We start from the raw sequence: 71,188 nt of genomic DNA, 5'->3' as shown, positions 1-71,188 counted from the left end.
ATCGTCCGTCCTGAGTGAAGCGTGGGTGCCGAGGCGGCTTTCCGCGAGTAGGCTGACGAGACGGTTTGGGCATGATCACTATATGTCCCGTCAAGGCATCCGTAATATTCCCCGTGTTGTCCAGAATTGCCTCGGCAACGTCGTCCAGCAACTCGAGGCCGATGGAGCTTGCGTTCGCGGCAATGATGTCACGCATGACGACCCAGAAGCGCTCGTCGGCCGGAATCGCATCGTGGGAAGAACTGTCGGAGTCGGACGACTCGACGTTCGAGACGGCCTTGGGTTTACGGGGCGCCTTGTCGCGCGAAGTGCCCATGCCGGTGTCGTGAAGAGGAGGTGGGATGCTGGGGGAAGCGTCTGGGGTCTAGGTAGAATTGACGAATGAGCTGAAAGACTGACCGTCGGTACCAGGACCTCCCGCTCCGTCGCTCTGGACATTCCTGTGAAAAGTACTTATTGGGTGCAAGATGGGATCTTACAAGAGACGAAGAACCGGTGTCCTCCTTTCCCAACAACAGGACCTGATTGGTGGCTAACGACTAAGACGGACGGGGATCGACCGACTTCGCGATGAGTCATCTCGCGGGCACTCAGTTTCCTATTTGTTAAGTGTTCTCTCCTACAATGGAACCTTAAGCGAGTGTCTTCTACGAGTACGCCCGCTGGGAGCTGTTACCCGTGTACGTAGGGGCCATAACGGTCTGAGTCCTAACGACTTCTCAGCGAAATGTTACCTGGGAGTTCCTAGTCCAAGTGTGGCGTGTTGTCAAGATGAACTGCGATCTTTGCGGCGACTGTGCTTCGTTGGACCGAGACGTACTTCAAGCGGGTGAACTCCGATAACTCCGAGGTGCTACTTACGCGTATGGAGTGTGGAGTGCGCTTTTCGCTGTTCCTCATATCGTCCTGTTTAAAGGAGAAGTGAAGTATGGTCGGTATGGACGGATGCTCCGGAGTTGGTGGATCGCCGGCAAGGTGACTTTCTTCGACTACATCCCTGAAGTCCTTCTTCGTACTAGAGGTTCGAAAGTACGTGTGGTGAAGTGCTTTCTCAGAAATAAGAGAATGGATCTAACAAGGGGCACTATCCCAAATCAATGACATCACCAAGTGGTTAGGGAGGATTTGGATCGCCCGGCATGGATCCACGCTTCGCGAAGTGGATTGGCCAAGATAAAGTGGCATCCTGTATGGGCCGACGATGGATCTGGTATAGATAACGTATGGGAAGGCAGGATCCACCAAGGGGAGACTCGGATCCACCCTCACCTGAGTTCACTTAGGGGATATGGGATATACCATGTACAGGTGGACCAAGTGGGGATCCTATGAAAGAAGGATGGCAGGTGTCATCTGAAGGTGGATCTGGTATCAACGACTAGCGAGAAGGCAAGATCCACCACAATATGTCTCAGATCCCACACTTTCAAGTCCGGATATAAGGGGGTGAGGATCCCACACGGAGTGACTTGGATCCAGGATATGGGAATGTTGGATGCAACGCATCGCGAACTTTCGTGGAGTGATGGAGATCGCAGGTGGTCGCAAGACGATGTTGGAAGATTGGAGAGCTCAGATCCACGAAGAGCGTACATTTGTAGTGAGGTGGATCAAGGTAACCTGGATCCGGACAAGTGTACCCATAATGTGGCGACCATAATGATTACGCCATGGATCCGGTGGATCTGATGATAATACAGCTGAGATGATGGGTCAAGGAGAAAAAGGACATGCATCCGAGCCTGGTAGAGGATTTAGCAGGTGAAAGACATAGAAGGTAGGAATCCAGGCAGCTATAGGCTTAATTATCAATACATACCTCAATTTGCACAGTATCACGCAAGTGTCTTCCTGCCCTCAAGAATCAGAACTACATTGACCGTACGAGCTCGGTGAATGTTGGGAATTGCGAATTTAGTGTTGGTAGTGATAACTGGATAATACATTGGCCAGATCCTACAACCTAGTGAGCTTTCCTTTACACGTGCAGATCCGAAAGGTTAACCAGATTTACTACTTGGCCGGCTACACCCTAGAGGCTCTCAACTCTCAAGATCCCGTTACAGGAGGCGGCAAGTACGACGAAAAGGAAACACAAAGGCAAAAAAAACACCCGCAAGGCAACCCTACGGTCAGATCCCTGATCTAGGCCCTGGATCCACCAAGCTCGAATATTCGCTTAGGATCCAGAAACATTTACGGACGCAGAGTGAAGATCCTACCACTACTGCTCCACCCCATCCCCACGTCTCGCCAAGACATTCAAGCTTCACCACTTGAACTCTTCGGAAGTTACCGAGAGAGCAAGATCCCGCCCTACCGACGGGTACACAAGTAGAGGAAAGTTCAGCAGATCACGGATCATCGGGGGACCCCCTCCGTTAGTCGGTGTCTGGGCGCAGTTGGTAAGTTGGATCCAGCAATCTCGCAGATTTTGCTGATCCCGCTACATCACAATGGTCCGCGTGCCCGGATTCGAACCAGGATTTCACCTTGAGTCCCAAGAAGACGCTCAAGTGAAGATTGAGCCAGGGGAAGAGGCGTCATCGGAGGTCAGATCGACGAAGACGCTGCGGAATGAAGCAAGTTCCGCGGATCGATGAAGTCCTGGAAGGAACTCTGTCGACGCAAGTCAAATCCGCTAACAAAACAAGGGAAAATGAAGGCGAAACGGTATGCATTTGCAAATTCACCGGTTAAGCAAACACCGTACCTAAACCCAAGACCGCTAGTCGAAGAAACGAGAAAGAAGACGAAAACGAGTAAGACTACGCGGAAGAGAATGCAAGCTCCAGAGTCGGAAGAAGGCCAAGCTGGATCCAGGTCAGGCTGGTCCGACAAGGATCTCGAGTTTGTATATCGCCACCAGTCTCTACGCGATTTTCTGCATCAAGATCCTGTCATGCGGATACTGAATCCACGACAGATCGAAGATCCAAAGGAACCGGTGAGAGCACCAACGAAAACGGCGAACAAGTTGGTGGCAGTCAAGGATCTATTACGTTTGCTTACGGATTCAGGCATTGCAGCTGGTGCGCTCGATGCAGAGGATATCTTCGAGCTAGACTTGGATCTCATAGTATCAGCGACTCGGGATCTCTTCGTCAGAGTCAAGTCCATCGCCGGGGAAAGGTCGCACACTATGGATCCAGTGTCGTCGCCGAGGATCAGCCAAGCTGCATCCTCAAACTACGAATCCGCGGCTGAGGATGGGTCAGATACGTCTTCTGAGCCGCGACACATGACTTTGGGTCCCTCCGGGGCATCCATGCTGGAAGCGCGGGCGAGGATCCGGGGACAGGAAGCGCCCTCGAGTGTGAAGACTCGGGATCCAGTACGCCCTACCCGTGATCTGATACAATCCAACCCGGATCGAGCCAGGTCCAGCAAGAAGCCAGTGGGATTATCGCTAGATCGGGTTCAAGGTAATCGCCTCACAGATCCTGTCTCGCCAGTGGACCAGCCGGCTTCAAGCTCTTCCGACACCTCCTCAGGCACCCTGCAACGACACTTCGAAGCTGCGATGAGACGTTTCCTAGCCGAACAAGTCATGAGAGCGCCCAAGCCGCAAGCGCAAGTGCTCCATGAATATGGAACACGAGACGTGAGGATGGAGTCAGTGGAAGGAGACAACTCCCATGATGAGTTCGACCCAGATGATCTGGGTGTCCCATCCCCCTCGCCAGCGGCGGTAGCAACAGCTGCAGCCGGGACGGAGGGATCGTCTATGATCCAGAGGGTTACGGATCTCAGCCATATCGGATCTGAACGAGTTCACGGGTGAGGATCAAGACGAAGACCGAGCGCGAACGTGGATCAGCAAAGTCAAGTAGGCCTTCATGAGAGATCAAGCGTCGGATGCGGAAAAGTGTCTGACATTCGCGGATCTGCTAGCGGGGTCAGCAAGAAACTGGTATCGACAGCTGGGCAGATCCGCCAGGAACAAGTGGCCGGATTTGCTGCGCAGTTTCCCAACACAGTACTGTGGATTGGGGGTGTCGGTGGCACGACAATACTACCACGCTCGCCGCAGATCGGACGATCCCCGCTGGAATATCTTCATCGGCTAAATGTAGCCGGTCTAAGGGCCAAGTTGAAGATCAAGGATGGGGGGTCCAAGGTACTACGGGAACACGTGGATCATTTCATCGAAACGTTGGGAGATGTGGATCTGGCCGACAGGTTCACCCTGCTACGTCTTCCAGACGCAGATGAGCTTGAAGAAGTGCTGCGGGCTGTGGATCGCGCGAAGCACCGCCAGAAGAAGGCGGCTGTCGGATCAGGCAAGTATCGTTAAAGGCTTCGACACCCACGCCCCCAGCTCGACGCGTTCACCAAGTCATGGCGCCCGACTCAGGAACCAAATCGGGATCCGATGGTTCGGACTCCGACCCGGAAGATTACCGCAGAGTCTGTCTCACCGCATCCAGCGATCGTACGGCGAAGACTGGAGACACCCCTCGCACTGGTGATGCCTTACCCGGAGACCGTGGGATGTACAGATCCCGAGATCTCATGGATGGGACAGGACAAATCAGGTGCTCGCAGTGTGGATCTGGGAAAGCCAACCACTGCTAGTTGGCAAAGGGAATGCGTTACCACCAGCTGCACGCGGAGTCAAATGTGACATCGATGTCGGTGACGCGAAGCAGATCGCTCAAAGGGTGTGGAAGGTGGCACCTCAGTACCGCGAAAGTCTATCGGATCTGATTGAGGACCTGCTGCAAGCCAAAATCATCAGTTTCTCAACGTCCCCGTGGGCATCTCCGGTGGAAAATATCATCAAGAAGAACGGAGTGGATATACGTCTGTGTATTGATTACCGGCTAGTTAACGGCCTGACCCGACTGATGGTGTACCCAATGCCTCTAATCAATGAGCTATTGGATGATTTGGATAACGTACTCTGGTACTGCTCTCTAGATATGGCCAGTGATTTCTGGGTGGTGACTATGACGGATCGAGCTCGCGCAGTATCCGCATTCATCACACCGTTTGGACTGGTCGAATGGAGCCGGATGCCGTTTGGATTGAAGAATGCGCCCCAGATCTATCAACGCCTGATCGATAACGCCCTCTACGGATTCACCCGAATATCGGAACCCGAAAGGGGTGGATCCGGGGAAGGTCAAACGGAAAGTGGGATCCATTCGGAGCAGGAGAGCCAGAAGATATTTGGACTCCATCTGTGTTTGGACGCAGATCTTATATCGACGACATTCTAATCCCGGCGGAATCGTGGGATCCGTTGTGCGAGAGAGTGACATCCCTACTGGAAGCGTGTACTAAGTGGAATCTCTCTATCAGCGTGGTGAAGAGCTATTGGAAGATGCGCAAGGTGGATTACTTAGGTCATCGAGTCTTCAAGGAATGATTGGAGGCGAATCCTAAAGACCTGTCTTCGTTGGCAGACTTGTCTTTCCCACAGTCGCTCCGGGCGATGCAATCCTACATGGGCAGCTTGAACTACTACAGTCGGTTCATTGAGGATTATGCACTTTTCGCCGCGGTTCTCTTTGAATTAAGGGAGGTGGATTTTGCTGCGATGGTCACTTCGGCTGTCCGGATCAAGATCCAATAAGCTCTGGCCCTAGAGATCCCAGATCCACGAGGGGATCCATAGTACGACGCCGGAAGCCGGCCTAAAACAGGAACTGGATCCATCCCGGGACCAACTGGGAGAGGATCCAATCTGGACAGAGTTGACGGAGGGAAGCTCGGAAAAGGTGGAGCCTCGTTGGATCCGAGCTCATCACGCGTACATGGAGCTAAGGAATAGGATCGCGACGACGCCCATCCTCCGCCATTTGATCCGGAACGTCAACCTACGGTGATAGTCTATGCTAATGGTTGGGTGGTCTCAGCAGCTTTGGTACAAGAACATGAGGGGATCTGCCATCCGGTCACCTTCGTCAGGCGAGCGCTAAAGCCGAACGAGTTTAATTACGGAGCGGTGGAGAAGGAGATACTCGCGCATCTACGAATGTTGGATCTCAATTATAACCTGCTGGTGGGAAGATCCATCCGGATTTTGACTCGCCATTCCACACCTGGTTGCTTAAGTCAGCCGGTCTACAAGGACGGTTGGGACAATGGGCAGCCTTACTTTCACCATGGACACTGGAGATCGTAAAATGCTCGAAAGAAGAAGACGAGATCCTGGAAGTTTTGGCTGCGAGCATCACGCCCAGAGCCAAGATGGACGAGGCACCGACTAGGATCGCTCCTAAGAAAGAGCCCAATCGCCAGATCCAGATCCTGATTCCGACGGTACAAGTGGATGAAGATCTGATCTGGTCGCGCGCGACGCGGAGGAGGAGCTTACAGCGCAATTCTGTGGAAACTGCCCGGATGGTAAGTGGTAAGGGCCAGATCCACTTACGCGGAAAACCTCGCCGTCAATGAAGCGGAGTACAACGGACTCCTGCTGGGGCTGGATCTACTAAAGGAAGAGGATTCGAAAAGACTGGTGATATGTGGAGATTCGATTTAGGTGATCAGACAGGTGCGAGGTGAAATTGGACTGCAAGGCCCCGGCATTAACTCTGTTACGTCAGAAAGTGATGACTCAGCTGCGTGGTTGGATGAATCACGAGCTGGTACATGTCAAGCGAGATTAAAATGCAAGTCTGGCCAGCTTGACAAGTGCCGCTCTACGGAATCAATGTGGGGTACGGAATCAATGTGGAGTCGAGGTGGAGAGATAGGTCGAGCGCCAGGATCTCGTCACATTAAACCGACTAGACGAAGTGGTGGTGGTTGGATCCGTGAAGCGGACGGTCCAGGTTATGGCTATCACTAGATCCAGAGGAAGGATTGGATCTGGCCCCCGTATTCTCGATGAAGCATTTGTGAAGGGAGTCCGTATTGAGCGGATTCTCAAAGCACAGAACGAAGAAGTGTGGATCTTGGGACAAAAAAAATATCTGATGGGGGATGTACGAGACCTGAGTCGGTAAGACGCCAAATCCTACAGTATTATCGCGACGGATTATGCAGTGGATCTGAACGATTTGCTCTTCTATTGTCCTCCTACGAAACGAGTCTGCGGGGGTCGAGACGGATTGATGAGATTGGTGATGCCGGAGGCCTTGCAACAGAACGTCCTACATCACTATCACGCTAGCTTAGAAGGAGGACATCAGGGAATCGGTCGAACGTACCAACGGATCCCGGAATGTTTTCCCTGGTGAGGACTATTCAAGAGTGTGCAACGATATGTCGGTGAATGCGTGGATTGTGAGACAGGCAAAGGCAGGCTCACAATCGAAGGGGGGTCTCCAGGGAATGTCCAAGTGACTTACCCGTTCCAAATCATAGACAAGGATCACATCCTCTCTACCCAAGTCATTCAAAGAAAACACAGAATTGTTGATCTGGGTGGATTTGTTTACCGGATACGTAATAGCCAAGGCTAGCGCGTCCAGAACTGCGCAGACTATCGCCGAGTCGTACGAGGAGTGTGTCTTTCGTAGATTTGAAGCTAGTGAGATGATTCGGCATGATCGAAAGCCAGGCTTTATTTCTGATTTCTTTCGAGCCTTCAACCGGATCCTGGGACAGAGACAGCGGGCAGCTATGACATATCGTCCCCAAGCCAATAAATCTGCCGAGCGCATGGTACAGACGATCACGAGGGCGCTCAAGATGTATGTTCAGGATTTGGATCAGCGGGATTAGAATGAGTACGCGGAGCGACTCACCTTCGCAATGAATACCGCATAGGACAGGATCCGGGGCGATATCCCATTCTACTTGGCACATGGGTGGGACCCCAGATTCACGCTAGAAGCGACCATTTCGGTATGTAGCACCAAGAGGAGAAACTGAGACCCAAGACGATGGCGATACCAAGTCCAGAAAGACTACCGGCACGCCAGATCCCAAGTGAACGAGCGCTTACGAAGTGCGATTGAGGATCGAGCGGACCGACACAACGAAGACGCCTGTCCACATCAAATCCAAGTGGGATCGCAGGTGTTGATGTATCTAGATCGAGTGAAAGAAGGATTCGCCCGTAAACTGCCCCATCTCTGGCATGGACCGTTCCGAGTAAGTGAGAAGATAGGGGAACACGCCGTGAAGTTGGAAACGGCAGGTACCAAATATCGCTTGTTCTCCGTAGTACACGTATCCAAGCTGAAGCTGGTCAGGAAATATCCGGACAGGCCTGAGATCCGTCTTTCGGTGGACGAGTCCGACCGAGTGGATTTCGACGAAGTCATACCGGAGGATAGATGGAACGCGGATCTCGAAGCTGACGAATTCGAAGTCGAGGGGATCGCCGACATGAGGTCAGGGAAGCGAACCAGATATGGGCGAATTTACCGCGAATTTATGGTGTATTGACGTGGATATGACGAACCCAGTTAAGACGAAGCCGAGGGCTTGGATGTAGATCCGGCTTTTGAAACTGCTTTAGTGGCAGAGCCGACTTAGGGCTTGGCCTTGGCAGGGGCTCTAGCCGGGGATGAGGCTCGGGTTTTCTTGTGAGGCCGGGGGGTTCCAATACCAGAAGCAGGGGATCCACTACGCGGCCGTTTCGCAGCCGACGGACCCGCCCCGCTTGGAGACTGCTGAGAAGCTGAGACGTTAGCGACCGGGGGCGATCCGGCAAGAGGAGAGAGTGGATCCGAGGATTCAGCTTGAGGAGAAAGTGGATCCGTGATGGCAACGGCCACCAGAGTCAGTCGGCGACGCGCTATGGCCCGCTCGGACAAACTGCGATCACGCTCCAGAACCAGTTGATGGTGCTCCGTACGGGCGGTAGCAAGCTGATCCTGTAGCTGCGTCGAAGTCGTCTTGACATATTTCAATTTGTCACCTGGATCAACATAGCGAGTGAATATGGGGTTACAAGAGGGAAACAAGAGAGGATACACGAGCTCATGCGACGGATCTTGGATTCCAGATCGGTTTGAGTTCGCTTGGCGTCTGCCCACTCGGTGGCTGCCTTGTCGCGCTGAAGCTCGGTATCCGTCAGCTTGTCCTGGATCTCGTCACGGTCTTGAGTCATGCGCACGGACTCCTCAAGCGCGTAGTCTCGCCCAGCGATCGACACTTTGGCATCCTTCAGCTCCTCGGAGAGATGAGCTAGAGCCACGTTCAGCGACGAGGGGGGGTGGATTCGGCGCGGCGGGCCCTCCGCGCGCTGACCCTAATGCGGATCCGCCATGGGCGGATCCCACATAGTCGTTGGTCACCAGCTCTTCCTGAATCAGGCTCAACTCGTCGCAAAGCCGATTCAAGCTCTCGTCAGCAGTCACGCTAGCAGCTTGGGCATCTTCCAGATCCCGCTCGAGCCGTGGATCCGCGATCGGAGCTGGTGGCTCTCGGATCCGGCGAGCGCCGTCTCCCAAAGGAGATAGTCGTTATCATCTCGCAAGCCATCCCGTTAACGGGAGGCGCGATCCAGTCGTCCAGTCAGGTCGCGGATCTCCACCGCTTGGTCGGCCAGCAGGAGTCGCAGGTCCTGTGAGCGAGAAGCTGCGCGAAGTTTCCATCCTTGGATCTCCATGGCCTGATCGTGAACCTGAGCTTTTAAAGTCTGGAGGTGGGTGGCGTAAGAAGACGTGGATAACGACTTGTACGCCTGCTGAGCCACCGCCTCTGCGCGTTGAGCTCGGTCCCGAGCATCTTGAGCCGTCTGGAGCTCCGCCGTCAAGGTTCTTACTTGAGCGGAAAGAGCTTGGGCTAAAGGCCGCAAATCCGTAGGCGACATAGAGGAGCTGACCGGCTCGGTAGTGGATGGGGCCTTGCCGGACGATTTGCTCGTGCGTTTGGCGGGAGACATGTGTCACGTGGAGGAGGAAGCTGTTGGAGAAGCAGTGATGTTGGGAGTGTACGTCGTGAACGCTGTTGTGCAGCGCCGACCACGTACAGGAGGCAATTGTGGTGAAGTGCTTTCTCAGAAATAAGAGAATGGATCTAACAAGGGGTCACTATCCCGAATTAGCGACATCACCACGTGGTTAGGGGGGATTTGGATCGCCCGGCATGGATCCACGCTTCTCGAAGTGGATTGGCCAAGATAAAGTGGCATCCTGTATGGGCCGACGATGGATCTGGTATAGATAATGTATGGGAAGGCAGGATCCACCAAGGGGAGACTCGGATCCACCCTCACCTGAGTTCACTTAGGGGATATGGGATATACCGTGTACAGGTGGACCAGGTGGTGATCCTATGAAGGAAGGATGGCAGGTGTCATCTGAAGGTGGATCTGGTATCAACGACTAGCGAGAAGGCAAGATCCACCACAATATGTCTCAGATCCCACACTTTCAAGTCCGGATTCAAGGGGGTGAGGATCCCACACGGAGTGACTTGGATCCAGGATACGGGAATGTTGGATGCAACGCATCGCGAACTTTCGTGGAGTGATGGAGATCGCAGGTGGTCGCAAGACGATGTTGGAAGATTGGAGAGCTCAGATCTACGAAGAGCGTACATTTGTAGTGAGGTGGATCAAGGTAACCTGGATCCGGACAAGTGTACCCATAATGTGGCGACCATAATGATTACGCCATGGATCCGGTGGATCTGATGATAATACAGCTGAGATGATGGGTCAAGGAGAAAAAGGACATGCATCCGAGCCTGGTAGAGGATTTAGCAGGTGAAAGACATAGAAGGTAGGAATCCAGGCAGCTATAGGCTTAATTATCAATACATACCTCAATTTGCGCAGTATCACGCAAGTGTCTTCCTGCCCTCAAGAATCAGAACTACATTGACCGTACGAGCTCGGTGAATGTTGGGAATTGCGAATTTAGTGTTGGTAGTGATAACTGGATAATACATTGGCCAGATCCTACAACCTAGTGAGCTTTCCTTTACACGTGCAGATCCGAAAGGTTAACCGGATTTACTACTTGGCCGGCTACACCCTAGAGGCTCTTAACTCTCAAGATCCGGTTACAGGAGGCGGCAAGTACGACGAAAAGGAAACACAAAGGCAAGAAAACACACCCGCAAGGCAACCCTACGGTCAGATCCCTGATCTAGGCCCTGGATCCACCAAGCTCGAATATTCGCTTAGGATCCAGAAACATCTACGGACGCAGAGTGAAGATCCTACCACTACTGTTCCACCCCATCCCCACGTCACGCCAAGACACTCAAGCTTCACCACTTGAACTCTTCGGAAGTTACCGAGAGAGCAAGATCCCGCCCTACCGACGGGTACACAAGGTGAGGAAAGATCAGCAGATCACAGATCATCGGGGGCCCCTCCGTTAGTCGGTGTCTGGCGCTGTTGGTAAGGTTGGATCCAGCAATCTCGCAGATTTTGCTGGTCCCGCTACACCACATACGCTACTGGTACTCTTTCTGGGACGCTTCTAAGGCTACCTGGATGCGTCTTTACGCCGTGGGAGAGGCTGTCGGTTGGTTGGTACTACTATGCCTTTCCCTGCTACTGTATGTGCCGGTCAACGTATTTGATCTGGTGGAGTTCTGTTCTTGGGGCCTGTGGGAGTTGGGGCCGTACTACTATTCCTGCTGGCTTCTAACTACTGCCTCGAGTCGACCGGCTGGAGTCTCGCCGACACGCTCATCGTGGTGATCGCTGGAGCAATATCACACGCCTGTCGTCAGTATGACGAAGGAATCCCTCTACGGGCCGTCTCCCCTAAAGTGTTGGTTCGTGCCAGTACTCGCCGGACGCTTCTAAGCGCAGTGTTGCCGAAGCTCTGAACATCGAGCGTATACGAGTCGATGACAACGTCGAGGTGTTATTAGACTTTCAGCCCGCCGACCCTGACTTCATAGATGACTGTACCGAGGACTACCCTGAGGCGTTCCAGTCCAACATACCTGTCGAAGTGACTAACGACGGAGCTGCTATGGCTGACCTAATGGGAGTTCGTGGAGAATCCGTTCGCCGAGGACGGTAAACGGCAAGTCGGGGAGGATGTCCCGTACCCGGGGACGAGGGGGGCATTCCAGGAGCTGTGGGTCCGGACGGGATGTCTCGAGGTCCTGTAGCTACTCCTCGCCCGGCCGTCCCGTCAGGATGGTACCCGTGAACTCGACGGCTCGCGTGCCTCTGGCCGAGCCCGTTAAAATGAACCTATAGAGTGGTCCGGGAACGCTGGTACTCGTTCGACGTGGGACTTAGGCGCCTAGCGCAATCGGGTCCCTTCCCAGACTTCCCTGTTGTACCACGAGGGCGGATGACAGGTGAAGTGAACTCGTTCTTCAAGTGACACAGAAGCGGTGTAGTGTATGTGAGGAAGGCAAAGTGTTAGGCCTCTCTTCCAGTTAGCTCTCAGTCTTATATTTTCCACCTTCTACTCAAGTGGAAGTAAAGTCAATAAAGAAACTAATATTCACTTTAAGTGTTCTTGTCTACCGTTCCGGCCACTGAACGAGACCGTACTCCCTGAACAGCCGCGGACTACCCGACGTGGAGGTATACGACAACAGACCGCCCATAATAATTCTCAGTCAAATCGATGGCGAAGAATGCCACAATTCCGGAAAACAAAGCCTATGGGTGATCCCGAAGTATAACTTACCGTAAGTTGAAGAATGAAGATTGTCTCGACAAATAAGTGGCCCTGTAAGGTGCGTGCTTGTGATCAAAGACATATTAAAGTGCATTGCCGATCTTCCTGCAAAAAAGAGGCTGGACAGACAATGTGAACTCGACTAAAGAGATACCGCCTATTAATACAGTATATGTATTTTTTTGCGCTCACTATTCCAACTACAGCTCGAATCAGCTTTGCAGAAGTCAATGTGGTAGTATTCTGCCAACGATCATCGACAGATTGGCCGCATAAAGCACCGGTAGTAGGAAGTCGACGTATTCAGCCAATAGTAAAAAGCTTCCCTTCAGTCCCTGATGAATCATCAGAGACTAAGCTCCTCATCAGTGATGATCAGGGATGCCGAAAAATAAATTGGTGCTGTAATTATTGCAATAAGAAAGCACCAATTATCTATTGGAGGCTTTCCGAAGAGGAATTCCAATTAATTATTTTCGCTTCCGTTGTAGCACCAATAATCTATTGGGGCGGTGTTCAATCAGCCATACATTCTTTAGTACTTGTGCCCTCACTGTGTACCAACATTGCTGCACCAATAATCTTTTTTCTGAGTTGAGGAAGCTCAATAATCTATTTTGGTCTTGCCAGTTCTCAAACCCAATTATTTATTGGCACTCTTTGCTGCACCCAACTGAAAAATATGTGACGAGGCTGCTGCAACCATCTGAACACAGCTCGCCTAATACGAGCCCAGCTCGTGCCAAACAAACCCCCATACTGCTTCCAACTACGCGCCCAACTCAAGAAGTCAGTGCAAAATTGTATACATCAAACGTGTATAGCCGGAAAGACACACTTAAGAATGTGCGCGCCATGTCAAAGTCCGAAGCTGAGCGCGTTTGGGGGCGAGTTAGAGCGTTAGATTTTCATGTCATCCCTTCCAACCAGTACAAACAAAAACAACAACAACATCACTCTAAGCAAAACAAAGTAGTGGTGTATTGAACGCTGAGCACCTACAAGTTGTTGTACAACTGGTTCCTTACGCTTCGATAAGCATGCGTATGTAGCGGTATCGCAGAAGCTGTAATGTCTTTTTGTCCAGATACCCAAGTTGCTCAGCACCGCAAAATAGCTCAAACACCAGGAGCACATTCACCCCACAACTGTAGCTGTCTGTTTGTACATCTAGTCCAGGATCGTAAATTATACTGCAATATTCGCTTCTTCTTGGCGCCAGCCTTCAGCAGCTCACTCACTGTCCCAACGACATCTGGTTCCAGAGCTATTCGATTATGTGGGTACTGCTCAAATGTGTGCTTGTGAAGAGGATGATTATGCTTCAAGCGCGTCGAAGTAATCCGCAGCGAAATTTTAGGTACCGTAGTATCGACAACTTGCACGCAAGCATTAATCTACGTACACAACACATGCATGCCATTAGACAATCTACCACCCAAATTACACCCAACTGATACAATGGTACCCAACTGAGACCCAACTCGGGGAAACTACATATATCGCACCTGCACATCGCACTCAATAGACCTCGACTGCTGTCGCTTCCTCATCCCCTGTCCTCGTGCCTTGTACTTACCAGCATGGGTACATACAAATGTCTTGCCGTAGTAAATTCATTCATCCGTAAGAATTGGCTGCTTCGAGCCGGGATTTGCTCGGATTAATTTGTTCCGGACCTCGACTTTGTTGTTCGTCCGGGCTCTAAAACACTATTTAGTCACAATAAAAAACAATCCATCAGTAGTTATGCCACTTGTAATGTGAATCCTGGCTAGCGGCGATAACAAATACAGTCAAGTGTACCTGATACGTTTCCCTTGAATACTGTTGAAGGTAGCCCTCCAGGTCTTCCCAAGAATCAAATTGAGTGCGCTGAAGGGGTGGTGCCTCTGTTGTTTGCGGTGTGGAGTCGCTCGAATCCGTGTGTACTGTGCTGGAAGTGGCCGACGACTCCTCAGTTGAATCTATCCACTCCTCATCGCTACACCGGATACACTGAGGCTCGGAGTGGTCGCTTCGCAGGCTCCGTAAGCCTCCAGCACCGGCTGCATTTGACGCGCAGCAGCCCGCGCTAGTGGCTTCCATACTGCTCTCGCTGTTCACCCCACCCCCCCCCCCCACTTTCGGAATGAGTGGTAGTTGACAATGATATACACGTATACATACTTGACGGATATCGAAATTTCTGTCGACCGGGCCTCTTCTGGGGTAGGGGAAAATCTGGTCGCGATTTACGACGCTGAGTTGGTGCACTACTCACTCCCTTATTTATTTTCTGCTTTGATTAGCATTAGAAAAAATTGCAATATTCGGCATCCCTCGTGATGATGGCTTTGTTAGCAGGAGTAACCACCTTTTCGGGATAATAATTGAAAATTATATGTAAGACTCATATCCCCTCAGCATACCGCGGAGACGGTCGGAGTTGTGCCGGCCGCCACGGAGAAGGCTACTTCAATTTAATACATAGCTGTCTTAGAAAAGCCGTGTCATGGATTTTAACTTCTGAATTTGAACGGTGCCTCTAGATCGACACCTACACAGCCAGCACACAAAACCCACATGAGCATAAAGGTCGAATATCAATGTAGCAAACCAAGATACCATTATGCACCAGTGTCATCTGCAAAATGACCGAAATCCACAGGAAGAGGTGGCCTTGGAGTGTGGCTACTTGCGTCTCGAGCACAAAGGCAAGTTGGTACAACGGCGAGAATCCAAACTTCCGTTCTCAGTACAATCAATAACCCGGTGAACGATGCGAACTCTACTATCGAGTAGAGAAGGAGGTTCGTCACAGCTCTCGCAAACTTTTCGGGTGATAAAGAGCGTGTATGCGGATAAAACGCGGCTGTCGGAAGATGGTAAAGGAAGGCAAGATACGCTGCGTACAAGACCGGGATGGCACACTCGACGTACTCGCCCATGACGACATACTCAGAGTGAAAGAGCGTCTGGAGTGCGTTTTGAGCGTCTTGTACTGAAGCATCTTGTCTTGGTGGAGAGGCAGACCTGCGGAGCTTGGACTGAGGCTCGGTTTGATGAGTTGAAGCTTTACTTGTTGCGATCATTGGCGACTCAGGCCCAGACATCACGCTGTCCGATAATTGTTGCGCTGGTACAACTCGGAGTGTGTTGGAGGCGTTTTTACCAGCGACCAAAGCTAATGTTGCGTTGAGGATTGCCCAGTCAAGTTCTCCCGTCTTCTGAGGATGATTTGTAATCGACGAAGACGCTGACATGGGTTCTATCTGAGTCGTTGCTGTTGGTACTACCGATAAACAGTTAGCAGAGTCCGCATCTCGGACATTTCTCCTTTTTGCATGCAAAATATCGTTTAGGTATCTTGTACTTTCCATCGATATTGGCAGCGGGAGTGGGGCGCAGACTCGAATCGGTACAGGCGATCCACTAGTTGAGTGAAAAACGTCTCGTATCAGGGCCAGCAAGCCTTCTAGGAAGTTCTTTTTGGGCGCGTTCATAGACTGCAGTCGTCCTTTGGTGGAATCTAGTTGGAAACGACAACATACAGGACGTTGCACACATCCACGGAAAACACGACGATCAGCCCCACACACTCTTTGAGGTGAGCTGACGCCTTGGCGATCACTTGTTTCACCGAGAATTTGACGAGTGGTAACACAAAAATGAAAATCGACTGCTGGGTGGCGGAAAGCTGGTTGAAAATGGCACTGAAAGTCGGGTACGCTATGGCGAGAGCCCCTTGAGCAGCAATTACCGTCATCTGGGAGGAAAGCTGATGGCGTAGCACTGGCGAGTTACGGAGGACGCTAGGTCCGATACTGAGTATGAAGAAAATCATATAAAACAAGACAAACGGAGCTATCGTCAGCACATAGCCGAATGGAGTCGGAAACTTCCACAAAACGGCAATTAAAATTGTGAGCACCACGTAGCATGTGCACGAGCCGATGCCAGTGACTACGACGCCCGTTCTGGACATCACCCTAGGCTCGATCATTTCTTTGACTTGGAACACGGCTCCAAAGGCTATCGGTAAAGATGACACGTACAGTCTGATCCAGAACGCGTAATTTGCCTTCCAACCCTCGTCCGGGGGTCTAAGGGGGATGCATTCAACCAACGTGGCCATAGTGAACGACGGGGCGAGTGACAAGACGCAAACGAAGAAAACGCGCATCGGAGATGTTCGCTCGCAATAATCTCGCAGCGAGAGAAGACGCTGAATCGAGTACCGCGCCTGGTGACCAACTTGGAGGAGACTCCAGTAGTCTCCAGCCGCCTGAAAAGCTCGATCAAATCTATCAGTCACAACAGCAAGAAGCTGTGGTCTTTCAAGTGCGACCGGGTGCACCTTAGAGCTTGAGACCATTTCCCAGGGCTGCTGAGATGTTGAACCGGCTGTGAAAGTTGGCTATGTTAGCGCTATTCTTGATGCTGTAAGTTCGATTTATTCCCAACATAGCTCTGTTCATCACTCTGCGATGGCATTTTGTGGGAACGAACCTGGTATCGTACAGCGCAAGTTCACTCAAAGTTAGGTTTGGGAGGGCAATCCAGAGAGAAGGATTCTAGTGAAATTATAAAACCAAATCTACAACTACGCTTCCCTTGTAACTCTGAACCTTGAAGATGTGTCGGTCTCCTTGTCCAGTACTGCTCGAAAGGCGTGAGCGCCAACAGAATTGTGCTGGGAACGTGAAGGGATTGGGCTGCATTGGGGGCGAGCAAGTGCTGTTCTACTTAAACGGGGCATCAAGATCAACACCTTCATCATAATGCAGCATACAATGAGTGCGATTCAACAGAGCCGCAAGAGCGATAAACTTAACGTTGTGCGCCAAGGTGAACTGAAGGACGCACAAAACCCACACGAAGAGCAGACTCTGCAACGTCTGCGCTTGAGTTTCCAATACGAATGCCACTTGATACAGCGGCGAGAAGCCAAACTTTCTCTTTAACAAAACGCTAGCTCCAATAAATGACGCAAACTCCACGAGCCCGTAGAGCGCCATGTTTTCAAGAATCGTATTCAACGTATCGGATGTTATCGACCGCATATGAGGGTAGTACGCGGCCGTCGGAAGGCGGTAAAGAAGGGCGAGATATGTTGCATACACGACCGGCAGGACGCACTCGACGTATTCGCTTAGCAAGATGTATTCCGAGTGAAATAACACTTGGAGAGCATCTTGGATCTCTTCAGCAGCATGCTTCCGAAGCATCTGGCTGTCGATTTTGGGAGATAGCACTCGCTTTGTCGTCGTTGCGATTAAGGATTCACTGCGTCGAGGTACCTTTATCTTTGGCAGACGTGACTTTGGAATAAAATTGATCGAAGCTCTTGGCTTGATCAGCGACACTTGGAACTGCCAGTTACCTGTCAGAAATGCTGGCGTGAAATCTGCATCATCTTTAGTACATGTATTCCCGGCAAGGTGGCGGATGTCCGATAAACTTGATTGTCTTCGGAACGTTACGGGCACGACACTGCGGCTTGAAACGCACGTGGCTCTGCTTGCGACGGCATCATTGGATTCACCGCACAGTTCCGACATTAGCTCTTTGCTATCCACTGATAGCGGTAAGGGGAACGGGGCACATACGCGGATTGGCGTCTCAGTGCTCCGAAGCGCTTGACGCGCCAATCCTGGCAGTACGTGAAGATAATTCTTGTCTTTAAGCAGCGACCTCTGTGATTTATTCGCTCTGTAATGCATTGAGGAAAGTGCAGCTACGATGAAAGTGACATCTGAACTGACCATGAACAAGGTTGTGATTGACGAGACGGCGGTTTGCATGCAGATGACCGAGTAGAGCACGTTGCACACGTCTACGGAGAAAATGATCATGGGGCCGACGTATTCTTGCAGATGAGCACATTGCTTGGCGATGTACTGTTTGTTAAGCATCTTGATAAGCGGTAGCACGAGGACGAAAGCAGCCTGCTGGAGCCCTGATAACTAGCGAAAAACGGCGAAGAATGGAGGGTAACATGCCGCTAGAAGGCCTTGTGCCGCAAGCACGGACAACCGGGGGACTATTTGGTGGCGTAAAGCTGAGTTGATTGAAAAAAGTTGGATGGCAAGACCAAAGCTCCCCATGAAGAGGAGCACGAACGGACCCACCATGACGACGTAGCCGAAAGGAACTGGGCTTTCCCAGGACGCCGCCAACGTCAGGGCACATACGACGTATTCAATAGCCGTTCCGAATCCAACTCCGACTGTTACTTTGGTGGAAATGATACCCGGAGGAAGTACCTGCTTCACCTGGAGCACGCCACCTATAGCCATGGGAAAACTGGAAAGGAACAATCGGATCCAGAATGCGTAGTTGGCTCGCCAACCATCGGAAGGAGAAGCCAACGGAATACACTCAATGAGTATCGCAACCGTAAAAGCAGGTAAAGGAGCGAGTGAACACACCAAAACGACTCTGAGCATTGAGACTCGTTGGCAATAGTCACGTAGAGCCAGCATCCTCTCGACAGAGTAGCGTTCTCGATGGCCGATCTGGAAATGATTCCAGCAGCTTTTCCCTTTGTGGTATGTTTCTAACAACCGGGAGATGACAGTTTGATGTCGTGGTTGGCCATGAGGTGGGGAGGGTCGCACTTTGATACCAACCATGGCGATCTGGTCAAAATGGAAGACTTACGGGAGACACTTCCGCCCACATAGTGGTCATCACGACTTTCGCCCGTCTTAGATGCGTTGCGCCCTATCAATAGCCGTCCATTTCAATACACCGATAAAAGCACGTAGGAGCAGAAGCCATTGTAAATCTGAAATCTGTTGAAGACCCACAACCTCGTTAACTCGCACCGGTTTCTGCCCTGCTGACGTACTTGGCACCAGATGGCTGGACCTTTTGAAGACGCTGGTGACGAACGCGCAGCGTTGGCCGTCACTCTTGACACAAAATAATTCCAGCCAATGCAGCGCTTGTACATGAATTTACGCCAGCTTGGACGAGATTCTCATGCCAGAGCTTGTCCCGACCCCCAAAGATTCCGCGACGTGGCCATTTCGCTGCTCGGCGTGTCTCTGGCCGCGTTTGTCCGATCGAATCCCGCGGTCGAGCTGACGACACCCTGCTTGGTTTCGTTTCGATGAAAGGGACGTCCGCCCACCTCATCGCCACAGCGCGCAAACTCTATTGCAACTTGGCGCCGCCACCAAATCACGACAGGATACGAACATGGTTGTGTACAGTATATGTTTAAAAATTCGCACTCCGAAATGCATAGGGAATAAAATAATTCTGCGATTGGTCCGTTATTTCTTGTAATTTCACATAGCCGGGTCTCCTTTCCTAAAATTACCTACGTGGCCAGTCTCCAATGGATCCACGTCCCCTTCATTCTCCGATTAGCAGGCTCGAGCTCAAGACCATCACTCTGTCGTCATGGCCTCCACGATCGCGTCGTTCGCCAACTTCCTCAAACAGTCGAAGGCGCACGCCGTGGACAACCGCGAAGTGTTGATCGCTGGCGTCTTGTACAAGAAACCGGAGCGCAATTCGCTGCTCTGGAAGAAACGCTACTGCGTCATTTACGCCGGCGAGCTGCAGATCGTCTACTTTTTGTCCCTCGAGGACTTTGAGAAGCGCGCAATCCGCGGCAAAATCCCCTTCAGCTCCATCCACCCGTGGGACGGCAAGCCCAACGGCTTCCAGTTCTACACACCCGCCGACAACTGCTTCCGCGTGTACACGGACTCAGCCGAGGAACAGCAGAAATGGATCGACACCATGCAGCAATGTATCGACAACGCGCCTGACAAAAAGGACGGCGAGAAGGTCGAGTACACGCGTCCCGTGGCCTCGTCCCCTTCTTCGTCCCCCAAGGGTGCGAGTTTCCGCTCCAAGCGCAGCGACTCGTGGCGGGAGGAGGACCCGGACGTCCTTTCCATGGCAGTCGAACTCGAGGATCTTCGCAGTGAAGTGACGACACTCAAGGCCGAGCTGGCCTCGTACGAGCAGGCCGAGAAGAAATACGGTGCGGAGATCTCGGCAGCTCGTACGCGTCGTGGCTCGGTGCTGGATGACGGTACGGAGCTCAACATTGAGCCGAGGGAGATGGAGCGGATGCGTGCCATCTTCAACCTCTTCGACGTGCAGGGTAATGGCTGCATTAGTGAAGACGACCTCATGGACCTCCACGCGAAGCTAGGAGAGCCCATCTCCAACGAAGACGCGCGTGAAGCCATCTCGTACATGCACAGCAAGTCTGCCACTGGCCAGATCGACTTTAACTCGTTCATGAAGTGGTGGAACGACGACCACGCGGCTGACAACCAGACGGAAGCCATGCGTCGCTACCAGGCCAAGTTCAAATTCCTCAAGGCGCGTATCGCCAACCCGGAAGTGGGGAACATCGAGACGGAGGCCGTGGGCGCCTTCCCGAGCTTCGAATTCCGCGTCAACTTCTACCACACGGGGCCCAATGGAGAACGTCAGCAGATCTCGCCCTGGCACGACATTCCGCTGTACAATCCGGACGGCACGGTGAATTTCATCTGCGAGATCCCCAAGTGGACGCGCAAGAAAATGGAGATCGCCACGGGTGAGCCTTTCAACCCCATTAAGCAGGACACGAAGAACGGCAAGCTGCGTGAATATGGCTGGGGAGAGATGATGTTTAATTACGGAGCGATGCCCCAGACGTGGGAGGATCCGTCGCATGTGACGGAAGGCACGGGCTGTGTGGGAGACAACGACCCTATCGACGTCGTGGAGATCGGAACCAAGCAGTGGCGTACTGGCTCCATCGTCCAGGTCAAGATCTTGGGCGTTCTGGCGCTGATTGACGACAACGAGACGGATTGGAAGGTCATTTGCATCAACGTGGAGGACCACTACGCCCCGCTCATCAACGACGTGGCGGACATCGAGGCGCACATGCCTGGCTGCATCACGGCCATCCACGACTGGCTGCGCGACTACAAGCTGCCGCAGGTCAACAAGTACGGCTACGACGACAAGTGCATGGGTCGCGACTTCGCTGAGGCCACTGTGGCCGAGACCCACGAGTTCTGGAAGCTGCTTATCGAGCAGCGCGGCGGCCAGGCCACCGTCTAAGCAGCTGCAGAGCTCTCTCCTCTCCTACTGGAGGAATCGTAGACAGGACTGGAAAAATACATGTAAAAAACACAGCACGCTTACAAAAATACACAAAAACCCACAGTTTCTTACGCTCAGCTCATTGCTCCGCTTTATCGATTGACTAGACGTCGGATCTTGTGTTCGTCTCTTCCAAGTGACGTTGAGGTGCTGGAGTTCCGGACAGGTTCTGATCCCTTCGTAGCCACCATGAAAAACTCAGGGGGCTGAAAATACGCGTCTTGATGGACTTGCAACTCTGCTAAAATAGCGAATCGGAGGCCGAAAATGGAAGTTGAAGGCCCATGTGGCTTGTCCGGTGACTACCGTTGATGTGCGGCCGGCTTCAGCCTCGTCCTCGGGTATCAGATGGCCTGCGATGCCCCAAACAGCTCCGAGGACGGGGTCATTCAGGAATCTGCCGCTCTGTGGTGATTCCAAGCGCTCGACTACAAATAAAAAAACAGTCGCCCCATGTCTCTGGAGGTTGCCATCCCGGCCGGATGCGAGCTGGTCAAAGACCCCGCGCCAGAGCTTCTAGACAGTCGACGATCCCGATCTCCGTCGTCCCAAGACAGTCGTCCAGCCTCTCCGACTTTCATTGAGCGCGAGGGAATGGGCACCAGCAGCTCTATGATCACAGCAAGCATCACGTCCGTGTCCACCACATCAACAGCGCTCGATATGACCACAAACACGGAGGAATCCGACACGCCAGAGGCCTCTCCGCCGTCCAAAACCTTCGACAAGGCAACGAATTTGGCCATTCTAGAGAAACGGATGCGTATCGGCAAAACGCGGACGAAAAGCCTCTCCAAGTACAAGAACGTCGAGCGCAGCTTTCGAGCCCCCGAGGGCAACGTAATCAACCTCCAGCACGAGCAGTACGCGCTCACGTACGGCATGATGTGCGGCATCCGTGACTCTGCAGGCCTCCAGAAACCGTTCAAGCAGCGCCTGACCATGGACGACTTTATGCTGGTGGACAACAAGATCTTTCCGGCCAACTCGCAGCTCCAGCACCCCTTCAAGTTCAAAGATTACTCGCCGGACGTGTTCCGCCAAGTGCGTCGTCGCTTCGGCATCGACCTGGCCGACTACATGTTGACGCTAAGTGGGGACTTTAACTTCATCGAGTTCATGTCCAACTCCAAGTCGGGCCAATTCTTTTTCTACTCGCACGACGGGCGGTTCATGATCAAGACGCAGACCAAAGACGAGTCCAAATTCCTGCGTCGAATCCTGCCGCACTACTACAAGTTCGTCATGGAGAACCCCAACACGTTGATCACGCGCTTCTACGGGATGCACCGTGTCAAGATGCACCACTTGAGGCGGAAGATGCACTTTGTCATCATGGCCAGTGTCTTTGATACGCCATTAGACATCCACGCTCGGTTCGACTTGAAAGGCTCGCGCGTGGGACGCCATGCGTCTCCGAAAGAGCACGAGCGAGGCAGCGCAGGCGTGTTAAAGGACAATGACCTGTTGGAGAAAGGGTTCCACTTGCAGATGGGGATGGCTCGACGCGCGATTTTCCTGGTTCAACTGCGAAAAGATGTCGAGTTCTTGAAGCAAATGAAGATCATGGACTACAGTCTTCTCATCGGCGTGCACGACTCTGGCTGTGAGCTACAGAACGACCTGTACACAGGCACACCCACCAGTGATAGCTCGGAGAGCGTCACGTCGGACCAAGGAGGCAGCTCCAGGTCGTTGCCGGCGTCACCTGTACGCTCAGACCCCGAACTGACTGCAGTTGCTCCGTCGCGACCATATCGCTCGTCGTCGATGCCCGAGAACGACATTGAGCTGCAGCCTTCTCCGGTTCTCAGCGCTATTTCGTCCATTCAGACGCGACTCGCTCTGTCTCCCCCGAACACGCCGACAGGGAGTGAAGGTCGCACGAGTCTCGATCTGGACTCGGACAACGACTCGGAGACGAGTAGCGACGGAGGGTTTAGCTTTGGGAGCGCCTTCGGAGACTTCTCGCCAGCCAATCGAGGGTCGTTTGGATCGTTGCCATCGACTCCCCGAGGCTCCGGGTCGACCATGGCGCCTCTGTCTCCTCGTCTACTGGATACTGCGGCCTACGAGTACTCAGAGTCGGTCTTCTGCAAGGACGAAGGAGGCATCTACGGACGGGACCGTCACGGTCGTAAGAACGGATTCGTGTATTTCCTGGGTATTATCGACATCCTACAGCAGTACAACACGCGAAAGATCGCAGAGACGTTCATCAAGGGTCTGCGTCACAACCGCAAGCAGATCTCGTCCGTGAATCCAGATTTCTACGGTGACCGGTTCATCGAGTTCATGGAGAAACACGTGGTGCAGGACGACACTCTCATCTCGCCTCGTCCAATGCCTTGTCCGTCTCCTACCGCCAGTTTAGACTCGTTACCGCGCATGGAGGATGACGCCTGCTAGATCAGTATTAGTACCTACCTACAGCGTAGAGAGGAGGGAATATTTACACCATCAAACTCGCTTGATGCTATTACATTAGTGGGCTACGGAAAAGTAGCAGAATGGGTTGATTTGCGGTAAGTTATATTTATCCAATTTTGATTAGTTTTTTCACAAGCACTCAAAGGAACCATGACACGACTGCCCAACTTGTCTCGATGTACTCGATATCTTCTCCAACTTGGTTTTTGATCTCTTATACCGTAATTTTGGATCCTCCCATGTCTTTCACGGTTCAAAGCACAAGTTACATCTTGTAACGTACGCTTAGATCGATGCAGTCGACACGCTAGCACCAGCTTATATAGATACCACTGAAGTTGCGCTTGATCCGAAAATGTCCATGCCACCGGTGAGCTAATTTCTTCGTCAAGCCCGGTTTGACGCGTTCCATGTACAACCACTCCCGGCTCCCAATCTCAAAAAGAGATCTCGGTGGAGCTCTTGCAGGATCTTCCATCTCTTCCGAAGCTTCTGGAGGGTCCGCCGAGTGTTCGTTTCCACTTGGTTGAGGTACAGCAGCTTTTTCCAGTCGACTCAGAGCATCATAATGCTTTTTAGCCCTTCGCGCCTTTTCTACAGCCTGATAATCTTTGGCCATAGTGAGGGCGACTTCATGTTGTCGGTTGATCTCACGCCGCCACGCCAGTGCGTCAGACTGCTCGCCGAGTCCTCGTTTGAGTGATGACGACATTGCCCGCAACGTCGACTGCGCATCCCAACCATGAACGAGGTAGAACGGCGTTTCCTTCCTCGTAGTGTCTTGAGAAGTATTAATAGCAAATACTAGCTTCTCCGCGATTTCGTCCCAATCTTGTTGTAGAGGGTATTCCGCGTACACCCGTACGGACCCCATCACTGACTTCACCGAGCGTTCCTGCTGTCCATTAGCCTGTGGTCGATAGCGTAAAGTCGCTCGTGATCTTGACTGCATCATCTCTGCAAATGCTTGGAACACCTCGCTCATGAAGCGTGGATCACGGTCGTGCCTTATCAGTGATGGGGCTCCGAACCGTCGGTACACACATTCTTCGAGCACTTGAGCAACACTCAGTGCAGTCGTATCTGACATAGCTTTGGCACTAACGAATCCCGTGAACGAGCACTGAAATAGGAGCAACGCCGTGTTGCCCCTGCGAGATTTCGGTAGTGGGATCACAAAGTCCATCGAGACGATCTGGAAAGGTCGTTCGGCTAGTACGTTGCCAGGTGAGTATCCACGAAGCTGTGGACGGCTTTTACTCGAGCTGCAATCTGGACATGACTTCACATGCTTCTCCACGTCAGCGTACAAGCCGATCCAATAATAATCGGACTTAACGCGATGGAACGTTCTCGCCACCCCTTGATGTCCTCCTTCCAGCGAGTCGTGACAGTTCTGCAAGACCTCTTGAATCATCGTTGTCGGTACCACAAGCCGCAGCTTGGTCTCCTCTTGCCAACCGTGGTCGTACCGACGATTCAATCCAAGATAGTGAAGCACGCCGTCTTCTGATAACACGAACCGGTCAGCGTATTTCCAGGCATTTCGAGCTTTTTTGTAACTCAGCTCTTGTGCTTGGCCCTGAAGCACCTTCTTGATGTTAAACCACTTCTGCTCCTCGTCTTGTGCCACCAGTATCCGTCTGCGTCGATCCCGCTGTATCGCTACCGGGTCAACATCTTCCGCATCGGGAAATGCCGCTGGTACAGTCTTGTGAGGATGGTCTGGCAAATCTTCGCCGAATGAATCTTCGGTGGACGTCTCTCGTCGTTCTTCATGCTGTTCTTGAGCTTTTGAGACATCCTCCGAGTGTTCATCTGTAAACCTGACGCGTTTCTTGGCTTTCGTCTGTCGCCGAGTCATCACTGCTATATTACCATAATCGCACTTTGGTGAGCTGTAATCAACCACGAAAATTTCGAAAGTTACCCACTTTGAAGACTCGCTGCCTGACAGTACATGTACTTGACGCTCTGCTCCTCGTGACGAAACATCTACCGAGTCTCCATCCGGCTCGTAGATCATTTCCTGGATGCGGTTCAGCGATGCCAATTCCGACTTGCGAGTTTCAGCCAAGATTACCCGACTGACCTTCGATTCCAGCGCTTCAGTGGCTAACGAATCCGCGGCCGCGTTGTATTCTCGTACAACGTAAAGATATTTAACTGATCGAAGCTTGGCCGTGAGTTCCTTGTGAGTATTCAGCAGCGCTAGCAAAGTTTCCTTCCTGCATGCGATCACCCCTAGTGATTGTTGAATCGCGAGCCTTGAGTCACCAGCGATGACTAAATCCTCGGCACCGTGTGCAATAGCAGCCTTGACGCCGTTAATCATTTCTGTGTATTCTGCCTCATTCACCGTGGTGGCCGAAGTAAGCGTTCGCAGCAATCACTATCTTCCACTCAGGAAGGCTCCACAACACCCATGAACAACTCCCGTAGCCACCGTACGTCTCTGTCTTCGCTGATCCGTCAAATGACATTACGAATCCACTGTAATTACGGGGAAGCCTGGCGTACAGCAATGCGGGGTCCATTCGAATAGTCGGGGAACCCTTGTGTGGAGGTGCCACCGGCGCGAGTGAATATTCCAAGTCGACGAAGCTCGTGATGCTTGACTGCAGGAGCTGTGCTAAGGCGACATCTTTCTCCTTCACGCGCTGCACCTTCAAATGCCACTGCAATAGCATCACTGCGAACTGGACTGCGCGTTCGAAGAGAGACTTCGACTTATGTACCCACTCTAACGTCGAGAATCGTGTATAGACATGTAGCGTCTTTCCTGCCAGCTGACAGTAACAGATCTTCAACAGCAAGAGTAGCGCCAAAACTTCCTTCTCAGCAGGATGGTAGTTCATTTCGGATTCCTTGAGCACACGCCCGAGGAATCGTACGGGTGTACCTTGCCTTCGTGTTCTTGCACAAGCGTCGTGATCAACGCCCATTCATTCGCAAAGAGCATGACATAAACTTCCTTCGAGCAATCAAAGGGCCTGAGGATGGGTGAATGTGAAACACTCGCCTTATGTTTCTCGAAGGAACGACGTGCCACAGAAAGGCCACCGTCAACGGCAAAGTCTTCATACTTAAGCTGGCACAACTGCGCCGCACCGTAGACTGCAAAATCTTGAATGAAGCGGCTGTAGTAATTAACCGCTCCAAGAAACGACTGCATGCCCTTCTTACTCGTCGGAAACGAAAGCTCGTTAATGGCCGCAAGCTTCTTCGGATCAGCCCTGATACCTTCTGGCGAAATTTTATGCGACAGAAAATCCACCTTGGGCTGGCAGAAGATGCTCTTGGTGAAACTAATGCTGATCCGACACTGTGCAAATCTTGCCAGCAATCGGTCCAGCGTCGCCAGGCAGCTGTCGAAATCCTCACCACCGAAGCAAATATCATCCACAAACGATCGTCGACCAAATACAGGTACCAGCGATGATTCGTCCGGTTCCCCGTTCGTAAACATGTCAGCGACGGGGCTGTCGACGAGTTGTAGTACCGGATCGGCCTCCACCGGTGCTTCGCGGTCTGCCGCGAACTTCGTTTGAAACGAACTCTCGGTGCTTGGCCCACGACGCTCCTTGGCCTGTTCTTCAGCTAAACGCATCTTCTCCGAGTATTCAAACCAACCTGCTATAGGTTGAACAAACCCCCAGAGTGCGTTGTCAATCATACGCTGGTAGATCATCGGCGCGTTCTTTAACCCGAAGGGCATGCGTAACCACTCGAAATGTCCGAGTGCGCAGGCAAACGCCGACACTTTACGTGCTCGCAAGGTCATCATGACCGCCCAGAAGCCGCTTGCAGCATCCAACGAGCAGAACCATAGGCAGCGCTCGAGATAGGTCAACAGGTCGTCGACTAGCGGCATTGCATACTCCATGATTGCGGTGATAGCATCCACCATCTTGTAATCAATGCAGAGCCGGATGTCCAGCCCGTTCTTTTTCATCACGATCACGATTGGCGATGCCCATGGACTGTCTGAAAATAAGATCAGTCCTGCTCGCAGCAACGCGCGCAGCAGCTCGTACAGTTTGCCGAGAAATCGTAGCGGCACGCGCCGGGCACGCTGTTTAATTGGGGCGTGCCCCCGTGTGTCGATATCGCATACCGCACCGTAGGCTGGCGGCGGCAGTGCGTTACCACTAGCAATCAGGATGTGCTCGTGGTTCTTTAGCGTCGCGACCAGACGTTCTCGGCGTTCAGTCGACAGCTCAGGATCAGCAACATTGGGTGCATCGCACTCTATTGTCGTGTTGATTTCTTCGGTAAGGTCCGGCAGGAATGCCAACTCCTTCGCGTAGTCTTCTAGGCCAATGTTGTTAGCTGGGTGTTCGTTGAAGTCATTCCTTGCGTTCTCCGTTGCTTCATTTCCTTCGGTTGTTAAATTGAGCGACCGAGATGTACGTCTCGTCCAAAGTCGCCACGTACTCTTCTCTTGACTCAAAATCGTCATCCGCGTTGAGTTAAACCCTCGGTACCGGGTCCATCTCCTTCCCATCCTGGTTTTTCATCTCTGGGCCACCTGCCGAGTCTTTGTTCGCAATGATGAATGCGCAGGCATCCGACATATTGGGCTGTTGACTTTTGTTCAGCGCCTCGGTCGGCCGTTGTCTTGACAGTTCGGCATTCACACCAATCTCGCAACGAACACTCGGTGCCGTATTCAACACCTTCAGCGCGATGTATGCATCCTCGGAATCAACCACCGATGTCTCGTTCGTAAATTTGGCTGCGTATCAGGTGACTCCATTTAATCCAGTGCTGCTACTTGTCGCTTCCGTGGTCACCCCAGACTTGACACGAACACTCGTTGGCGTATGTACAACGTTTACCGGACTCAGTAGTTCGTGTGTACGCGCTACCGAGGCATCGTTTGCAATATTGCCCCCGCCGTGAGCTGTCGTATAAGTATCCAAAGGTTCTTCGGAAAACTGACCCTCGGCCGAGTCCCTGGCTGTCACCCCAGACGCCAGACAGGCCTCCACTCGTTCACGTTCCTCCATGATCATTGTCCAGCACTCTGCACAGGTCAGACGATCACTAGAGTCCATTAGCAAGTCTTCAAGAGGCCATGCTAGCACCCCACTGGGTTCTGGATAGTCCGGTCGCTCGACTGCCGAAGGTTGAGTTGCAAGCCATTGCTCGTAGATTTTGCATTCACGCTGAAACAACCCACGGTCTCTGCAACCTTCGTAAGCCAGCACATGCCAGTCTCACGGTCTCTGCAACCTTCGTAAGCCAGCACCTGCCAGTCTTGGTACTTCTTGGAATCCAGACGCACATAGCCGTCACCTCGCGGCAAATCCCCATCTGGAATCCACATCGCGATCGAGTCGTGTGCTGGTAGGTACACAGTTCGATCAGACACGTCGGTTAACCGAATGCGCTGAGGCTGTCCACGTCGAAACCTCGCCACTGACGGAATTAGCTTGTTCGTTCGACGAACCCACAGTACGTGTTCCTCCAGCCCGACTTGACGCTTCGCTAGTCGATATTCTCGCCACTCGTGTGCTTGAATGTCCAAACGCTCAGGTGGCCCGGCGCTAACATGGGAGCCGTACTCCTCGCTGTCGATCATGTTCTTTGTCTTGATCAGTGGGATTTGAACTTCGTGCGGTATTGCACTGCGCCGTGAAACAGGTCCAACCGGATCCCAGCTGGGATCATAAAGTCGGTCCCGAGTACCACGTCGACGCCTGCACTATGCGCCATTACCCACATCCCGAATTCGTACACCATCTCCCATCCGAGCGTAATCTTGACGCACGCACGTCGCGTCGTAGACACCTTGCCTTCGTTGATTCCTTGAATGTCAATGCGGCGTCCGTGATCGGGTACATCTCGGAGTCGCAATCTCTTGGCAATGGCGTCAGTGATCACACTAACGTTCGCTCCTGTGTCAAGGAGGATCCTCGTTCGCTGGTCGTTTACAGCGCCTTGTACCAGATCTCTCATTCTGATCCGTCGGTCGAATTTCTTGGCCGACCACCACCCCTGTCTCTTGCCAGGGTTCAACTTCATCATCTCGGAGTGACCCTTGGGCTCGTCTCGCGCTGCACTCGAAACCAAGCCGAACGAACCCTCGCTGGTGCCGTCATCAGCATCAGCACACTCCACTCTCTCTCCAACACCTCCACCGAGAATTCTACTCCTCTCCTTTTCATTTTCCATCGCGTTCACACTTGTTACGTAATTATCAGGCCATTCACTCTGCCCCATGAAAGCAAAGATACACTCTGCTTCCATTGAAGGATCGGTTAGCTGTGGCAGCCCGATAGGGACCAACCCAGTTGTAGTTGGCGGGCTGCCTAGTTTAAATGACGTTCTTGAACGACGGCCTTGAGCTCTGGCGGGAGTTCCTCCTTCGTGCCTTTAGTGCGCACGAATTTGGCAAGGTCTTGGAAGTTGCGAAAAAGTTGGCATTGTCCAGCATCGTGGAGTTGTTTGCAGAGCTTGCTTCGCTTGTTACAGTAGTGGGCAGAGCGACTCATGCCGCCGCACACCACGCATGGTCCGTACTGTGAGCGTCGGTTGTCGCGGGTGAAGTCACTTCGACCACGTTGGTCCTGATTGAACCCACGGTCACCACCTCGGCGATCTTGGTTGAATCCATTCTCACGATCAGGCGTGTTTCCACGCGTCTAACGGTTGTCTGAACGTGCGTAGATGTCTTCAGCGGCTGCACGGCGCTCATTTTCGCTAAACGCGGCGAGGTATCGGTCATTTCATCCAATGAGAAATCACCATCCGTATTATCGGGCTGAAAGTCGTTGTACTTCTCTTGGACATCGTTGTAAGAGTTCGGATCTTCATTTGAATACTCGGTGCCTCCCTGAGCAGCTTCACAACCCTCTAATTCAGCTAGTAGGTCATCCACCGTGGCTTCGATGAGCGTCACTCTTGGTTTATTGCGGTTGTCATCGCGGCGACGGTCATCACGCCGGTTGTTGCGGGCGTACGCATCGTCGCGCCGCGTATCACGACTTTTGGAGTATCGATACTCACTGTCACGCTTGGCCATTCTCTCCTTGCCCTTGAGAACATCTTCGATGATCTCTTCGAGCTCGTGAATGTCGGTGACGCGAGCGTGGTAAAGACTCTCCGCCAACGTGTCATCATCGCACGTTGCAAGGAACTGCTGCACGTGTTCTTTTGCGTCGCGACCACTCTTCTCGAAGTGTAAACGGGTGGTCCGAGCGTAGCCATTCAGCCTGCTTATGTAGTCGCACAGATGTTCGTTACGTCCCCGCTTTGCAGAGTAGTAACGGGACAGTGCCGTCTGCGTGAACGGCGAGCAGTAGTAGCAGATAAACGCATCGCTCAGCAGCTTCCACTTGCGCTTCGTCTTCTTCGGAAGTTGACGGAACCAATGAATGGTTCAGTCCCGGAGACTAAGCTCGAATGGAATCCACCATTTGTCGGCATCTGTGTGGGTTCCAGTCATTTCGTAGACGAACCCACGGAGCCACTGCATACAGTTCTCGCTCTTGTTGCGAGAGCCCGAGAACGGCGTGATGCGATCCAATGGTCGGTGCGACGCCATTTCAATCCTCGGTGTCGGGTCCACGTCGTTCAGCGTCGCCAGCTCATTCATCTGACGCAACAACTCGACTTGAGGATCTTCCTCGTCGAATGTACGCACCAAAATGTCATCGTCACTGGACGAACCATCGCTGTCGACTCGACAACGTCCGGCGCCACCCTTGGGAGCTCGCGCACCGCCTCGGCGACCAAGCGAACCCTCGTTACCAGCGTAAACACGTTGCATACGGCTCTCCGAACGTGGCGTAACCATGTGCGAGTCTTGAAAGTACGGTGAAGCTTCGGTAGTGCCAAAGGCACCACGCTCAGCTCCACGCTTGGTCGGAGGCGTACGAACGAGTCGTTGGGGTGTCGGCGGCAGTGGAATCGTGAACGGATCTTCATCTTGAATGATCGTTCGACTCACGGGCTGCTTTCCAGCCTTGAAGTCAACAGCGCCAAACGGCTTCCGAAGCTTCTTCTTCCATTTCTGGAGAGCAGCTCCGGCTTCATGTGGACTCCAATCTTGGAGCAACATCGTCGATGGGTACGTCTCGTTCTTGAAGCCCAGCGACAACAATAGCGGAACTGAATCCTCCGCAACTTGGCTAGTCGACACCGAGTTGACTGGGTATTGAAGCTCCTGCGCAAGCGCAGGATAGTCGGCCTTTCGCTTGGGAATGGGCTTGAACAGCTGCATCCACTCATCATTCTGTATCAGCGCTTGTACGTGGTCGAAACCACGCTTGGCGGCTGGTGTATCACCGTTGGTAGGTGGGCGAGGTGCCTTCAGCAGTGCTGAATGCTTTACACTCGCCACCGAAGGTTTAGAACCCTCGGCCCCATCGTCATAATCTTCATAGGCAGGTATCGGTCCCGCAACATCATCGGGCTCGTCGGCGAGGTTCCTCGAAAGGGACCTGGTCGCCCCGCTCAGCCCCGATGATAGCGTGGCCGTCTCCGGCGTCGCTGCGCCTGGCTCTGGGGCCGGGCGTCTTGTCTTCGTAATCTTCATAATCGCGGGCGTCAGGACCGCTGTCCGCTTCGTCGTCGAAGCTCACTGAAAGCTCGGTGGCGGCTGCAAAGCGCGCAGCCGGGCTTGAACTCTCGTTGCGAGCCCCGCCAGACTTGGCAGGCGTAACTGGTACCGTCGGTTGTCCTTTCGCCATGTTTCTTGTTTTCGTTTTCTTGTTCTTCTTCTCTTGGTAGCTCGTAAAGTGGAAGGCCATACAAACAGCTCACAATGGTCACAATCTGTTCCCGGGTCGCGGCACCAGTTGTGGTGTTGGAATTCCCACGTGAGCTCTAGCTACAAATGTAGTTAGGACGTTCCCACAACAATAAGTCTACTAGGATAGTAAACGATCGTTCAGGCGGACCTAGTTTTGCCCTTGCACCGGGACAAACTGGACCTTGTAAACTACTTATATAGACCAACCAGTAAAAATAAGACCACGCTACTAGCACGAGCAAAGCTAGTATGTGTTATGAATCCTCGTGGTCCCAACAGCGGAAGGGTACCAGGCACGGGTAAGCCTTTTACGAGGTCACCGAGTGTTCAACACTCGGTTGGAAGAATAAAAGGGATGCAATACAAGCAATTCCAGTCGTGAAAATAGGCAACAATACGCCGTCACGTAAAAACCTCCCGATAGTAATCGGCCAATACACAAAGTCTCTTGGCCTTGCCGGATGAACCCTCGCTACAGAGCTGTGAGCTCACCGACAGGCATAACACACTCAAACAAGCTTGACCAGACGCTTACCTTGGAGCTGGACGTCGCTCTGTGTGCTTGAGTGGAAATTCTGTTCTGTATTTATGCTTACCCTTTCGGGTCTATTCCTAATAAGAAGTCCTAATCAAGTATACAAATATCAAGTGAACAATGATCCGTTATGGATCTTCTTGTAAATGCACCGTCGCATGAGTATCTTTAACGGCCCGCGCCCTGTCCCAGACGGTGTACGTGTCTTCCAAGGGTCGCTGAGTCCTCCGCGAACTCATCCCAACCGCCACCGAGGGTTCGCACCGTAGATGGTCAGTTCTTGGCCGCTGAATGCGAATCCGGCCAATCAATTATAATAATAAGGACAGCCTAGATTCAGTGACATATGGACCGTATCCAATATCCGTTGAGCGTTCGGCAGTGACGCCGTCGTGTCCCTTGCACCTTGGCGTCACCGTACATCACATGACCGAGGGTTCATCGCTTGAACATCTTGGGCGGTGTCACGTCTTTGTCGACGGGTGATAATCCGCAACTACGGAGAAATCACTACACCACACACGCCACTCGCTCGACCCCTGCAGCCCTTGCGTTGCGACCTGAACTCACATTGGATATGCTTCATCATCGATTCGGGCACGATAGCAAGCAGGTTCTCCGAAAGATGGCCTCGTCTAACCACGCAATTAGAATGGGCTTCTTACCAGAACAGGAACTGACGCCATGTGATGCATGCGACTTAGGTACGAAGCGCCGTGCTACATTAAAAATGGGTCGTCGAGCTGACATGGACGGTTACAACAACGTCGGGCACAGCGATGTAGCTGGACTAACCGAATGCTTTTCAATTAAGTTGGAGCGCTGCGTTCTAATCTTCGTCGACGGCTACTCGCGATATTGCACAGTTCACTCTTGCGGCACAAATCCGAGGTGTTCCAGTGCTTTTTCGACTACAAAGCTGCGGTTGAGCCAAAGCACAATCGAGCGATTCGTCGCTTTATCAGTGATAATGGTGAAGCTAAATCTTGACGGGGACTTCGTGAAATATTGCCGTGGACAAGGCATCCAGCGTGAAAACTACCATCGTGCGCGCTCCTGAGCAGAATGACATGGCTAACATTCGATTTCGCATTCTATTCAATAAGGTGCTAGCAGTACTGATATCTAGTGGATCTACAAAGCAGCTCTGGGGTGAAGCCGCTCAAGCCATGGTGTTTACACTCACAATCGCACCCTCGCTTCCGGTATCGGTACGCCTCCTTATGAGCTGTGGCATGGCCATCCACCTGACGTCAGCAGCCGTTGCACGCTTGGATCTCTAGCGTACGTGGGTGCCACTTCCAAGACGAGTTCACGTGGAAGACCAGGAGAAAAAAAAAACACTATATGCGAAGGCAATTCGTGGTGTGTTTGTTGGCTACGCAGCCAGCCGAAAAGGATGGACGATCCTCGACTGTGACCAAGGCGCGCCCATCGCGTCAGTCCACGTGATACTCGGTGAGAGTAGATCAGCGGCAGCTCGCGATCTTAACCAGCAAGAGTTTTGCAAGCTGTCGGTGAGGCATGCTCTTTATTTTTAGTACTATTCCCGAACAGCAACTTCTGAAGTCGATTTGCTGTTTTATGGTCCTGTGGTCGACCAAAGAGAAGCCGCCAATGACAAGGTACCTCTTAAAGATTTCGTCGCTGGGTTTGATATGGACTTTGTTAACAGCGCGACGATGTGGCCACAACTTGTAGCTCATGCCAACACTGCTTGCCGCGTCGTTAGCTCCCGGAGTTGACGAGCTGCCATCACCTTGTTGCCTTTCGGTGGAGTCCCCTCTCGATGTTGATATCGAGTTTGTGTCGTCTTTCGGGGTCGACACGTCCTTGTTACCTCAACGCCTTTAGGCGGAGACCAATCGTGAATTTTGAACCAATCACGACCGTGTCAACTCCCAGAGACACGCCGACATCACAGCTACTGTCTGTAGCTGGAGTCCCTTGCATCTCTGATGCATCAATTCCCGGGACCGATGCACCACCGTCACAGCTCTTGCCTGTGACTTGAAGTTCTTTCATACTTGATCGATCAACTCCTCGAGTTGATACGGTCATTATAGTATGAACTCAAATCTGAATTCCGATTTGAGACAGACCCAACGACTGCCTCAGTCGTTGCGACTTGTGAATGGGCACCGGAGGCCGCATCGTAAGATGCTGCCTCAACGGTGGGAACGAATGCACCTCGCGGTGCATGCGCGACACTGACCGGGCGTTCTCTGTCACGTTGTACACTTCTCCCAGTTGATCACTGGATCATGCCGTGCAAGCCACGGCATGCCCAATACCAAGTCAAACTTATCGTCCAGCTCCAGAACGATGCGATCTTCCACAAACACCCGGTGTTTGTTCAAGAAGCGCACGTGTACTACGCGCTTCTCCGCTCTTATGGTGACAACTGTTGCCAACCGTACCTCCAAAACACTTCGACGTATTTTAACTTCCTCGAAATTAAGCTTCGGGGGACTTTCCAGTCGAACAAAGATGTTCGACGCACCTGAGTCAGCTAAAGCAGGAAGAGAGCCTACGTCACTTTCAGGATCACAAGATTTGGCTTTTCATGTTTGCTTCTTGCAGCGAGAATCCCTCTCGCTGGGGGCTGCAGTCCTCAGTGTCGCATGTCCGTTGTTGACACGCCCGACTGCAATACCAGTAGGGCGCCCCGCGCCTACTGCTTCTACACACTTTTGATTGCACACGGCGATGCCCGGCATCGCCCCGTGGGCCCCTGGCCGAGTGCACAGGCGCTGTGCACTCACGCGCAAAGTGTCCGGTGTATTCACATCGAAAACACCGCACTTGTCCCCCAATACACTGTTGGCGTCCAGCAGCGGAAGCGTTCGAGAGGTCTATAGTCTCTGGACCTCCCGCTCTCATTATCGGACGTGCTATCATCGGCACGTTCGCATGCAGCTTAGCCTGCATCAGGTTAAACTCCTCTTGCATCACAAGAGCGAGCAATCGCAGCTTCGAGAGTCCTTGGGTACTCTCGGAAGCGATAGGTCTTAACATATCCATCCATTAAGCCCTTCATGAACGTGACGACTTTTGTCCCCTCGTCGGTCGGGTCGGTTACGATGCTCGAGACCAAGTACCGCGCACGTTGGGCGTAAGCATGAACGTCATGCTTACCTAACTGCAGGGCGAGAAACTCTGCTCTCGGCCAGAACTCATTCTGTGGGGGCTCAAACGCTTGTCTGCGTTCCTCCTTCAATATCGCATACGTGTTAAAGCACGTATGATCTGTGAGCCGGCTGCCATACGCCCAGCTCCTCGCTCGTTCGCCAAGGCATGGCATGGCGAACGCAGCCTTCGACGGTTCGTCAGTGATGTGACGAACCGCTATGGTAGTGTCGAGTTCGACAAGCCATCGGAGAAGAGGCTCGCCCTCTTCCCCACGTAATTGCTCACGTGCTGGTTCAACGACTGCACGCGCGGTGTCGTCCCGGACGAGACTTTCGTAGCAGCATCGCGCTGCTCGCTCACGATGAATCCCAGAGCAACACCGTGCTGCTCGGTCGGCGACAGCGTACGTAGCATTGTCACTACGGCTGCATCTTCAATGACTGTTGACAGTCTTTGGAGAGCTTCCCACTCTGGATCCGCCCAATGGGGACTGTCTGCACGCACAATGTGCGTGGCAGAAGCATTCGGTCTACGCATGCACGGATTACTGTCCATGGGTTGGTTCCCCGCCCCGTGCTCGTATTCCATACGAACTCGTTAGTTAGTCTGTCGTTAGACGGACTACAAAGTGCTACCAGGTGTAATAGGCCTACGTTAAGCCCACTACTTCGGCTTACACGTTAACGCACGTGTATGAGGAAGCGTAAGTTGCGTTTCACTAAGATTAACAATACTTTCGTCCGAAAGTATAGATTTACTTAAAATAGGAAAGCAAAGCCGATTTTCGGTAAAAATGAGAGCTGCTAATTTGTTTGTTTGGGTTTTCCTTCTATTCGAATACTCTAAATGAAAGGTATTTATTAACGAATGGCTGACAGAATCCTATTATTCTAATTGGTTGAAAATATTGACTTTCAACCAATGAATGCCTTGAATGCATGCAGAGCCATTGATGTGTCTCACACCAATGTGGAAAACCTCTTTCGTAACCAAGTGGCTATGTGTAGCCACTTGCGTGAACCATTACAAGCGCAAAGTGCAATTTTTTTTACCTGTTTGGATTGACAAAACACGATTCATGATTTTCCATAAAACAAAACTCGGTTTCAGAGAGGCACCGAAAGACAGTGTGTCTTCTGTTTCCCCCAAAAAGTAAAGTGTCATTTTGGTTTTCGGATTCTTGATCCATCATCGGATTTTGACGCATTAATCGTAGAACAATCTGAATTTCTAACATTTAATTTGTCAAAATATTGCCTTCTAGCAGATCGCCGGGGCACTTCCAGATTTCCGCTCCCCCTCCAAGAAGGAGAACCCAGCAAGCTAGATGCATATCATTCGTGAGGCTACGGGTGGTACCCCCAACGTCACTGCTGGTACCGACTTGGCCTCAGCGGCTACCCTCAACACAGCTATGTCCAGTGTGGCGGCCTGTGCGCTGACAAAGTTCGGCTGTCGTCAAGAACACAAACAACATATCAAAGCTACCGCCGTGGCATCGAAGCCTGGATTTGAACATCGCAGGATCAGCCGGATCGCTTTTTCGTGAAAAATGGAACGCTTAAGGGGCAGCTCGATATGGACATCTTTACTCCAGAGCACTTCGAAGCGTTTTACTGGCCAAGATGAGCGACGCTACTCGATGCCTAAAGGTCACGACGCCGAGTGGATATTGAAGTGCTTTAAAGGACATTTATAGACAGAGACGACTGCCACTTCCAGCGGAGTATGCAGACGACTTAAACACATATGTTGGCTGGTCTTAAGAGTATTGAAGCTTTACGCAATCAACATGTAGCTGGAGACGCTAGAAATTCCAATAAACAGCCCTACCCTATTTTGTATACGATAACGTATGCTAGCCGACATTGGTAATATCGGATGGCGCGTTTTACCACATGGTCTTGGTGCTGCAGTGAACTCTTATGTGTCGCGCGCAGTCTGTCGAAACAATCAACTCCGGGCACTTCAGCATCCAGGACGACAGTTTCGGTGTTACATTTTACAAGAGCAACGCCTTACGAAATTTATTTTGCTGTAGTGAAAAAAAATACAGGAAAGCGTGGACCCACACCTTGGCGAGTGCAGCAAGACCAGCTAATACCTAGAGCAGTAATGCAGCATTCCACGGTGATAAAGGGTTTGCGTAGATATGCCGAGGGTCTTTAGGTCCAGCACCATCTTGATTTGCTTTTGGCAAGGGCGCTAAATCAATTCATCCTGCCGACACGAAGACCTACAAAACGCATTCGGTACGCAAGGGCGTTGCAACATTTGCTTGTAATGGTAGCACCGAGGGCCCCTCTATTGTCAGCGTGTGCCTGCGCTGTGGGTGGTCGCTTGAAGGAGTGCAAAACTGCTACTTCCGGTACGAAGCAGCAGGTGACCAGTTTCTTGGAAGAGTCGTGACAGGACTTCCTCTAAACGGTGCGCAATTCGCGCTTTTACCACTCATTTTAAGGATCGCAACAATGTTGATTTTGTGGAAGGTATTCAAATTATGTTCCCGATACTTTCTAGTGAGGTCACCTTCCAGCCAATACTGAAGCTTAGCCTGGCTAACTCTAGTATTTCATCACGACTATTTGGCATGCAGTTCTACCTGCCACTCACGCGCTGAGAGGTACACCTATTTCTCACCTTACCGATTTGCGAGCTCGACGCCAAGAGCAGCTTGTAAACAATGGTTCACCCTGGATGAAAACTACAGGAATACCTCCGCAAGTAATAATGGTTGGGCTGCAGAAAGATATTCAAACGATAGTATGTGCACTAGTATGTGCACTTCCTGACAGGTTGGTCGCTCGGCTCGCTCGACTACTGGAAGAAAAATGCATATATGGTAGTGGAATCACACAACAGCAGCTAAAACAAGCATTGAACAAGGTCCTGAACAAACCTGCGGTTTGAGTAGCTCTAACCCGCCGGAGCGGACCGAGCCTGTCGGTCATAATACGGTACGTTTTTTCGGCGGGCGACGGTAAGCTGCATTTGATGCCAGAAACGTTCGAATTTTCCAGTACAGATGTGCTTCAGGCGTGGAGCCTCTGGTGGTTCGGCAATAGCAGCGAGGGCCAAGCACCGTGCAGGTCTATCAGCACGAGTGACCTGTCATCACGTAAAAAACGAAAGCCTTACTCAGAATGGAGAGTGATGATGAACCGAATATCAGCGGCAATTGAGAAAAACACAGATAAGAAAGTTTCTACCACGATGAGCGAGCAACCGGCAACACGCCTCTGCATTAATAATGTGAAGAATCTCGCGATTGGGGCTTCTGTTCGCTGTCTGCGACCGTCCAAGCTGAAGTTCACGACACTCCTTCGCCGTGTCAGAGAAGCTGAGCACGTATGGCAAGTGAGCTCAATAAGGAAAAAAGTGAAGTGAGATTTAGCGTTAGAGTTCCTCAAGCATGCTCCTACCAGTAGGCTACTCGGGACAGCAACTCCTGTGGCTGTCCTTCCGTAGCTGTCCTTGCAGCATGCCACCGACCACTCCAGTCTGTCACCGTGTGCCTCCATCCAGTGCTTGCGGTATGGTGCTCCCTTGCTTCGTCCTCGGCACGCGTCGTGTTGCACCATTGGCAGGGAGCTCAGGGTCCGCGCCGCGATTGGCAGCTCGGGATGGATGCAGAGACAGGCAGTCCGTCCTTGTAGTGTCGTCTGGAGACGGCACCCTGGTGGCGCTCAACACTGCCCCCCAAGACGACCACTGCGCCGGAAATCTTGAAAATGAAACTTGAAAATAAAACTTGAAAATCGGAAATTCAAAACACGAAAATTTGGAAAAGGACGGCTCGTTTCTGTACACAAAATACCGAATGCCCCGTCTCACCAAGTGACCTTTCGTTGACGTTTCAAACTGCAGAGTTACAGAACGGCCGCAAGCTCTGGAGCTTCCACAGACTGCACATACTGACGAACCAGCGTAGGGACGTCGCGATGTATTGCGGCGAGTGGTTCCCACGAGTTTTCCACGTCTTCAAGTCCACGCCACGCCACGTAAAGTTGCCACTCCTTGGCAGTAGTGTCATACCGGTGATCCACAATAGCTCGCACGCCAAGCACAATACCTTGGGTGGCCACGTGCTCACGAATCTCTGCCGTGGCGCCGAGTTCGACGTCGCAATAGTGCTTGAGGCGCGATCCGTGCACCTCGAACTCATCATTCGTGAGCAAATGAACCACCATGAACGAATGCGAGAGGGCGCGGACCACGCGAAACGGCCCGACCCATCGGACCAGCAGCTTGTTGCCGCTTATGCGGTTATCAACTCGCGACCATAGCACATAGTCACCCTCTGCAAAGTTGCATTCCGTGCCCTTAGCACGCGCCATTTCTTGTAGGCGGCGGCGTTCTTTGCGCTCGACAACAATGCAATGTAATCCATGCAGGTGCTCCCGAAGTTTGTCGAGGTGTGGTGCAACCGCGACCAAGTCAACCGGCAACAAGCGAAAGGAGTCGCTGGCGGGGACGGATATAGTGTCGAGTAGAGACGGCGCCGGTAACCCGGTAAAAAGCTCAGTAGGGGCATGTCCCCCCAAAGATGCCACTGCCGAGTGGTTGAGGTTCGCTTGGATCACGGGTAGGAGGTGAACCCAATTGCGGGTGTCCAACTTGAACTCCAAGAGCATCACACGTAGAACTTGTAAAATATCCCTATTCACCCTCTCGACAGTACCGTTAATCCACGGTGTGTACACGGGCACAAATTTCTGTGTCGCTTGCAAGCGCTCGGCAAGCTCCTCCATCACTGCTGCCTTGAAGTGCGATCCATTGTCAGATACCCAAATTTCGGGCAGACCAAACCGCTTGTGCCAGTCGAGCACAGCCTGCACTGCAGTAGCGCTATCTGCTGCGTCGGCAGCGATTAGCTCACAGTAGTGAGTAAGCTCATCTTTGAGCACAAGTACGTAGCGGCACGCACCATAGGAATCCCCTAGTTGCAGATAGTCCATGTGAAGGCACTCGCTGCGCTTCACTGCAGTAGACGTAGGCCCCCACGCACGCATAACAATCTTCCCACCCTTGACATGCTTACATAGCAGGCAGTTCCTCAGAAACCGTTCGATGATCGGCTTTGCGTTGGCAATAGCAAAGCGGGCTGTAAGCGCTGCATGCATGACGTCGCTGCCTCGATGCCCTTGCGGTTCACAGTGGGTAACGACTAGTAGAGGCTGCACCAGTTCGTGAGCTTGCTTAGGGATCCAGAGCTTACCATCTACGCGGATGAGCCCATCATCGGCTGCAGCTACCGGAGCGTCGGCGCGGTAACGGTGCTGCTCGTCTTGGACTGCACCTACCGCTGGCCACGCAAAGTGCTCGTCTTGCAGCGGGCGGAGCGTCGAGACCGGCTGAGTGCTTCTGGTTGTCACTCTCTTAACTAGTGTCAGTTTATCAACCCCTTCTTCGGCAGGTGGAAACTGCCAGTAGCCATCGGAGACGTTAACGGCGTCAAATGGCCTGGCATTGCGAGGTGTCGAGTATTCTGCGCTGTCACACACTGGCAGTGACACTCGCTTGACTGCTTGCGGTGGTTGCGTCGGAGTAGCACCATCTTGTCCCCACCGAGACACGAGGTCGGCCCAGACATTATCGTCGCCTTTAATGTGCTCAATAGTATAGCGGACACCAACGATATGCAGGGCCCATCGCTGCAGCTTCCCGCGCAAGTGTGGCTTGACCGTCTTGTCAGGTGAGAAGATGTGAATCAAGTTGGCATGATCGCAGTAGATCTGAACACCTTTCTCCCGCTCGAGGAGATAAGCCAGGTCGCTGCAAGCGCGAATCACAGGGTATGCCTCCTTCTCTACAATCGACCAGTTCACTTGAGAACCCGTAAACAAACCACCACGACACACTAACAGCTCGTGTAGCTGCTCAGTCACAGGTACACCTTCAGCCCAGTTGCGGACTTGGCTGAGAATTACGGACCAACCACCAAGCGAAGCATCGGTAAACATGCAGACAACTGCGTCCGGGTCTGGAAAGTAAAACTTAGCGGAGGTGGCCAACAGGTCGATCACTGCACGAAATGCTGCTTCATCTGCAGGTGGCCATGTGAGCATGACGCCGACGAGCTGCGCTTTGCGCCGTCCTCGACGTGACATCACTGCTTCCAGCTTGGACTGCAAGGGTCCAACGACGCGAGCATAATCAATCATCGACTCTCGTAGCCAATTTGCCGCACACAGGAATTGCTGCAGTGCAGCTGCAGTCGGCGGTAGGGACATACTTGTCAGCGCCAAGAGCAGCTTGTAAACAATGATTCACCCTGGATGAAAACTACAGGAATACCTCCGCAAGTAATAATGGTTGGGCTGCAGAAAGATATTCAAACGATAGTATGTGCACTAGTATGTGCACTTCCTGACAGGTTGGTCGCTCGGCTCGCTCGACTACTGGAAGAAAAATGCATATATGGTAGTGGAATCACACAACAGCAGCTAAAACAAGCATTGAACAAGGTCCTGAACAAACCTGCGGTTTGAGTAGCTCTAACCCGCCGGAGCGGACCGAGCCTGTCGGTCATAATACGGTACGTTTTTCGGCGGGCGACGGTAAGCTGCATTTGATGCCAGAAACGTTCGAATTTTCCAGTACAGATGTGCTTCAGGCGTGGAGCCTCTGGTGGTTCGGCAATAGCAGCGAGGGCCAAGCACCGTGCAGGTCTATCAGCACGAGTGACCTGTCATCACGTAAAAAACGAAAGCCTTACTCAGAATGGAGAGTGATGATGAACCGAATATCAGCGGCAATTGAGAAAAACACAGATAAGAAAGTTTCTACCACGATGAGCGAGCAACAGGCAACACGCCTCTGCATTAATGATGTGAAGAATCTCGCGATTGGGGCTTCTGTTCGCTGTCTGCGACCGTCCAAGCTGAAGTTCACGACACTCCTTCGCCGTGTCAGAGAAGCTGAGCACGCAAGTAATGAACTCATAAAGGCACATAATACACCTACTTGTTTGCCAGCTACGTACTTGGGCCCGGTCGATGTTTGCTCCTGGGTCATAGCACTTCGCCTTGGAGTTTTATACTGTGGTAGTCATGATCGCTCAGTCATGCCTATATTTTTTCTTACTGATCAGCAGAGTTTGTATTACGCTGTCTTGACACAAGTGATTGTACTTTTATGCCGATTGTGGTTTTAAAAAAACAGGTATTGTGGGTTCTACTCAAAATTTTCCAGACCGACTGGTTTAATCGATCGATCTCAATCGAGCGTCAGTCGCTCGACCACTAAAGAGCATATGATTTCTATGCAAAATGGGAGGGACTTCTTTTGACGCTGCCAGTCTCGAAGATGTCGACGACATCACCAGCACCAGCACCGCAAGAGCACGTCCGAGTCTCCCCATATCCAGAACGGCGCCGCAGCCCGGTCTCAAGTGAAGTCTACCAGCCCGTGGCCTCCCACCTCTACCGGCTGATCGTCCAGCCGATCGTGAAGGCAACAGTAGGCGAGCGCGACTCCTCCGGCAACACTCTGGATCCTTTTGTTGCTGGCGGAACTTCGTTCCAAGAGATATTGCAGAAACTTTGGGAACAGTTCAGCCCTCAAGTTAAAGGCAGGGCAGTGAAAACCGACGGGACTTGGACCATTGAGCCTGCTACACTATCCAGTTGGACCAAGCTCATGGTATTCAAGGTGAAAAAACACATTGTCGATAGCTCAAAATCCGAGGGAGTCTGGAACATTTGGCTTCAATCTATGCACGACAAAACTGTCACTCTGCTTATCTACGATTATGGAGTTGGAATCGGAAGGAAGCAAGATCGTCAGACCTTCATGAAAGACTGCATCCGGCCTGCAGAAACTGACAGAGCTGGTGCATCAGCTGAGGTCTCGCTCCGTGAGATTGTGAGTCGTCTACAGGACACCTGGGGGGCTACTTACGTTGGTGAAGCTATAGTTTGGCGAATGTGGGCAAATGAAGTGACTCGGACGCTCGATCGCTCCACATGGGATGATGCAATACGAGCTCCACCGCCTTCACGCATTTTGAAGCTCCTCCGAGCAAGTGATTCTCGGATGCAGGAGCATCTCAATAGTATCAACCAATCAACACACATGGCGCTCGACTGTGTGAATGCATCCATTGCCGAGGCTGTTCGCCTTCGCAATGACTGGGATGCATATGGGCGACGTTTGGAATGCTTCGAAATAAGCCTTCAGACACGCAAGGCTCAGATCGAGTCGTTCCTCCACCACATCGACCTTCCCGATCCAGACGAACTGGCCGATCCGTTGGAGAACATGGAAAATGTTGAAGACATCGAGCACCAATAGCTACCGGGTTGTTCCAGTACTAGCATTTATTCCCGAGTTTTATTTATTTTACTCATCAGAAGCATTCAAACTTAGCGTACGAAATCCTAAAACATCTTCATCTAAGTTTTCCTCAATCTCGATTAAATCTTGATGGATTTCTGGAACTGGTCGCGTCTCGGATGACAATGGTCCGACAGGATTGAATGTACCGTCAACCATCCAGCCGCAGTGTTCAAATACTCGGGCCATACTGACCCTTTCAAAGCGCCGGAACGTCTCCACGATGAAAGGAATCAAATCACGATCATTGGACTCCACGTAGAAGCGCTGGAACGCCTTCTTCACGTAGCCAAACAGAAATTCAATAGGATTGAAAAACGGGCAATAACCAGGAAGAAAAATCGGTACAATTCCAATGCTTCTAAGATAGTGCACGATTTCAGGATGTCGGTGGATGGACGCCCCATCAAGTATCCACACCGAATTTGACCTTGGGTAAGGTTGAACCCCCGCCCTCTTGGAGTACGCAAAATCTTGGCAGCACCGCACGAATTGTACACGATCAAAGGTCCCCACAGTGTCGTAGTAATCAATGACACCGCTAATATTAATGAAAGCAAGCAACGAGACCCTTGGCTTCCGTTGAAACTCACCGCGAATTGCCACCTTATGCCCTCGAAGAGCGTAACCACGCTTCCGCAGCATTCCCCTGTTGTCAAACGATACTTCGTCCAGAAAGACAATATTCTGGTGTGTCCAATTAATGTGGCTAAGCTCTTCAGCGAAACGAAAGATGTCACGCTCTTTTATATGAATCGCGCGGCGCTCCAATACTTTCCAAGTGAGACCAAAATCGTGTATTATTCTCCATACAGATGTCTTTGATATGCTAAGCTGAAACTGCTTGCGAAATGAATCTTGAGCCTCGTCAAGATATGACAGTGGTCTCTCCTCGAAAAATCCACGAAGCCAAAGGCGTTGCTCGTCGGAAAATTTCCTGTCAGACTTTGTTGTGATACGCTGGTAGGTTCCCGTCTCTTCGTACACACGAACCCAGTTACCAATAGTTTGTGGAGTTTTGTTGTAAATGCATGCCAGCTCTTTCCTCGAGTAGCCGAGGTAGTAGTAGCCGTACAGACAGTGGAAGACCGTGTTCTGATGGGCGTGCTGCTTAGTAGCTGCATCTTCCATCTTATTGAGTGACGCGAGGTATACAGCGACAAGCGATCCCACGGCGACTCAGGGCCGCACGGCACGATGTCCACAGGGACTCAGTGCTACAGCAGCACAAGCCCACGGCGGCAAGAGATCCACGGTGACACAGGGCCACGACGACACAGGGCCACAGCAAAACGAGGCCACGTTGAGAATAAAATCCACGGATGCACGACACGAGACCACGGCGACGAGAGATCACGGCGACACAGAGCCACAGTACCACGGCGACGCAGGGCCACACGACAATAGATCCACGGCAGCGAGAGATACACCTTGGTACGAGGCCACACCGACTAGAGATCAACGGCGGCACGATACCAGGCGACACGAGACGACAGCGACGAGAGATGCAAACGAGAGAACTTGCTTAATTTTTTGACCAATGACCGATCTCGGCCGATTGAACTGGCGACTCGTCGAACCAGTCCGGTTCGCAAAATATAACAGGAATTTACAATAAACGGGGTGTCAAACGTGATACACCGAGTACAATCTAAAAATAGAATCGAGCGTGAAATCGAGATCGATTGTTGAGGTGGATTCAAACCGGCCCTAAGCAACAATTAGTAAAATAACCAGTCCTCAGTACTATTTGGACGCTAGCGAAGGTTTTAAACCCGGTCAGTATGCTATACTTGTCTAGTCCGAAAAAGAATTGACAGCTCTTTAAATCGGAGATAACTTCGGTCGCACAGCTCCAACGGAAACGTGGTTGAGCTAGTTTAAAAGCTCTACTTACGTAGCGTCAGCACGATTTTTCATATGAACAAATTTCCCGCCAATTTTGCCAATGCCTGACCATTTGAGCTATCACTTTACGGAGGGGTGAAGTTTTTTCGCTTTGACATCAAAAATATTCAGAATTAAACTTTAAAATATACTAGAAAAGCGCAAACTGAGCTTAATCTAGTGGTATATCACTAGTGTAAAAGCAATTGAATCCATTATCGCGTCAATTACTCTCAATCCGTGTGCATACAAATCCTCATACGAACTCATTTTAACCAATCGTACACATCTCAGAATGGACATTGACCAATCACACATGCGAGGTTTTTATAGAAAAACCTAACTGTTAATTCTTTTCTGGACCGGAGAAGTAATGCATAGGGCTCTTATTTAAATAAAGAAAATCTCCGCCGAGCAATAGGCGAATAACCTTGTTTATCGATTCCATCCAACATATTTTAGCTTGGATTGAAATCTGGTTCTAAGTGAAACTCTTTTGACCGACTTCTCGTGACGATGCAAACAAAATCTACATCGTCGAAATCGCAGTGGTATTGTATGTCTGGTATCGCTTCTACCCAGTGGTGCATGTGTCGATCCTCAAGGCTGTCAGCGAATTCAACAGTCGGCCGAGCACTCGGTTGGTACTTGACGCGACTAATGAAGCAAGACTCGACTTCGATGAGGAACTACTGCCTGAAGACAGCTGGGAACCAGATCAAGTTGCCGGTGAATATGAAGTCGAGGCCATCCTCGACGACAGAACACCACTAACGACGAGCACGGAACGTGCTGTACGCGAGTTCAAAGTCAAGTGGGTGGGCTACGAAGACCCAACTTGGGAACCAGCATCCAACTTGTCATGTGGAGGTATGCTGTACAACTATTTGCGAGCCAAGAAGAGCGAGAATCGGCTGCAGATGGCGCAAGTGGCGGACGAAGACTAGCGTGACTGGATCACGTGTGAACTGGCCACTGGGCGATGCAGCCTGTGGTAACAGACGAAAAGCGTTACTGCAACAACAAATTGTATATGCATTTGAAGAACAACATGAACATGATTACGCTGTGGAAGTGGATTAAGAATAAGAAAACATGAATGCCGACCGCGGAGCGACCACTGAAAACGAAGTCACGCGGGACACCTCAACAGTTGGCTGAGATGCTGGTGAGCGTCGTGGAGCATGCAGCGAAGATTCAAAGCGATTCCAATTGCCTGGCCTCGGTGGCCAAGAGTGCCAGCGAAGTCGAGTCACCACTATCCTTCTCCTCTTCATCAGGAACCTGAGCCTCGGCAGCTGGAGCTGCAGCCGGACCCTGCGAATCCTCGGTACCAGCTTCAACAGGAGCAGCAGCCAGAGCGGGACGTAGAGTAACCGGTGGCGAGTCAAGCAACGAGCGCCAGGTCGGAATAACTTCAGTAGAATCCAGAGACGGGTCAACGAGCACGCTTCGGTACACATCCATGAAACGCGTACCACGAGGATTGAAAGGCTCCGGATCACACTGGCACGGGAAGTACGCGGTGTTTTACGGGTGCTGATGCGGCGCGTTCATCCATCCAGTACGCCAGGGCTGACGAGCATCGAGAGCCGGAACTTCGGAAAGCCGGTCGGTAGTCCGAGGAGCGAACGGCAGGTTCTCGATCGGGTACCATGGCTTCGACGGCTCCAAAAGCAACTCGAGACGAATAAACGGCGCGTCGGAGGTACCGGAGGAAACCGAGTCACAACTCCACGCCATGTACTGTTTCCGGTACTTGTTACGGAGACGATCGGCACGACGGTCGCGCTCACTGAAGAGCTTCTTCAACAGAGCTCTCAGTTTCTTCAAGAGCTCTTTGTCGTGGCCGACCTTCTTGGATTCTTTAACGAAACCTCGCTCAATGCCGGCCAACGGAAGCCAGTGGAGACGCTCCCATAACGCGAACCCGAGGTCACCTTGCTTGCCGCCGTCACCCCGAAGGTTCGCCCCGATCATCTTGAGATGAGTCTCAATCGGAGCACGTTTTGAGATGGGGACGCTTGGATCGAAGCCGACGGTGTCGAAGAGACACGCTTGAAGAGGGTAGAGCTGCCGAAGTCGCTGGTACGGGTGATCAGGATGCGAATAGTCGAAGTACGCTTGGAGACCCTCCAACGTTGTACGTACGGTCGCCTCACCAGCTGGCTCGGGAAGGGTTAAGCTCAAAAGTCGTTCAAAACACTTCTTGGCACCGGCTTCGACAAACCCTATGTCCAAGTACGGAAGAACCTACGGTGGCAAGGTGGACGAAGCCGGTACCGTGGGGCGAGAACCAGGCAACACCCGGTGAGGCAACGGCTCGTCCGACGGTGCACCTCCACGACGCGGCACCGAAGTGTAGGTAGCCGTGATCGAGAGTCCAAGAGATCGGACGAGGAGACACCGGAACAGGAGGTGATGATGGTGGTGCTTGGTAACCTGCAGATGACGAAGGAGGCGGACCGCCGACTATAATTGGAGAAGTAACCATCGGCGAAGGATTTGGCTGAGGAGAAGTCGGAGGCCGAGCAGGACCAAGACCACTCCAGTTGCCGTCGGAGTCTTCGACATCTTCGTCATCGACCGCGCTTGAATGCACGGTAGGTGGTGGAACATCACCGCCACCGCTTGGACCTTCAGGAGAATCATCCACCGAAAGTTCATCGTCATCCACGTTATCTCCACGATCATCATCAACATCTCCATCGTCATCAATCTCCATCGAAAAGTCGGGCGAAGACACGCTTGGTACGGCAGCTGTCGGAGCAGTCGGAGCCAACCTTGAAGACGCGGAGGCTTGCGGAGCAGCTTCAACAGGGGCAGGCCCTGCTGTAGACACCACTCCCGAGACTTCAACTGTCTTGGACGTCGCAGCAGGCGACGACGCAGACTTGCCTTGTAGAACAGTTTGGTCCGATTCTTCGCCTTCGTCACTTGAGCCGAACATGAGTCGCATTTCCTCAGCCTCACGCAAGGCCTCTTCGGCGGCACGTATATCTGCTGGAGAAGGAGAGATCGTCGAAGCTGGTGGCTTGATCACGTCGGGAGGACCCCGAGGCGGGGGCGAAGGCGCGTCAGGAAGACCGGGAACATCGTCGTGATCCCCAGGGTCCACGTCCTTACTCGAAGACTCGGTGGAAGTTTTTTGAACCGACGGGACACTACTTGGACCAGCATCCACCATGTCCACGTCACTCTGGTCGCCGCTGAGGTCGACCACGGCGGGAGTGGAGGAAGACGCTGTTGTAGGAGATGGCGACCATGAACTCGGAGAAGATGGTACAGACTTGGACCGAGTCTTCATATGACGTCGAGGTGACTTGGCGGGAGAGCGAGGACGAGTCTTCTTGCGCTTCTTCTGGGCCGCTTGCTTCCACGCCTTCGGACCGAACAGCGATCGACGATCCGACTTGGGAGTTGAAGTATCGGCAGGTGGCGCATCACCGAGACCAGCAGCTGCCATCGAAGTACTGGCCTTGTCCGTTGGGATTGGAGCCTTGTCTTCGTCAGAGTCGTCCAGCTCGTCGTCCGACTCCTCGCCATCTGGTCGAAGGCGCTTGTGGGACTTCCCATGGGCCACTTGGTGAGCGGCCTTGGCCAAAGCTGCAGGGAGAGCTTGAGGATCGTCCGAAGACGCGGCAGCAGACTGTATGCGCTGCAAAGCGACCAACGTCTCCTGATCCAAGTCCAGGGCTTCCAGGTCCAGCTCACCCGCAGTCAGACCTATCACGAAGGATTGTGAACGAACGTTAGTTGCTGAACACACGGTGGAAGGAGCAACATTAAGAGCGTACCTTCAACAGCCAGACGAAGTACCTCGGGATCCATCCCTGCCAGACTCACGTGTGCCCGGAGGGTACGATTCGCTTGGAGGAGGCGAGTGTTACGGTCTTGCTGGTTCTCGAGGACCTTGAGCGTGTCGTTATCAACGTACTTGCCCTGGGCAAGCTTTACCAGAAGGAGGTGGAGCTTCCGAGTCTGCTCGGTATTCGCTCCAATAGAAGACTTGTACACCTCGCGTTCACGAGCCAGCTTCTTATTTAACGTGGCAATGAAAGCGTCCCGAGCTTGGACTTCGCAGTGAAGACGATTCAAATCCTCTGCGTGTCGCTCCATGGTGGCTTGAACACTTGCGAGCATGGCGTCATTCTTGGCGTTCGACTCGCGGAGAATCTTGATGTTGTGGTGTAAGGCTTCAATCTCAGCGTTGGCAGCCTTGAGGAATGCCTCCGCGTTCTCACGAGCCATGATGTGGGGTGCCACCGAACGTACGGCGGCAGCAGCCTCGGACTGAGCAAACCGCAACTGACGCTCCAAGTTGGCGACTCGGTCGGGTAATGCCGACAGCGCGTCAGGAAGAGGCTGTACAGCAGCGAGGACATCATCGAAACCAGCAGCAGTCTCGAGACTACGTTGAGCGTGAACATCGCCGTGGAGAGGAGGCGCAACGCTGAGCTGCACTTGGTGACGAGCCATGGCAGTCAAGTACGGAATTATCGAGGTCATCATGTGATCGACCGATTTCAGCCGGCGTGGCGTGCAGCGAATCCTCGGTGAGTGGTGGAGGACCACCAACAGGCGCAGGAGGACCAGCAGGAGCCATCTCTGTAGATTCAGCGACGACAGGAAGTGCCGCAGGAGCTGCCGCGGGGGGGTGAAGAGTCCGGGGCAGGAAGTGCCGGAGGTCCGGCTGATGACGCCGCTGTCGGAGGAAGTGCAGCAAGCTGAGGGGCGTTCGAAACCTCGGTGTTGCCCTCCTGAGAAACAAGACGAGTAATGCATGATGATGAGCAAGGCACCGATGATTCAAGAGAAGGATGAGCTGACGTACCTCCAGCCTTTCACGCTCGCGACGTCTACGAGGATTGAGACGCTGAAACGCGTCGGACACGGCTCGATTCAAACGCTTGGACATACGGTGACTGGATGGTGAATTGAAGCATGAAGAAATGTCACAATGGGCACCAGTACCGTGGCTTCCATTGCGGCAGGGGCAGTTGTGGTGTAGTGATTTCTCCGTAGTTGCGGATTATCACCCGTCGACAAAGACGTGACACCGCCCAAGTTGTTCAAGCGACGAACCCTCGGTCAGGTGATGTACGGAGACGCCAAGGTGCAAGGGACTCGACGGCGTCACCTCCGAACATTCAACGAGCATTGGATACGGGCATATGTCACTGAATCCAGGCTGTCCTTATTATTAATAATGGACTGGCCGGATTCGCATTCAGCGGACCATATACGGTACGAACCCTCAGTGGCGGTTGGGATGAGTTCGCGGAAGACTCAGCGACCCTTGGAAGGCACGTTCACCGTCTCGGACAGGGCGCGGGCCGTTAAAGATACTCATGCGACGGTGCAGACGACGCTTGGCGTACAAGAAGATCCATAACGGATCATTGCTCACTTGATATTTGTATACTTGATTAGGACTTCTTATTAGGAATAGACCCGAAAGGGTAAGCTTAAATACAGAACAGAATTTCCACTCAAGCACACAGAGCGACGTCCAGCTTTAAGGTAAGTGTCTGGTCAAGCTTGTTTGAGTGTGTTATGCCTGTCGGTGAACTCGAAGCTCTGTAGCGAGGGTTCATCCGGCAAGGCCAAGAGACTTTGTGTATTGGCCGATTACTATGGGGAGGTTTTTACGTGACGGCGTATTGTTGCCTATTTGCACGACTGGGAGTGCTTGAATTGCCTCTCTTTTATTCTTCCAACCGAGTGTTGAACACTCGGTGATCTCGTAAAAGGCTTACCCGTGCCTGGTACCCTTCCGCTGTTGGGACCACGAGGATTCATAACACATACTAGCTTTGCTCGTGCTAGTAGCGTGTTCTTATTTTTACTGGTTGGCCTATATAAGTAGTTTACAAGGTCCAGTTTGTCCCGGTGCAAGGGCAGAACTGGGGTCTTCAGGTCCGCCCGAACGATCTTTTACTATCCTAGTAGACTTATTGTTGTGGGAACGTCCTAACTACATTTGTAGCTAGAGCTCACGTGGGAATTCCAACACCACACGTGTAGTACGTATAGCTTGTTCAAGTGGCGGCACGTCACTTGATGAGAACTAACCGACATTGTGACGGCTTCTGGTTCCGAGTGAAAATCAAACTTAGCTCCTCTTTGAGCGGCTTGGTACTCCGATAGTAAATTTATCTCCAATTTCAGCACGTCCTGTACTTCGTGTAGTCTAATGCGTGACGGCTGCCCGAAGACCAGCTAGCAAGACAGCTCCAACACCTTTCACTGGCGTCAGAGAGGCGGTAACGGCACGGACTTCACGTCCAGTAGCGGCAGTAAGCTTCTTGAAGACTGAGCTATCATACGTCATGTGCGGTGTGCACCCAGAATCAATCATCCACGGAATTATCCCTCTACGCGTGTGGCTTTCAGAGCATGTACGTCTGTTGCTGCAAATCCCCATACTTCGCCGTCGAGTATCGAGGGCAGTATATCCGCCAGCTCCCCACTGCTTGGAGCTTCAACAACCGGAGCTGTAGAAACTGCAACATGACCTACTGTGGCGCTCGATCCCGTCACGTCGGTAACCCTTCGTTCTCGCAGGTGTCGAAGGCCTAGCCGGCAGACCTGTTTCTGATGGCCTTCCTTGCCAAAATAAAAGCACGCATGTGGTGTAGCGGGACCAGCAAAATCTGCGAGATTGCTGGATCCAACTTACCAACAGCGCCCAGACACCGACTAACGGAGGGGGGCCCCGATGATCTGTGTTCTGCTGAACTTTCCTCACCTTGTGTACCCGTCGGTAGGGCGGGATCTTGCTCTCTCGGTAACTTCCGAAGCGTTCAAGTGGTGAAGCTTGGGTGTCGTGGCGAGACGTGGGGATGGGGTGGAGTAGCAGTGGTAAAATCTTCACTCTGCGTCCGTGGTTGGTTCTGGATCCTAAGCGAATATTCGAGCTTAAGTGGATCCAGGGCCTAGATCGTGGATCCGGCCCTAGGGTTGCCTTTCGGGTGTGTTCCCTTGCCTTTACGTTTCCTTTTCGTCGTACTTGCCGCCTCCTGTGACGGGATCTTGAGAGCTAAGATCTTCTTAGGTATACCCGGCCAAGTAGTATATCCGGTTAACCTGTCGGATCTGCACGTGTAAAGGAAGAGCTCACTAGGTTGTAGGATCTGGCCAATATATTATCCAGTTATCATTGCCAACACTAGATTCGCAATTCCCAGCCTTCTCCGAGCTCGTACGACCAATGTAGTTCCGATTCTTGAGGGCAGGAAGGCACTTGCGTGTTACTGTGCAAATTGAAGTCTGTATTGATACTTAAGCCTATACTTGCCTGGATTTCTACCCTATTGTCTTTTATCTACTAAATCCTCCATCAGGCTCGGCTGCGTGTCCTTTTTCTCCTTGACCCAGCATCCCAGCTGTATTATCATCAGATCCACCGGATCCATGGCGTAATCATTGTGGCCGCCATATTATGGGTACACTTGTCCGGATCCAGGTCGCTTTGATCCACCTCACTGCAAGTGTACACTCGTCATGGATCTGAGCTCTCCACTCTCCCACCATCGTTTTACGACTGGCTGCGGTCTCTATCATCCCACGAAAGCTCGAGATCCACTGCATCCAACAATTCCATACCCCATATCCAAATCACCCCATGTGGGATCCTCACCCTTTGGACCCGGACTCGGAAGTGTGGGATCTAAGACATATCGTGGTGGATCTTGCCTTCTCGTTAGTCGTAGATGCCAGATCCACCTTCAGATGACACCTACCATCCTTCCTTTCTAGGATCCCCACTCGATCCACCTGTACATGGTATATCCCAATCCACTTAGTGAACTCAGGTGAGGGTGGATCCGAGTCTTCCCTTGGTGGATCCTGCCTTCCGATACACCACCTATACCAGATCCATCGTCGACTTATACGGGATGCCGCTCATCATGGCCAATCCACCTCGGGCAACGTGAGTCCCTGCCTTGCGATCCAAGTCCTCTCTAATCACTTGAAACTGTCACTGATTCGGGATAGTGACCCCTTGTTAGGTCCATTCTCTTATTTTTGAGAAAGCACTTCACCACACATGGCCACTGTTCGTCCGTTGTGGGTATGGAACTGCTATATGGTGTGCTGGCTACGTGAATTGGGGTGATTTCGCCGAGCAGCAATAGAAGCTTCTGCTATCATTTACATTTCGCCCCTGCTGACAGCTGGCACTGCCGTTGCGCTTTTGGTAACGGGAGTCAGCTTCTCATGAGAGCGCCAAGAATTCTCAGCCATCACATTCCCTTCCATCGTTGTCTATGCAAAAGGACGATCTTGAGTAAAGTAAACGCCTTTGAAGTGTGCTGTGGTGTTGGAAATCCCACGTGAACTCTAGCTACAAATGTAGTTAGGACGTTCCCACAACAATACGTCTACTAGGATAGGAAACGATCGTTCGGGCGGACCTGAAGACCCCAGTTCTGCCCTTGCACCGGGACAAACTGGCACTTGTAAACTACTTATATAGGCCAACCAGTAAAAAAAAGAACACGCTACTAGCACGAGCATAGCTAGCAGGTGTTTTGAATCCTCGTGGTCCCAACAGCGGAAGGGTACCAGGCACGGGTAAGCCTTTTACGAGATCACCAAGTGTTCAACACTCGGTTGGAAGAATAGAAGAGAGGCAATTCGAGCACTCCCAGTCGTGCAAATAGGCAACAATACGCCGTCACGTAAAAACCTCCCCATAGTAATGGGCCAATACACAAAGTCTCTTGGCCTTGCCGGATGAACCCTCGCTACAGAGCTTCGAGTTCACCGACAGGCATAACACACTCAAACAAGCTTGACCAGACGCTTACCTTGAAGCCGGACGTCGCTCTGTGTGCTTGAGTGGAAATTCTGTTCTGTATTTAAGCTTACCCTTTCGGGTCTATTCCTAATAAGAAGTCCTAATCAAGTATACAAATATCAAGTGAACAATGATCCGTCATGGATCTTCTTGTACGCCAAGCGTCGTCTGCACCGTCGCATGAGTATCTTTAACGGCCCGCGCCCTGTCCGAGACGGTGAACGTGCCTTCCAAGGGTCGCTGAGTCTTCCGCGAACTCATCCCAACCGCCACTGAGGGTTCGTACCGTATATGGTCCGCTGAATGCGAATCCGGCCAGTCCATTATTAATAATAAGGACAGCCTGGATTCAGTGACATATGCCCGTATCCAATGCTCGTTGAATGTTCGGAGGTGACGCCGTCGAGTCCCTTGCACCTTGGCGTCTCCGTACATCACCTGACCGAGGGTTCGTCGCTTGAACAACTTGGGCGGTGTCACGTCTTTGTCGACGGGTGATAATCCGCAACTACGGAGAAATCACTACACCACAACTGCCCCTGCCGCAATGGAAGCCACGGTACTGGTGCCCATTGTGACATTTCTTCATGCTTCAATTCACCATCCAGTCACCGTATGTCCAAGCGTTTGAATCGAGCCGTGTCCGACGCGTTTCAGCGTCTCAATCCTCGTAGACGTCGCGAGCGTGAGCAGCTGGAGGTACGTAAGCCCATCCTTCTCTTGAATCATCGGTACCTTGCTCATCACCTCGCATTACTCGACTTGTTTCTCAGGAGGGCAAGACCGAGGGTTCGAACGCCCCTCAGTCTGCTGCACTTCCTCCGACAGCAGCGTCATCAACCAATCCTCCGGCGCCCGCTGCCCCGGACTCTTCACTCCCTGTGGTAGCTCCTGCAGCACTCCCCGTCGTCGCTGAACCCGCGGAGATGGCGCCTGCTGCTCCTCCTGCCCCAACTGGTGGTCCCCCACCACTCACCGAAGATTCGCTGCGCGCCATGCTGGCTGAGAATACGGAGGCATCGGTCGATCACATGATGACCTCGATAATCCCGTACTTGACTGCAATGGCTCGTCACCAAGTGCAGCTCAGCGTTGCGCCTCCTCTCCACGGCGATATACACACTCAGCGTCGCTTCGAGCTGCCGTTGGTTTCGATGATGTCCTCGCTGCGATACAACCTGTTCCTGACGCGCTGTCGGCATTACCAGAACGAGTTGCCGACTTGGAGCGTCAGTTGCGGTTTGCTCAGTTCGAGGCTGCTGCCGCCGTACGTTCGGTGGCACCCCACATCATGGCTCGTGAGAACGCGGAGGCATTCCTCAAGGCTGCCAACGCTGAGATTGAAGCCTTACACCACCACGTCAAGATTCTCCGCGAGTCGAACGCCAAGAATGACGCCATGCTCGCAAGTGTTCAAGCCACCATGGAGCGACACGCAGAGGATTTGAATCGTCTTCACTGCGAAGTCCAAGCTCGGGACGCTTTCATTGCCACGTTAAATAAGAAGCTGGCTCGTGAACGCGAGGTGTACAAGTCTTCTATTGGAGCGAATACCGAGCAGACTCGGAAGCTCCACCTCCTTCTGGTAAAGCTTGCCCAGGGCAAGTACGTTGATAACGACACGCTCAAGGTCCTCGAGAACCAGCAAGACCGTAACACTCGCCTCCTCCAAGCGAATCGTACCCTCCGGGCACACGTGAGTCTGGCAGGGATGGATCCCGAGGTACTTCGTCTGGCTGTTGAAGGTACGCTCTTAATGTTGCTCCTTCCACCGTGTGTTCAGCAACTAACGTTCGTTCACAATCCTTCGTGATAGGTCTGACTGCGGGTGAGCTAGACCTGGAAGCCCTGGACTTGGATCAGGAGACGCTGGTCGCTTTGCAGCGCATACAGTCTGCTGCCGCGTCTTCGGACGATCCTCAAGCTCTCCCTGCAGCTTTGGCCAAGGCCGCTCACCAAGTGGCCCATGGGAAGTCCCACAAGCGCCTTCGACCAGATGGCGAGGAGTCGGACGACGAGCTGGACGACTCTGACGAAGACAAGGCTCCAATCCCAACGGACAAGGCCAGTACTTCGATGGCAGCTGCTGGTCTCGGTGATGCGCCACCTGCCGATACTTCAACTCCCAAGTCTGCCCGTAGATCGCTGTTCGGTCCGAAGGCGTGGAAGCAAGCGGCCCAGAAGAAGCACAAGAAATCTCGTCCACATTCTCCTGCCAAGTCGCCCCGACGTCATATGAAGACTCGGTCCAAGTCTGTGCCGTCTTCTCCAAGCTCATGGTCGCCACCTCCTACACCAACGTCTTCTTCTACTCCCGCCGTAGTCGACCTCAGCGGCGACCAGAGTGACGTGGACATGGTGGATGCTGATCCAAGTAGCGTCCCTTCGGTTAAAAAAACTGCTACAGAGCCTTCGGGTAAGGATGTGACCCCTGGGGATCACGACGATGTTCCCGGTTCTCCTGACGCGCCTTCGCCCCCACCTCAGGGTCCACACGATGTGGCCAAGCCACCAGCTTCAACGATTTCGCCTTCTCCAGCCGACATACGTGCTGCTGAAGAAGCTCTGCGCGAGGCCGAGGAAATGCGTCTCATGTTTGGCTCGAGTGACGAAGGTGAAGAGTCGGACCAAACTGTCCCACAAGGCAAGTCTGCTTCGGCTTCTGTTCCGACGTCCAAGACAGTTGAAGTCTCGGGAGAGGTTTCTACAGCAGGGCCTGCCCCTGTTGAAGCTGCTCCACCAGCCTCCGTGTCTTCAAAGCCGGCTCCGATTGTTCCGACGGCTGTCGTACCAGGCGTGTCTTCGCCCGACTTTTCGATGGAGATTGATGACGATGGGAATGCTGATGACGACCATGGAGATGATGTGGATGACAATGAACCTTCGGTGGATGACTCTCCTGATGCTCCCAGTGGTGGCGGTGATGTTCCCCCCCCCCACCGATCATTCAAGCATACTCGATGACGAAGATGTTGAAGATTCAAATAGGAACTGGAGTAATCTTGGCCCAGCTCGTCCTCCGACTCCACCTCGGCCAATTCCTTCGCCGATGATGACTTCCCCAATCATCGTTGCCGGTCCGCCTCCTTCGCCACCAGCAAGTCCTCCGGCACCAGCATCTTCTCTTCCTGTTCCAGTGTCTCCTCGTCCGCCTATTTGGACTCTCGATGCTGGACCTGGACGCATGATTACGGCAACCTACACTTCGGTGCCGCGTCGTGGTGGTGCACCGTCGGTTGAGCCGTTGCCTCACCGAGTGTTGTCTGGTACTCGCCCTACGGAGCCGGCTTCATCTACCTTGCCACCGTGGGTTCTCCCGTACGTGGACATGGAGCTTACTGACGCAGGCGCCAAGAAGTGTTTCGAGCGACTCTTGAGCTTAACGCTTCCCGAACCAGCTGGTGAGGTGACCGTGCGTTCAACGTTGGAGGGTCTCCAAGCGTTCTTTGATTGCGCATCCTGATCACCCGTACCAGCAACTTCGGCAGCTCTATCCTCTTCAAGCTTGTCTCTTCGACACTGTTGACTTCAATCCAAGCGTCCCCATCTCCAAGCGTGCTCCGATTGAGACCCGTCTTAAGATGATCTGGGCGAACCTTCGGGGTGACGGCGGTAAGCAAGGTGACCTCGGGTTCGCATTGTGGGAGCGTCTCCACTGGCTTCCGTTAGCTGGTATTGAGCGAGGTCTCGCTGAAGAAGCTAAAAAGGTTGGCCACGACAAGGAGCGCTTGAAGGAACTGAGAGCTGTGTTAAAGAAGCTCTTCAGTGAGCGCGACCATCGTGCCGATCGTCTTCGTAACAAGTACCGTGAGCAGTACATGGCGTGGAGTCGTGACTCGGTTTCATCTAGTGCTTCCGGCGTGTCGTTCATTCGTCCCGAACTGCTTTTGGAGCCGTCGAAGCCATGGTACCCGATCGAGAACCTGCCGTTCGCTCCTCGGACTACCGACCGGCTTTCCGAAGTTCCGGCTCTCGACGCTCGTCAGCCTTGGCGTACTGGATCGATGAACAAACCGCATCAGCACCCGTACAACACCACGTACTTCCCGTGCCAGCGTAATCCGGAGCTCTTTAATCCTCGCGGTACGCGTTTCGTGAATGTGTACCGAAGCGTGGTTGTTGACCCGTCTCTCGATTCAACCGAACTTATTCCGACCTGGCGTTCGTTGTTTGACTCGCCACCGGGTACTCCACGTCCCGCTCTGGCTGCTGCTCCTGTTGAAGCCGGTACCGAGGATTCGCAGGGTCCGGCTGCAGCTCCAGCTGTCGAGGCTCAGGTTCCTGATGAAGAGGAGAAGGAGAGTGGTGACTCGACTTCGCTGACACTCTTGGCCACCGCGGCCAGACACTTGGAATCGATTTGAATCCTCGCTGCACGTTCTACGACGTTCTCCAGCATCTCAGCCAACTGTTGAGGTGTCCCGCGTGACTTCGTTTTCAGTGGTCGCTCCGCGGTCGGCATTCATGTTTTCTTATTCTTAATCCACTTCCACAGCGTAATCATGTTCATGTTGTTCTTCAAATGCATATACAATTTGTTGTTGCAGTAACGCTTTTCGTCTGTTACCACAGGCTGCATCGCCCAGTGGCCAGTTCACACGTGATCCAGTCACGCTAGTCTTCGTCCGCCACTTGCGCCATCTGCAGCCGATTCTCGCTCTTCTTGGCTCGCAAATAGTCGTACAGCAGACCTCCACATGACAAGTTGGATGCTGGCTCCCAAGTTGGATCTTCATAGCCTACCCACTTGACTTTGAACTCGCGTACAGCACGCTCCGTGCTCGTCGTTAGTGGTGTTCTGTCGTCGAGGATGGCCTCGACTTCATATTCACCGGCAACTTGATCTGGTTCCCAGCTGTCTTCAGGCAGTAGTTCCTCATCGAAGTCGAGTCTTGCTTCATTAGTCGCGTCAAGTACCAGCCGAGTGCTCGGCCGACTGTTGAATTCGTTGACAGCCTTGAGTCTCGACACATGCACTACTGGGTAGATGCGATACCCACTCTGGTCAGGCAGTTCCAGCTCGTACGCAAACTCTTCCACCTTGCGTTTGATCCGAAAAGGTCCATGCCATCGGTGAGCTAATTTCTTTGTCAAGCCCGGTTTGACGCGTTCCATGTACAGCCACGCCCGGCTCCAAATCTCAAAAAGAGATCTCGGTGGAGCTCTTGCAGGATCTTCCATCTCTTCCGAAGCTTCTGGAGGGTCCGCCGAGTGTTCGTTTCCACTTGGTTGAGGTACAGCAGCTTTTTCCAGTCGACTCAGAGCATCATTATGCTTTTTAGCCCTTCGCTCCTTTTCTACAGCCTGATAATCCTTGGCCATAGTGAGGGCGACTTCATGTTGTCGGTTGATCTCACGCCGCCACGCCAGTGCGTCAGACGGCTTGCCGAGCGCTTGTTTGAGTGATGACGACATTGCTCGCAGCGTCGACTGAGCATCCCAACCATGAACGAGGTAGAACGGCGTTTCCTTCCTTGTAGTGTCTTGAGAAGTAATAATAGCAAATACCAGCTTCTCCGCGATTTCGTCCCAATCTTGCTGTAAAGGGTCTTCCGCGTACACCCGTACGGAACCCATCACCGACTTCACCGAGCGTTCCTGCTGTCCATTAGCCTGTGGTCGATAGCGTAAAGTCGCTCGTGATCTTGACTGCATCATCTCTGCAAATGCCTGGAACACCTCGCTCATGAAGCGTGGATCACGGTCGTGCCTTATCAGTGATGGGGCTCCGAACCGTCGGTACACACATTCTTCGAGCACTTGGGTAACACTCAGTGCAGTCGTATCCGACATAGCCTTGGCAATAACGAATCCCGTGAACGAGCACTGAAATAGGAGCAACGCCGTGTTGCCCCTGCGCGATTTCGGTAGTGGGATCACAAAATCCATCGAGACGATCTGGAAAGGTCGTTCGGCTAGTACGTTGCCCGGCGAGTATCCACGAAGCTGCGGACGGCTTTTACTCGAGCTGCAATCTGGACAGGACTTCACATGCTTCTTCACGTCAGCGTACAAGCCGATCCAATAATAATCGGACTTAACGCGATGGAACGTTCTCACCACACCTTGATGTCCTCCTTCCAGCGAGTCGTGACAGTTCTGCAAGACCTCTTGAATCATCGTTGTTGGTACCACAAGCCGCAGCTTGGTCTCCTCTTGCCAACCGTGGTCGTACCGACGATTCAATCCAAGATAGTGAAGCACGCCGTCTTCTGATAACACGAACCGGTCAGCGTACTTCCAGGCATCTCGAGCTTCTTTGTAACTCAGCTCTTCTGCTTGGCCCTGAAGCACCTTCTTGATGTTAAATCACTTCTGCTCCTCGTCTTGTGCCACCTGTATCCGTCTGCGTCGTTCCCGCTGTATCGCTACCGGGTCAACATCTTCCGCATCGGGAAATGCCGCTGGCACAGTCTTGTGAGGATGGTTTGGCAAAGCTTCGCCGATTGAATCTTCGGTGGACGTCTCTCGTTGTTCTTCATGCTGTTCTTGAGCTTTTGAGACATCCTCCGAGTGTTCATCTGCAAACCTGACGCGTTTCTTGGCTTTCGTCTGTCGCCGAGTCATCACTGCCATATTACCATAATCGCACTTTGGTGAGCTGTAATCAACCACGAAATTTTCGAAAGTTTTCCACTTTGAAGATTCGCTGCCTGACAGTACATGTACTTGACGCTCTGTTCCACGTGACGAAACATCTACCGAGTTTTCATCCGGTTCGTAGATCATTTCCTGGATGCGATTCAGCGATGCCAATTCCGACTTGCGAGTTTCAGCCAAGATTACTCGACTGACCTTCGATTCCAGCGCTTTAGTGGCTAACGAATCCGCGGCAGCGTTGTATTCTCGTACAACGTGAAGATATTTAACTGATCGAAGCTTGGTCGTGCGTTCCTTGTGAGTATTCAGCAGCGCTAGCAAAGTTTCTTTCCTGCATGCGATCACCCCTAGTGATTGTTGAATCGCGAGCCTTGAGTCACCAACGATGACTAAATCCTCGGCACCGTGCGCAATAGCAGCCTTGACACCGTTTATCATACCTGTATACTCTGCCTCATTCACCGTGGTAGCCGAGAGGTAAGCGTTTGCAGCAATCACTACCTTCCACTCAGGAAGGCTCCACAACACCCATGAACAACTCCCGTAGCCACCGTACGTCTCTGTCTTCGCTGATCCGTCAAACGACATTACGAATCCACTGTAATTACGGGGAAGCCTGGCGTACAGCAATGCGGGGTCCATTCGAATAGTCGGGGAACCCTTGTGTGGAGGTGCCACCGGCGCGAGTGAATATTCCAAGTCGACGAAGCTCGTGATGCTTGACTGCAGGAGCTGTGCTAAGGCGACATCTTTCTCCTTCACGCGCTGCACCTTCAAATGCCACTGCGATAGCAGCACTGCGAGCTGGACCGCGCGTCCGAAGAGAGACTTCGACTTATGCACCCACTCTAACGTCGAGAATCGTGTATAGACATGTAGCATCTTTCCTGCCAGCTGAACGTAACAGATCTTCAACAGCAGAAGTAACGCCAAAACTTCCTTCTCAGCAGGATGGTAGTTCATCTCGGCTTCCTTAAGCACCCGACCGAGGAACCGTACGGGGTGTAACTTGCCTTCATGTTCTTGCGTTAGCGTAGTGCTCAACGCCCATTCATTCGCAAAGAGCATGACGTGAACTGCTTTCGACCGATCGAAGTGCCTGAGGATGGGTGAATGTGAAACACTCGTCTTCAATCTTTCGAAGGAATGACGTGCCACAGAAAGGCCACCTTCAACGACAAAGTCTTCATCCTTGAGCTGGTACAGCGCCGCACCGTAGACTGCGAAGTCTTGAATGAAGCGACTGTAGTAATTAACCGCTCCAAGAAACGACTGCATGCCCTTCTTACTCGTTGGAAACGAAAGATCGGTGATGGCCGCAAGCTTCTTGGGGTCAGCTCTGATACCTTCTGGCGAAATTTTATGCGACAGAAAGTCCACCTTGGGTTGGCAGAAGATGCTCGTGGTGAAGCTAATGCTGATCCGACACTGTGCAAATCTTGCCAGCAATCGGTCCAGCGTCGCCAGGCAGCTGTCGAAATCCTCGCCACCGAAGCAAATGTCATCCACAAACGACCGTCGACCAAATACAGGTACCAGCGATGATTCGTCTGGTTCCCCGTTCGTAAACATGTCAGCGACGGGGCTGTTGACGAGTTGTAGTACAGGGTCGGTCTCGACCTATGCTTCGCGGTCTGCCGCGAACTTCGTTTGAAACGAACCCTCGGCGCTTGGCCCACGACGTTCCTTGGCCTGTTCTTCAGCTAAACGCATCATCTCCGAGTATTCAAACCAACCTCCTTTAGGTTGAACGAACCCCCAGAGTGCGTTGTCAATCATACGCTGGTAGATCATCGGCGCGTTCTTTAAACCGAAGGGCATGCGTAACCACTCGAAATGTCCGAGTGCGCAGACGAACGCCGACACTTTACGCGCTCGTAAGGTCATCATGACCGCCCAGAAGCCGCTTGCTGCATCCAGCGAGCAGAACCATAGGTAGCGCTCGAGATCTGTTAACAGGTCGTCGACTAGCGGCATTGCATACTCCATGATCGCGGTGATAGCATTCACCATCTTGTAATCAATGCAGAGCCGGGTGTCCAGCCCGTTCTTTTTCATCACAATCACGATCGGCGATGCCCATGGACTGTCTGAAAAGACGATCAGTCCTGCTCGCAGCAGAGCGCGCAGCAGCTCGTACAGTTTGCCTAGAAATCGTAGCGGCACGCGCCGGGCACGCTGCTTAATTGGAGCGTGCCCCTGTGTGTCGATATCGCATACCGCGCCGTAGGCTGGCGGCGGCAGTGCGTTACCACTAGCAATTAGAATGTGCTCGTGGCTCTTTAGCGTCGCAACCAGACGCTCTCGGCGTTCAATCGACAGCTCAGGATCAGCAACATTAGGCGCAGTGTAGTCAATTGTCGTGTTGATCTCTTCGGTCAGATCCGGCAGGAATGCCAGCTCCTTCGCGTAGTCGTCCAAGCCAAAGTTGTTAGCTGGGTGTTCGTAGAAATCATTTCTCGTATCCTCCGTTGCTTCGTTTCCTTCGGTCGTTAACACTCGAGCAACCGAGATGTATGTTCCGTCCAACGCCGCTACGGATTCTCCCTGGACTCAACATTGGCATCCGCTTTGATTTCAACAGTCGGTACTTGGTCCATCTCCTTCCCATCCTGGTTTCCCATCTCTGGGCCATCTGCCGAGTCGTCGTTCGCAATATTGAATGCGTGGGCCGCCGACATATTGGGTTGTTGACTTTTGTTCAGCTCCTCGTTCTGCCGCTGTCTTGACATTTCGGAATTCGCACCAATCTTGCAATGAATACTCGGTGCCGTACTCAACACCTTCTGTGCGATGCCTGCATCCTCTGGATCAACCACCGATGTCTCGTTCGCAGATTTGGTGACACACAAGGCCGGGACAGCTTCGTCAAAACGGGTGACTCCATTTAATCCAGTGCTGTTTCTTGTCGCTTCCGTGGTCACCCCTGACTGGACACTAACACTTGTTGGCGTATGTACCACGTTTACCGGCCTCAGTAGTTCGTTTGTACGCACTACCGAGGCTTCGTTCACGTTATTGCTTCCGCCATGGGTGGTCGTGTACGTGTCCAAAGGTTCTGCGGAAGGCTGACCGTCGGCCGAATCCCCGGCTGTCACCCCAGACGCCAGACAGGCTTCTACTCGTTCACGTTCTTCCAGGATCAGTGCCCAGCGCTCTGCACATGTCAGACGATCACTAGAATCCACTAGCGAGTCTTCTAGAGGTCGTGCTAGCACTCCACTTGGTTCTAAGTAATCTGGTCGATCAACGGCCGAAGGCTGAGTTGCAAGCCATTATTCGTAGATTTCGCATTCACGCTGGAAGAGCTCGCGGTCTCTGCAACCTTCGTAGGCCAACACTTGCCAGTCTTGGTACTTCTTGGACTCCAGACGCACATAGCCGTCACCTCGTGGCAAATCCCCATCTGGAATCCACATTGCGATCGAGTCGTGTGCTGGTAGGTACACAGTTCGATCAGACACGTTGGTCAGTCGAATGCTCTGAGGCCGTCCACGTCGAAACCTCGCCACTGACTGGATTAGCTTGTTCGTTCGACGAACCCACAGTACGTGTTCTTCCAGCCCGACTTCACGCTTCGCTAGTCGATATTCTCGCCACTCGTGCGCTTGAATGTCCAAACGCTCGGGTGGCCCGGCGTTAACATGGGAGCCGTATTCCTCGCTATCGATCATGTTCTTGGTCTTGATCAGCGGGATTTGAACTTCCTGCGGTAATTGCGCCGCGCCGTGAAACAGGTCCAACCGGATCCCAGCTGGGATCATAAAGTCGGTCCCGAGTACCACGTCGACGCCTGCACTATGCGCCATTACCCACATCCCGAATTCGTACACCATCTCCCATCCGAGCGTAATCTTGACGCACGCACGTCGCGTCGTAGACACCTTGCCTTCGTTGATTCCTTGAATGTCAATGCGGCGTCCGTGATCGGGTACATCTCGGAGTCGCAATCTCTTGGCAATGGCGTCAGTGATCACACTAACGTTCGCTCCTGTGTCAAGGAGGATCCTCGTTCGCTGGTCGTTTACAGCGCCTTGTACCAGATCTCTCATTCTGATCCGTCGGTCGAATTTCTTGGCCGACCACCACCCCTGTCTCTTGCCAGGGTTCAACTTCATCATCTCGGAGTGACCCTTGGGCTCGTCTCGCGCTGCTCTCGAAACCAAGCTGAACGAACCCTCGCTGGTGCCCTCATCAGCATCAGCACACTCCACTCTCTCTCCAACACCTCCACCGAGGATTCTACTCCTCTCCTTTTCATTTTTCGTCGCGTTCACACTTGTTACGTAATTATCAGGCCATTCACTCTGCCCCATGAAAGCAAAGATGCACTCTGCTTCCATTGAAGGCTCGGTTAGCTGTGGCAGCCCGATAGACACCAGCCCAGTTGTAGTTGGCGGGCTGCCTAGTTTAAATGACGTTCTTGAACGACGGCCTTGAGCTCAGGCGGGAGTTCCTCCTTCGTGCCCTTAGTACGCACGAACTTGGCAAGGTCTTGGAAGTTGCGGAAAAGTTGGCATTGTCCAGCATCGTGGAGTTGTTTGCAGAACTTGCATCGCTTGTTACAGTAGTGGGCGGAGTGACTCATGCCACCGCACACCGCGCATGGTCCGTACTGTGGGCGTCGGTTGTCGCGGGTGAAGTCACGTCGACCGCGTTGGTCCTGATTGAACCCACGGTCACCACCTCGGCGATCTTGATTGAAGCCATTCTCGCGATCAGGCGTGTTTCCACGCGTTTGACGGTTGTCCGAACGTGCGTAGGTGCCTTCAGCAGCTGCACGGCGCTCATTTTCGTTAGCAGCGAGGTATCGGTCGTTTTCATCCAATGAGAAATCACCATCCGTATTATCGGGCTGAAAGTCGTTGTACTCGTCTTGGACATCGTTGTTAGCGTTCGGATCTTCGTTTGAATACTCGATGCCTCCCTGAGCGGCTTCACGACCTTCTAATTCAGCTAGTAGGTCATCCACCGTGGCTTCAATGAGCGTCACTCTTGGTTTGTTTCGGTTGTCATCGCGGCGACGGTCATCACGCCGGTTGTTGCGGGCGTATCCATCGTCGCGTCGCGCGTCACGACGCTTGGAGTATCGGTACTCACTGTCACGCTTGGCCATCCTCTCCTTGCCCTTGAGAACATCTTCGATGATCTCTTCGAGCTCGTGAATGTCGGTGACGCGAGCGTGGTAGAGACTCTCCGCTAGCTTGTCATCGTCGCATGTTGCCAGGAACTGCTGTACGTGTTCTTTCGCGTCGCGACCACTCTTCTCAAAGTGTAGACGGGCGGTCCGAGCGTAGCCATTCAGCCTGTTTATGTAGTCGCACAGATGTTCATTTCGTTCCCGCTTGGCGGAGTAGTAGCGCGACAGTGCCGTCTGAGTGAATTGCGAGCAGTAGTAGCGGATGAACGCATCGCTCAGCAGCTTCCACTTGCGCTTCGTCTCCTTCGGAAGTTGACGGAACCAATGAATGGCTCCGTCCCGGAGACTTAGCTCAAATGGAATGCACCATTTGTCGGCATCTGTGTGGGTTCCAGTCATTTCATAGACGAACCCACGGAGCCACTGCATACAGTTCTCGCTCTTGTTGCGAGAGCCTGAGAACGGCGTGATGCGATCCAGCGGTCGGTGCGAAGCCATTTCAATCCTCGGTGTTGGATCCACGTCGTTCAGCGTCGCTAGCTCATTCATCTGGCGCATCAACTCAAGCTGAGGATCTTCCTCGTCGAATGTACGCACAAAAATGTCATCGTCACTGAACGAGCCATAGCTGTCGACTTGACGACGTCCGGCACCACCTTTGGGAGCTCGCGCACCGCCTCGGCGACCGAACGAACCCTCGTTACTTGCGTAAATACGTTGCATACGGCTCTCCGAACGTGGCGTAACCATGTGCGAGTCTTGAAAGTACGGTGAAGCTTCGGTAGTGCCAAAGGCACCACGCTCAGCTCCACGCTTGGTCGGAGGAGTACGAACGAGTCGTTGGGGCGTCGGCGGCAGTGGAATCTTGGACGGATCTTCATCTTGAATCATCGGTCGGCTCACAGGCTGCTTTCCGGAATTGATGTCAACAGCGCCAAACGCCTTCCGAAGCTTCTTCTTCCATTTCTGGAGAGCAGCTCCGGCTTCATGTGGACTCCAATCCTGGAGCGACATCGTCGATGGGTACGTCTCGTTCTCGAACCCCAGCGACAGCAGTAGCGAAACTGAATCCTCGGCGACTTGGCTAGTCGAAACCGAGTTGACTGGGTGTTGAAGGTCCTGCGCAAGCGCAGGCCAGTCGGCTTTTTTCTTGGGGATGGGCTTGAACAGCTGCATCCACTCATCATTCTGCATCAGCGCTTGTACGCGGTCGAAAACGCGCTTGGCGGCTGGTGTATCACCGCTGATAGGTGAGCGAGGTGCCTTTCAGCAGTGCTGAATGCTTTGCACTCGCCACCGAGGGTTTAGAACCCTCGGTTCCATCGTCAATAATCTTCGTAGGCGGGTTCCGGTTCCGCAACATCATCGAGCTCGTCGGGCGAGGTTTCCTCGAAAGGGACCTGGTCGGCCCGCTCACCCCCGATGATAGCGTGGCCGTCTCCGGCGTCGCTGCGCCTGGCTGCGGAGCCGGCGTCTTGTCTTCGTAATCTTCATAATCGTGGGCGTCAGGACCGATGTCCGCTTCGTCGTCGAAGCTCACTGAAAGCTCAGTGGCGGCTGCAAAGCGCGCAGCCGGGCTTGAACTCTCGTTGCGAGCCCCGCCAGACTTGGCAGGAGTAACTGGTACCGTCGGTTGTCCTCTCGCCATGTTTCTTGTTTTTGTTTTCTTGTTCTTCTTCTCCTTGGTAGCTCGTAAACTGGAAGGCCATACAAACAGTTCACAATGGTCACAATCGGTTCCCGGGTCGCGGCACCAGTTGTGGTGTTGGAAATCCCACGTGAACTCTAGCTACAGATGTAGTTAGGATGTTCCCCACAACAATACGTCTACTAGGATAGTAAACGATCGTTCGGGCGGACCTGAAGACCCCAGTTCTGCCCTTGCACCGGGACAAACTGGACCTTGTAAACTACTTATGTAGGCCAACCAGTAAAATAAGAACACGCTACTAGCACGAGCAAAGCTAGCAGGTGTTTTAAATCCTCGTGGTCCCAACAGCGGAAGGGTACCAGGCACGGGTAAGCCTTTTACGAGATCACCGAGAGTTCAACACTCGGTTGGAAGAATAAAAGGGAGGCAATTCAAGCACTCCCAGTCGTGCAAATAGGCAACAATAAGCCGTCACGTAAAACCTCCCAATAGTAATCGGCCAATACACAAAGTCTCTTGGCCTTGCCGGATGAACCCTCGCTACAGAGCTTCGAGTTCACCGACAGGCATAACACACTCTAACAAGCTTGACCAGACGCTTACCTTGAAGCCGGACGTCGCTCTGTGTGCTTGAGTGGAAATTCTGTTCTGTATATAAGCTTACCCTTTCGCGTCTATTCCTAATAAGAAGTCCTAATCAAGTATACAAATATCAAGTGAACAATGATCCGTTATGGATCTTCTTGCATGCCAAGCGTCGTCTGCACCGTCGCATGAGCATCTTTAACGGTCCGCGCCCTGTCCCAGACGGTGAACGTGTCTTCCAAGGGTCGCTGAGTCTTCCGCGAACTCATCCCAACCGCCACTGAGGGTTCGTACCGTATATGGTCCGCTGAATGCGAATCCGGCCAGTCCATTATTAATAATAAGGACAGCCTGGATTCAGTGACATATGCCCGTATCCAATGCTCGTTGAATGTTCGGAGGTGACGCCGTCGAGTCCCTTGCACCTTGGCGTCTCCGTACATCACCTGACCGAGGGTTCGTCGCTTGAACAACTTGGGCTGTGTCACGTCTTTGTCGACGGGTGATAATCCGCAACTACGGAGAAATCACTACACCACAGTGCCCATGATTTAGGCAAACTTGTAAGAAGTTGACACTACAAGCCATGATGAAGGCGAGAGGCCTCTAAGCCATCACAACGCTGCATGCGAAGCCTCCTCGAAATGGCTCGAGGTGAGACGAAGACGACTTCTGGTATCGTGAGCGGAAAGTCAAAGCGTTCCTGCTCGAAACTCTAACTGATGAGCTTATCGTTAGTGTTAGCACCTAACGCTACTTCTACGAAGTGCTGGAGTACTTGAAATAAACGTACGAAACCAAAACCTGGGGAAACCTAGTCGCTCTGCGGGAAGCTTTTATCTCTTTAAGATACGAAGATGAACAGGAGATGACGGCGCACCGCAACAAGCTGAAGACGATCGCCGACAAACTCACTCAAGAAGGGAAACCTGTCGATGATAAGGAGCGAGTCTCGAGTCTTCCATGCTATGTTGTTCATTCCATCTTTTTTTTTCGCCGTATCCCACTTAGGCATGGTGTCGAGAGGTGTTGCACCCGCGTAGAGGAAGCTCGGGCTGATAACCATTTATTCTTTGTTAATCAAAAGGGAGCCCTCGGAAGTAATAAAAATAATTAGAATTGGAATACTCCCTCAATACCGATAAGAATGCGTATTTAAAAAACCTAAGTTTAATTTCCCCTCTCACCCCTCAGTCGTAAAAAAGAATAGGAATATTTCTTTTGTGGGGTGCTTTATTACAAGAAAGTCCAAATCGTATGACGCCATAGCCAACATATAAAAATAGCGCCTCCTATTAATATCTAAATTTGTACGAGCGTATCTGGCCATTCACTTACTATTATGTATTCTTTACACGCCGACGCCCAGTAAGCATCCCCACGTGCGAAAAACGCTAATAGCCTTGCCCCCTATACAGCAGCCATGAAATGTGGCGATGGCGAGTAAACGCGAGCAAATAAGTTAAGCTGACGCACTACCAATTTTTGTAGGTTTAACTCTTTATAATACTTATTCTGCTGTTTTAAATGAGTAATGGTAAACTATGATTCATTATTAGTAATATGGGAGTAAAAGAGTGACTTATCAGCGACTCGCTCGCTGACAGCGAGTTCGTCCACAGTTTGATTAACGAAAATATTTACAAATGAACACATAGTAAGACCAAGCTATCGTTTGACAGCGCGTTTCCATGCAAAGGC

At 52.3% G+C, this 71,188-nt stretch overlaps 6 protein-coding genes across 6 annotated transcripts; 4 read left to right on the top strand and 2 right to left on the bottom strand.

Annotated features, from left to right (window-relative positions):
* Nucleotides 1–14,479: 14,479 nt before the first annotated feature.
* PITG_15555 (uncharacterized protein) lies at nucleotides 14,480–15,757 on the bottom strand (the record flags this gene model as incomplete). The annotated part of the gene is made up of 3 exons (XM_002897663.1): nucleotides 14,480–14,610; nucleotides 14,924–14,964; nucleotides 15,435–15,757. The coding sequence occupies 3 exons, from the start codon at nucleotides 15,755–15,757 to the stop codon at nucleotides 14,480–14,482; spliced, it is 495 nt and encodes a 164-aa protein (XP_002897709.1).
* Nucleotides 15,758–16,130: 373 nt separating this feature from the next.
* Nucleotides 16,131–16,677, bottom strand: PITG_15554 (uncharacterized protein; the record flags this gene model as incomplete). The annotated part of the gene is made up of 3 exons (XM_002897662.1): nucleotides 16,131–16,173; nucleotides 16,223–16,471; nucleotides 16,514–16,677. The coding sequence occupies 3 exons, from the start codon at nucleotides 16,675–16,677 to the stop codon at nucleotides 16,131–16,133; spliced, it is 456 nt and encodes a 151-aa protein (XP_002897708.1).
* A 3,069-nt stretch (nucleotides 16,678–19,746) lies between these two features.
* On the top strand, nucleotides 19,747–21,655 carry PITG_15553 (inorganic pyrophosphatase, putative; the record flags this gene model as incomplete). The annotated part of the gene is made up of 1 exon (XM_002897661.1): nucleotides 19,747–21,655. The coding sequence occupies one exon, from the start codon at nucleotides 19,908–19,910 to the stop codon at nucleotides 21,579–21,581; it is 1,674 nt and encodes a 557-aa protein (XP_002897707.1).
* A 421-nt stretch (nucleotides 21,656–22,076) lies between these two features.
* PITG_15552 (phosphatidylinositol-4-phosphate-5-kinase (PIPK-C)) lies at nucleotides 22,077–24,082 on the top strand (the record flags this gene model as incomplete). The annotated part of the gene is made up of 1 exon (XM_002897660.1): nucleotides 22,077–24,082. The coding sequence occupies one exon, from the start codon at nucleotides 22,077–22,079 to the stop codon at nucleotides 24,030–24,032; it is 1,956 nt and encodes a 651-aa protein (XP_002897706.1).
* Nucleotides 24,083–37,808: 13,726 nt separating this feature from the next.
* On the top strand, nucleotides 37,809–38,325 carry PITG_15551 (uncharacterized protein; the record flags this gene model as incomplete). The annotated part of the gene is made up of 1 exon (XM_002897659.1): nucleotides 37,809–38,325. The coding sequence occupies one exon, from the start codon at nucleotides 37,809–37,811 to the stop codon at nucleotides 38,028–38,030; it is 222 nt and encodes a 73-aa protein (XP_002897705.1).
* Nucleotides 38,326–43,789: 5,464 nt separating this feature from the next.
* On the top strand, nucleotides 43,790–44,776 carry PITG_15550 (uncharacterized protein; the record flags this gene model as incomplete). The annotated part of the gene is made up of 1 exon (XM_002897658.1): nucleotides 43,790–44,776. One exon carries the CDS (start codon nucleotides 43,790–43,792, stop codon nucleotides 44,774–44,776), a length of 987 nt encoding a protein of 328 aa, XP_002897704.1.
* Nucleotides 44,777–71,188: the final 26,412 nt, after the last annotated feature.

Source organism: Phytophthora infestans, genomic scaffold (genome assembly GCF_000142945.1).
Source record: "Phytophthora infestans T30-4 supercont1.42 genomic scaffold, whole genome shotgun sequence".
NCBI classification, from domain to species: domain Eukaryota; phylum Oomycota; class Peronosporomycetes; order Peronosporales; family Peronosporaceae; genus Phytophthora; species Phytophthora infestans.
This window is presented reverse-complemented; position numbering and strand designations above follow the sequence as displayed.